Genomic DNA, 69,640 nt, shown 5'->3' on the forward strand with positions numbered 1-69,640 from the left:
TACCAATAAAAATTTTATCACAGAGAGGTGTTCCTATGAGAAACCTAACAAAATTGGAATCACATTTTTCTGACCACTATTCTATTTACTATGACTTTTGGTAGGAAAACCTCATTTCTTTGCTTAAATCAAAACCCTATATAAAAGTACCAGAAACTCAACATGCACTATTTTTAAACTGTAGATCTATTCCATAGAAGCATCACAAAATTTGTTTCACTAATTTTGGAGCCCTAGAACTCAAGTTACGATTTTTTTTTAAAGTTTCCTATCAGCTTTTTCAAAAGAGAAAAAAAAACGAAAATAGAAAAGGAAAATCCCATCACCTTTTTACGTAACTCCCAGGACGGGGCTTTCTTCTCACCCGTGAGGCCCTTCTCTCTTCTCTCTCATATACACGCACAGCCACTGCAAGCGAGCACCAGTGGTGAGCGATAGAGGAAGAGGAGCTCGGCAAGAATGGAAATGGAGGGCGCGGAGGAGAACCAAGGCAACCCACCCCAGCAGGCGGCAAGCGGCGGCGCAGAACACTGGAGCAGGGAGGCGCCAGTCACAGAGAAGAAGAAAGTCCGGCGTCGCAGGTCATGGCAAATCTCCGGCGAGCTACTGCCAAGGGAGCCTCGACGCGGCGTCGGGGTTAGGCTCGGCCGGCAGCTGCGGGCTATGGCTGAGGAAGGCGCGAGCTCGCGGATGAATGGAGCAAAGCTCACACGGCTGGGCTGCTGCTGGCTTTAATGGCGTGAGCGCGCCCAGGACTCAGTTTCCACGTGTCCTCATGTCGAGCACGTGGCGGGCGACAAAATGGACGATTTCAAACGGGCAAACAACCATGAGATCGTGCGAACTGGGTCTTGTGCACTGTAGCAAAGTTGTCCTCCATGTTCCCGGCTACAACTTTGATATAGGACTTGGGTTATTTAAGTGCTCGGTTTAAAAGTTAATGACCTCCTAACTTGGGTTTGTCAGAGGGACTGTTTTGCGTGGAAACTGATGTCAAACCTCATCAAATCAATTCAAATGCTTGCCAAAATTTTACATGGTGTGCCCTAAGTAATTATCTACAATTTTTTGTATTTGGAGCCATTTGATTTGATGCCAAATTCTTAATGAACATGGCAAAGTTTGAAGCTAGGTGAGCAAATGGACTTAGAAAAATTTCAGATTTTTCTCTATTTTTCCTTGCCTATTTCTTAATCACTCCCAAGCACTTAACCCTCTTTTCTTGACTTGGGTCCACAACCTATTAGTTGTTTATAAGATTATCTACACCTTTTATTTAGATATCTTACCAAATTAGCAATCTCTACCAGGTTTTCAATAGGCAAAATTCATAACTCTTTAACTCGACTAAGCCGATATAAAAGGAGAAACTCGACCAACCAATTTGATCCAAACAAGCACCACATAAAATAACCTCCCTAATGATCTTAATACATTTTAGGATCTACTAATCTTTTTCTTAACAAGATTTTCTATGGTGCACAGTGAAACAAGCAGATCCATCACTTAGGCAAACATACCACAAGTTTAATAGACAAACACTACATGTGATAATGGCAAGCAAGTCTAGTTCATTCTAAGCTAATTTAGCATACATACACCACTCCCTAGTAGGATAGAATTTAATAACGTAAGCTTCTAGCGTGTCAAGCACATTCACAAACCACATCAAACGATAAGCAACTCATGAATTAAATTCAAGTTATGAGTGATTAATGATGCTCATGATGATGCTTTAATGATGCATATGAGGATGTATAAGCATGCTTAACACTAGAGGTGTTACAATCCTCCCCCCTTAAAGGAATCTCGTCCCGAGATTTAGGGTTACTAACCATTTTTTGTAAAAGTCAGGGTAAACTTCTCGCAAATAGGCATCAGTCTCCCACGTTGCGTCTCGCTCATCGTGGTGACTCCACAACACCTTATACGTCTTGATTACACTGCTTCTTGAAACTCGGTCCTTAGTGTCCAAGATCTTGACAGGTTTCTCTTGATATACTAAGTCCGATCCAACCTTCAAATCTTTAGCTGCGACTCCTTCTTCGGGTACTCTTAGACATTTCTTCAGTTGAGAGACGTGGAATACTGGAAAAATAGTTCTCATGTCCTCTGGTAACTGGAGTTTATAAGCAACTTCACCTTTTCTCTCAATTATCGGGTAAGGACCTACATATCTCGGCGCAAGCTTTCTTTTTATCCCAAATCTTTGCACACCTTTCATTGGTGATACCTTTAGATACACAAAGTCACCAACTTGAAAAGTAAGGGGTCTTCGCCTTTGATCCGCATAGCTTTTCTGACGATGTTGTGCAGTCTCCATATTTTGTCGAATTATTCGAACTTTTTCTTCAGCTTCAGCCACTAGGTCATTTCCATAATATCTTCGTTCTCCAGCTTCTACCCAATTCAACGGTGTTCTGCATCTTCGGCCATACAGAGCTTCGAATGGAGCCATCTTAATGCTCTCTTGATAGCTGTTGTTGTAGGAAAACTCGGCTAATGGCAGCCAGGATTCCCACGAACCTTTTGATGATAGCACACAAGCTCGCAACATGTCTTCAAGAATTTGGTTGATCCTTTCGGTCTGTCCTGAAGTCTGAGGATGATACGCTGAGCTATGCACTAGCTTAGTCCCTAAGCCTTTTTGTAATTGTTCCCAGAAATGAGCTGTGAATTGTGATCCTCGATCTGACACAATAGTTTTGGGTATTCCGTGCAAACGAACAATCTCTGCAATGTATAGATCAGCATACTTTGGTGGTCGATAGGTGGTCTTGACGGGTAGGAAATGAGCAGACTTGGTAAGTCGATCAATTATCACCCAAATAGAATCATTGCCCTTAGGAGTAACAGGAAGTCCTGTAATGAAATCCATGCTTATCTCTTCCCATTTCCATTCGGGAATAGATAAAGGTTGCAATAATCCTGCGGGTCTCATATGGATGGCCTTGACTCTGCAACAATTATCACATCTTGCAACATATGCTGCGATCTCTTTCTTCATCTTGGTCCACCAAAACTTTGACTTCAAGTCACGGTACATTTTGCTGCTGCCTGGGTGAATCGATAACTTAGAAAGATGAGCTTCATCTAGAATCTTGGTTCTAAGGTATTGATCCTTGGGTACAACAAGACGGTCTTCGAACCACAGTACACCTTGTTCATCCTGTTTGAAGTGGCTGTTAGGATTGCTCTTCATCTTTTCCTTGATGTGAGATATACCTATATCGGATTCTTGTCCCTGGATAATCTGATCTTCGAGTGAGCAACGAACTTGAATGTTGAATAAGACTGCCGGATGCAATAGATTAAATCCGTCTTCCAGTAATGGTTGGAGGATATGACAATGCGACTTCCGGCTCAAGGCGTCAGCCACAACGTTGGCCTTGCCCGGATGATAATGCACTTGCAGATTGTAGTCCTTGATTAATTCTAACCATCTGCGTTGCCTCATATTCAGCTCTGGTTGGGTGAAGATGTACTTTAGGCTTTTGTGATCGGTGTAGATATTACACACATTTCCTAGCAGATAATGCCTCCAAATTTTCAATGCATGAACGACTGCAGCTAGTTCCAAATCGTGTGTTGGGTAGTTTGCCTCATGTTTCCTTAATTGGCGCGAAGCATAAGCAATTACTCGGCCTTCTTGCATGAGAACACAACCAAGTCCAATCCCTGATGCGTCGCAGAACACATCAAAGGGTTTCTCAATATCCGGTTGAGCTAAGACAGGCGCAGTGGTTAACAACGTCCGTAGAGTACGGAAAGCTGTTTCACACTCTTCAGTCCAAGCAAACTTATAATCCTTCTGTAATAATCGGGTCATGGGTTTGGCAATTTTTGAGAAATCCGGTATGAAGCGACGATAGTAGCCAGCCAATCCTAAGAAACTTCTGACTTCTGTGACAGAGGTGGGTGCTTTCCACTCCATTACTTGCTGAACTTTACTTGGGTCCACGGAGATTCCCTTTTCTGACAAAATGTGCCCCAGAAATTGAACTTCTTTTAGCCAAAACTCACACTTGCTGAATTTGGCATACAACTTGTGTTCCCTAAGTCTGGTCAGTACAATCCTCAAGTGTTCCTCATGTTCCCTTTGGTTTTCAGAGTAAACAAGAATATCATCTATGAAGACCACGACGAATCGGTCCAATTCAGGCATGAAGACCGAATTCATCAAATACATAAAGTATGCAGGAGCATTCGTTAAGCCAAAAGACATAACGAGATACTCATACAACCCGTATCTGGTGGAAAATGCGGTCTTAGGAATGTCCTGAGGTCTGATCCTGATTTGGTGGTATCCCGATCTAAGATCGATCTTGGAAAATATTTTAGCCTTGGCCAATTGGTCAAACAGAATATCAATACGAGGCAAAGGGTACTTGTTCTTGATTGTCACTGCATTGAGTGGGCGATAATCCACGCACAATCTTAAGGATTGATCCTTTTTCTTAACGAACAGTGCCGGACAACCCCATTCTGATGTGCTAGGTCTGATCAAGCCTTTGTCCAACAAGTCCTTTAATTGAACCTTCAGCTCAGATAGTTCATTGGGTGGCATCCGATATGGTCTTCGGGAGATTGGTGCTGTGCCTGGTACCAGCTCTATGGCAAACTCCACATCTCTCGTAGGTGGAAGTCCGGGTAAATCTTCAGGAAAAACATCTGGAAACTCGCAAACCACTGGTATTTCCTCTAAAGAAGTTACTTGGGTTGCAAAAGATACACTGGTTAACTCAAGGCGGCGAGGTAAGGTTACTTGGAACATCCCGGTACCCCGCGGTTCCCTAAGTGAAAGGATTCGGGTTGTGGTGTTCAAGATAACATCCCACTCCTTCATCCAATTCATACCCAGAATTACATCCAAGGATAATCCTGGCATAACTACCAAATGTGCTCGAAAGTTTCTTCCCTCAATCCTAAGGGTTGCCCCTCGGACTGCACGATTTGTTAACACGTCAGCCCCAGCTGAACTTATTCGATACTTGTGTCCACACTCTACTGATGGTTGGTTATACCGATGAGCAAATGCATCACTCATAAAAGAATGCGACGATCCGGAATCGAATAAGACAACAGCGGGGTGATCGTTCACAGAAAACGTACCCGCCATGATAGGTCCTCCCTCGATGACCTCACTAGCTGTCGTATGATGAGCACGAGCGGGATACACATTTGTCTTCCTTTTTGGGCGAGGGCAATACTTGGCGAAATGCCCCATCTGATCACAGTTGAAGCATGGCCCTTTTACTTGATTAGAATTCCCGGCTGAGTGCCCTTGTCCAGCTTTAGCTTGTGGTAGAGCCACTTTGAAAGCTTTCTGACCCTTGAATCCCTGTTGCTGGGTCTTCCTCTGTGGAGGACGGAATCTTGCACCAGGTAACACTGGCCTGAAATTCGGGCGAGCCATCACTGGGGTTCTAGGCTGTGATGGTCCAGACTCCAATGCTCTCTTACGTCCCTTTGACATGGTGTAGAGGTTATTGTTGTTCTCTTGAGTCAGACAATCACTGATGAACTCATTGAAGGAGGTACGAGCTGAGATTCCCATGCTCTTCATCATCTTTGGGCTCAAACCTCTCTTGAAACTTGCGATTTTTTTGACTTCTGTGTCCACATACTCAGGCGCGTAGCGAGACAAGTTGTTAAAAGCATGCAGATACTCTGTCACTGACTTGGTACCCTGAGTCAACCTCATGAATTCAGACACCTTCATTGCCATTAGACCAGGTGGAATGTAGTTTCCGCGGAAAACTGCGGTAAACTGTTGCCAAGATATTGGAGCATTCTCGGGATAGGTGGTACGATGATGAGACCACCACATCCCTGCAGGTCCCTGCAACTGGTGTGCCGCGTACTCGGTCTTGAGATCTTCTGTGAGCCTCAGCAAGCGGAACTTCTGCTCCATAGTATTCAACCACTCATCCGCTTCCAAGGGTTCTGTTGCTTCCTTGAACACAGGCGGCCTAGTATCCAAGAAATCCTTGAAGCTGCTGTACTGGTTAACCTCGTGCACTTCCCGAGGCTGTCCATGACGAGTATTATCAGCAATATTGCGAAGCGCTGCCTCCATGTTTCGCTGCAAGTTCTCCATATTTCGCTGAGCTCCCAGGAACTGCGCGAAAAACTGCTCTGCGGTGTACGGCGGAGGTGGAGGCAGAGGTCCGTCTTGATCATTTCTTTGACTACTGCCACCGGGGTTTCCACTAGCCCCAGCACCAACACGGCGAGTGTTCACCATCTGCATAATTTATCATGAGGTAGGTGTTGAGACATGTCGTAAACATTATGAAAGAATGAAACTATGCCATATGAAATTTCATAGAAAATGATTTCATGTGAAATTCACCGGGGCAAGAATCACATTCCATACATGCACAACAGTTCCATCACATACGTCATAAGATAAAAGTGCATACAAGCCAAGAGTTTTTGCTAGCATACACAAGCTAGGCCAAAAGAGTGTTCATCAAGCACACTTCAGCAACCACAACATAGCAGGATTTACATCACCAGATCCACTTTCTACATCTGGATCACTTAGCAAAAGAACTGAGTCTAGCACCTAGCAACGGGCTACAGACTACTCCTGGTCACTATCGACCTCAGAAACTTCCCCACCATCATCTGCTGCAGCTTCCTCCTCTTCTTCAGGTGCAGGTGGATCAACAGGGTTAAGCTGGGCATGCAACTGGTGAATCTCCTCATGCAGGTTAGCATTCCATGCCTCTGCATTATTCAACTGCTGCATTAGGTTGACCTGAGTTGCCCTAAGTTGATCTATCTCGGACCAGGCTGCATTCCTTTCTCTGATGATCTCCACCAGCATTGTCTGGTAGTCCTGACATTCCCCAGCCCACAAGGTGTTGTCAAGCATAACCACATCTCTTTCCTGAATTGCCACACTCTTCACTAAAGTCATCTGAGCCAGCTCCGCCTGCATTCCTACTAACTCTGCAGTATGAGCCTCTCGAGCCTGGAGCAACTCATCCTTGGCCACTGAAAGGGAATTAGGCTTACACCTAGTTCCTAAATAGTTTTGGTGGTTGAATCGCCCAACTCAAATAAATTGGACTAACTAGTTTGCTCTAGATTACATGTTCTACAGGTGCCAAAGGTTCATCTACAACTATACTAATTCAACTGTCCGGAATACCGTAGATTATTCCGGACAGGAGAAGCTTTTTGGAAAAACAGGCCAAGCGCGGACCGTCCGGGCTCTTGCGGCGGACCGTCCGCGACATCGGGATACCCCTCGGACAGAACCAATGCAAAAACACAAGTTTCCACTACAGACTGTCCGGAGGAAAAGCGAAGACCGTCCGAGCCCTCGCGCGGACCGTCCGGCCTCAGGCGCGGACCGTCCGGTCGGTAAGGAACCGAAAAACCCGAAGGTGACGGGTTCGGAGAAATGAATTTTAGCGGCCTCGCGGACCGTCCGGGCCAGGCGGGCGGACCGTCCGCGACTGGCTCTGTCTGACATCTGACGTCGCATTAAATGCAATATAGCCGTTGATATAGCCGTTACTGCTGACCGTTGCATCTTCAGCCGTTGATCTACAGGGGCGGACCGTCCGCAGCAGGAAGGCGGACCGTCCGCGCTCAGCAGAAAGGCCCAACGGCTAGGAAGTGGTTGGTGGCTATAAATACAACCCCAACCACCTCCATTCACTTCACCCAAGCATTCCAACCTTCAACATTCAATACAAGAGCTAGCAATCCATTCCAAGACACATTCAAAGCCTCCATCTCTCCAAGTTTCACTATTGAGATAAGAGATCACTAGTGATTAGTGGCTTGAGAGAAAGGATCCGTGTGTTGTTTGTCGCTCTTGTCGCTTGGCTTCTTTAAATCGTGCTTTCTTGATTCTTTCATTGCGATCAAGCTCACTTGTAATTGAGACAAGAGACACCAATCTTGTGGTGATCCTTGTAGGAACTTTGTGTTCCAAGTGATTGAGAAAAGAAAGCTCACTCGATCCGTGGATCGTTTGAGAGAGGGAAGGGTTGAAAGAGACCCGGCCTTTGTGGCCTCCTCAACGGGGAGTAGGTTTGCGAGAACCGAACCTCGGTAAAACAAATCCGCGTGTCTCACTTACTCATTCGCTTGCGATTTGTTTTGCACCCTCTCTCGCGGACTCGTTTATACTTCTAACGCTAACCCGGCTTGTAGTTGTGATTATTTTTGTAAATTTCAGTTTCGCCCTATTCACCCCCCCTCTAGGCGACTATCAATTGGTATCAGAGCCCGGTGCTTCATTAGAGCCTAACCGCTCGAAGTGATGTCGGGAGATCACGCCAAGAAGGAGATGGAGACCGGCGACGACAAGCCCACTACAAGCCAAGGGAGCACTTCATCTTCATCGGAAGAGTCCCGCACCAAGAGAAGAGAGAAGAAGAAGAAATCCTCCAAGCGGAAGGAGAAAAGATCTTCCTCTTCTCACCATAAGGAGAAGAAGGAAAAATCTTCTCACAAGCCGCATCGGAGTGGGGACAAGCACAAAAGGATGAGGAAGGTGGTCTTCTACGAGACCGACACTTCATCGACCTCCACCTCCGGCTCCGACGCGGCGTCCGTCACTTCTAAACGCCAAGAGCGTAAGAAGTATAGTAAGATCCCCCTACGCTACCCTCGCGTTCCTAAACATACACCTTTACTTTCCGTCCCATTAGGCAAACCACCAACTTTTAATGGTGAAGATTATGCTATGTGGAGTAATTTGATGCGATTTCATCTAACCTCTCTCCACAAAAGATTATGGGATGTTGTTGAGTATGGTGTACAGGTACCATCCGTAGGGGATGAGGACTACGACACGGACGAAGTGGCCCAAATCGAGCACTTCAACTCTCAAGCCACAACCATTCTCCTTGCCTCTTTAAGCAAGGAGGAATACAACAAAGTACAAGGGTTGAAGAACGCCAAGGAGATTTGGGACCTACTCAAGACCGCGCATGAGGGTGATGAACTCACCAAGATCACCAAGCGGGAAACGATCGAGGGGGAGCTCGGTCGCTTCCGTCTTCGCCAAGGGGAGGAGCCACAAGACATGTACAACCGGCTCAAGACCTTGGTGAACCAAGTGCGCAACCTCGGGAGCATAAAATGGGATGACCACGAAGTGGTTAAGGTTATTCTGAGAGCACTTATTTTCCTTAACCCTACTCAAGTACAATTAATTCGTGGCAATCCTAGATATACTCAAATGACCCCCGAGGAAGTCATCGGAAATTTTGTTAGTTTTGAATGCATGATTAAGGGCTCCAAGAAGATCAACGAGCTTGATGAGCCTTCCACATCCGAGGCGCAACCCGTGGCCTTCAAGGCAACGGAGGAGAAGAAGGAGGAGTCTACACCAAGTAGACAACCAATTGACGCCTCCAAGCTCGACAACGAGGAGATGGCCCTAATCATCAAAAGCTTCCGGCAAATCCTCAAGCAACGGAAGGGGAAGGACTACAAATCCCGTTCCAAGAAGGTTTGCTACAAGTGTGGTAAGCCCGGTCACTTTATTGCTAAATGTCCATTATCAAGTGATAGTGACAGGGACAACGACAAGAAGGGCAAGAGGAAGGAGAAGAAGAAGTACTACAAGAAGAAGGGAGGCGATGCCCATGTTTGTCGGGAGTGGGACTCCGACGAAAGCTCAAGCGACTCCTCCGACGACGAGGACGCCGCCAACATCGCCGTCACCAAAGGCCTCCTCTTCCCCAACGTCGGCCACAAATGCCTCATGGCCAAGGACGGCAAAAAGAAGGTAAAATCAAAATCCTCCACTAAATATGAAACATCTAGTGATGAGGATGATAAAAATGAGGAGGATAACTTGCGTATTCTTTTTGCCAACCTTAACATGGAACAAAAAGAAAAATTAAATGAGCTAATTAGTGCTATCCATGAAAAGGATGATCTCTTGGACTCCCAAGAGGACTTCCTAATCAAGGAAAACAAGAAACATGTTAAGGTTAAAAGTGCTTATGCTCTAGAAAGAGAAAAATGTGAAAAATTATCTAGTGAGCTAAGCACTTGCCATGAGATTTTAGACAACCTTAGAAATGAAAATGCTAATTTGTTGGCTAAGGTTGATTCTCATGTTTGCATTGATCCTAGAAATGATGATGTTGACTTGCTTGCTAGGATTGATGAATTGAATGCTTCCATCGCTAGCCTTAGAAATGAGAATGAGAAATTAATTGCTAAGGCTAAGGATTTTGATGTTTGCAATACTACTATTTCTGACCTTAGAACTAAGAATGATTTGTTGCATGCTAAGGTTATTGAATTAAAGTCTTGCAAACCCTCTACATCTACTATTGAGCATGTGTCCATTTGCACTAGATGTAGAGATATTAATATTGATGCTATCCATGATCACCTTGCCTTAATTAAAAAACAAAATGATCACATAGCACAACTTAATGCTAAAATTAGAGAGCATGACTTAGAAAATGAAAAATTTAAATTGGCTAGAAGCATGCTCTATAATGGGAGACGCCCGGGCATTAAGGACGGCATTGGCTTTCAAAGGGGAGACAATGTCAAAATTAATGCCCCACCTAAAAATTTGTCTAACTTTGTTAAGGGCAAGGCTCCCATGCCTCAGGATAACGAGGGTTACATTTTGTACCCTGCCGGTTATCCCAAAAGCAAAATTAGGAGAATTCACTCTAGGAAGTCTCACTCTGGCCCTAACCATGCTTTTATGTATAAGGGTGAGACATCTAGCTCTAGGCAACCAACCCGTGCCAAGTTGCCTAGAAAGAAAACTCCTAATGCATCAAATGATCATGCCATTTCATTTAAAACTTTTGATGCATCTTATGTGCTTACTAGCAAATCCGGCAAGGTAGTTGCCAAATTTGTTGGGGGCAAGCACAAGGGTTCCAAGACTTGTGTTTGGGTACCCAAAGTTCTTGTATCTAATGCCAAAGGACCCAAAACCGTTTGGGTACCTAAAACAAAGAACTAAACTTGTTTTGTAGGTTTATGCATCCGGGGGCTCAAGTTGGATACTCGACAGTGGGTGCACAAACCATATGACAGGGGAGAAAAAGATGTTCTCCTCATATGAGAAAAACCAAGATCCCCAACGAGCTATCACATTCGGGGATGGAAATCAAGGTTTGGTCAAAGGTTTGGGTAAAATTGCTATATCACCTGACCATACTATTTCCAATGTTTTTCTTGTAGATTCTTTAGATTACAATTTGCTTTCCGTATCCCAATTATGTAAAATGGGCTACAACTGTCTTTTTACTGATACTGGTGTTACTGTCTTTAGAAGAAGTGACGATTCAATAGCTTTTAAGGGAGTGTTAGAGGGTCAGCTATACTTGGTAGATTTTGAAAGAGCTGAACTCGACACTTGCTTAGTTGCTAAGACTAACTTGGGTTGGCTTTGGCACCGCCGACTAGCCCATGTTGGAATGAAGAATCTTCACAAGCTTTTAAAGGGAGAACATATTTTAGGACTAACAAATGTTCATTTTGAGAAAGACAGGATTTGTAGCGCATGTCAAGCAGGGAAGCAAGTTGGCACTCATCATCCACACAAGAACATAATGACTACCGACAGGCCACTGGAGCTCCTACACATGGATTTGTTCGGCCCGATCGCTTACATAAGCATCGGCGGTAGTAAGTATTGTCTCGTAATTGTGGATGATTATTCTCGCTTCACTTGGGTATTCTTTTTACAGGAAAAATCTCAAACCCAAGAAACCTTAAGGGGATTCTTGAGACAAGCTCAAAATGAGTTCGGCTTAAGGATCAAGAAAATAAGAAGCGACAATGGGACGGAGTTCAAGAACTCTCAAATTGAAAGCTTCCTTGAGGAGGAGGGCATCAAGCATGAGTTCTCTTCTCCCTACACGCCACAACAAAACGGTGTAGTGGAGAGGAAGAATCGAACTCTATTGGACATGGCAAGAACCATGCTTGATGAGTACAAGACACCGGACCGGTTTTGGGCCGAAGCGGTCAACACCGCCTGCTACGCCATCAACCGGTTATATCTTCACCGAATCCTCAAGAAGACATCATATGAACTCCTAACCGGTAAAAAGCCCAACATTTCGTATTTTAGAGTTTTTGGTAGCAAATGCTTCATTCTTATTAAAAGAGGTAGAAAATCTAAATTTGCTCCTAAAACTGTAGAAGGCTTTTTACTTGGTTATGATTCAAACACAAGGGCATATAGGGTCTTTAACAAGTCCACTGGACTAGTTGAAGTCTCTTGTGACGTTGTGTTTGATGAAACTAACGGCTCTCAAGTAGAGCAAGTTGATCTTGATGAGATAGGTGAAGAAGAGGCTCCATGCATCGCGCTAAGGAACATGTCCATTGGGGATGTGTGTCCTAAGGAATCCGAAAAGCCTCCAAATGCACAAGATCAACCATCCTCCTCAATGCAAGCATCTCCACCAACTCAAAATGAGGATGAAGCTCGAGTTGATGAAGTAGAAGATCAAGCAAATGAGCCACCTCAAGATGATGGCATTGATCAAGGGGGAGATGCAAATGAGGAAGACAAGGAGGAAGAAGAGCAAAGGCCACCACACCCAAGAGTCCACCAAGCAATCCAACGAGATCACCCAGTCGACACCATCCTTGGCGATATTCATAAGGGGGTAACCACTAGATCTCGTGTTGCTCATTTTTGTGAACATTACTCTTTTGTTTCCTCTATTGAGCCACACAGGGTAGAGGAAGCACTTCAAGATTCGGATTGGGTGGTGGCAATGCAAGAGGAGCTCAACAACTTCACTAGAAATGAGGTATGGCATTTAGTTCCACGTCCTAACCAAAATGTTGTAGGAACCAAATGGGTCTTCCGCAACAAGCAAGATGAGCATGGTGTGGTGACAAGGAACAAAGCTCGACTTGTGGCCAAAGGATACTCCCAAGTCGAAGGTTTGGATTTCGGTGAAACCTATGCACCCGTAGCTAGGCTTGAGTCAATTCGCATATTATTAGCCTATGCTACTTACCATGGCTTTAAGCTTTATCAAATGGACGTGAAAAGTGCCTTCCTCAACGGACCAATCAAGGAAGAAGTCTATGTTGAGCAACCTCCCGGCTTTGAAGACAGTGAGTACCCTAACCATGTCTATAGGCTCTCTAAGGCGCTTTATGGGCTCAAGCAAGCCCCAAGAGCATGGTATGAATGCCTAAGAGATTTCCTTATTGCAAATGGCTTCAAAGTCGGCAAGGCCGATCCTACTTTATTCACTAAAACTCTTGAAAAAGACTTGTTTGTATGCCAAATTTATGTTGATGACATTATATTTGGGTCTACTAACGAGTCTACATGTGAAGAGTTTAGTAGGATCATGACACAGAAATTCGAGATGTCGATGATGGGGGAGTTGAAGTATTTTCTAGGATTCCAAGTCAAGCAACTCCAAGAGGGCACCTTCATTAGCCAAACGAAGTACACTCAAGACATTCTTGCTAAGTTTGGGATGAAGGATGCCAAACCCATCAAGACACCCATGGGAACTAATGGGCATCTCGACCTCGACACGGGAGGTAAGTCCGTGGATCAAAAGGTATACCGGTCGATGATTGGTTCATTGCTTTATTTATGTGCATCTCGACCGGACATTATGCTTTCCGTTTGCATGTGTGCAAGATTCCAATCCGACCCTAAGGAATCACACCTTACGGCCGTAAAACGAATCTTGAGATATTTGGCTTATACACCTAAGTTTGGGCTTTGGTACCCTCGGGGATCCACATTTGATTTGATTGGTTATTCGGATGCCGATTGGGCGGGATGCAAAATCAATAGGAAGAGCACATCGGGGACTTGCCAGTTCTTGGGAAGATCCTTGGTGTCTTGGGCTTCAAAGAAGCAAAATTCAGTCGCTCTTTCCACCGCCGAAGCCGAGTACATTGCCGCAGGCCATTGTTGCGCGCAATTGCTTTGGATGAGGCAAACCCTGCGGGACTACGGTTACAAATTAACCAAAGTCCCTTTGCTATGTGATAATGAGAGTGCAATCAAAATGGCCGACAATCCCGTCGAGCATAGCCGCACTAAGCATATAGCCATTCGGTATCATTTTCTTAGGGATCACCAACAAAAGGGGGATATCGAGATTTCTTACATTAATACTAAAAATCAATTAGCCGATATCTTTACCAAACCACTTGATGAACAATCTTTTACCAGACTTAGGCATGAGCTCAATATTCTTGATTCTAGAAATTTCTTTTGCTAAGCTTGCACACATAGCTCATTTGAATACCTTTGATCATATCTCTTTTATATGGTATGACTAATGTGTTTTCAAGTCTATTTCAAACCAAGTCATAGGTATATTGAAAGGGAATTGGAGTCTTCGGCGAAGACAGAGGCTTCCACTCCGTAACTCATACTTCGCCACCACTCCGAGCAACTCTCTCTTCTTTGGGGGAGAAATGAGCATCAAGGAAAAGGACTTCATCCTTGGGGGAGAGAGTAAAAGCTCAAACGCAAAAGGACTTCGTCTTTGGTATAATCTTAACTCACTTATTTATGACCAAAGGGGAAGAACTTACTTCTAGGACTCTAATGATTCCGTTTTTGGCGATTCATGCCAAAAAGGGGGAGAAATGAGCCCAAAGCAAAAGGACCGCACCACCACCACCAAATTCAAAAACTTAGTGCTTTCCAAAAGTCTTTATCATTTGGTATCCTATTGTGTTCAAAAGGGGGAGAAAGTAGTATTTCAAAAATGGTATATCAAAACCCTCTTGAACACTAAGAGGTGGATCTCTTTTAGGGGGAGTTTTGTTTAGTCAAAGGAAAAGCATTTGAAACAGGGGGAGGAAATTTCAAATCTTAAAAATGCTTTTGCAAACTCTTATTTATTTACCTTTGACTATTTGCAAAAGATCTATGAAAAGGATTTACAAAAGGTTTTGCAAAAACAAAACAAGTGGTGCAAACGTGGTCCAAAATGTTATATAAGAAAGAAACAATTCATGCATATTTTGCAAGTATTTATATTGGCTCAATTCCAAGCAACCTTTGCACTTATCTTATGCAAACTAGTTCAATTATGCACTTCCATATTTGCTTTGGTTTGTGTTGGCATCAATCACCAAAAAGGGGGAGATTGAAAGGGAATTAGGCTTACACCTAGTTCCTAAATAGTTTTGGTGGTTGAATCGCCCAACTCAAATAAATTGGACTAACTAGTTTGCTCTAGATTACATGTTCTACAGGTGCCAAAGGTTCATCTACAACTATACTAATTCAACTGTCCGGAATACCGTAGATTATTCCGGACAGGAGAAGCTTTTTGGAAAAACAGGCCAAGCGCGGACCGTCCGGGCTCTTGCGGCGGACCGTCCGCGACATCGGGATACCCCTCGGACAGAACCAATGCAAAAACACAAGTTTCCACTACAGACTGTCCGGAGGAAAAGCGAAGACCGTCCGAGCCCTCGCGCGGACCGTCCGGCCTCAGGCGCGGACCGTCCGGTCGGTAAGGAACCGAAAAACCCGAAGGTGACGGGTTCGGAGAAATGAATTTTAGCGGCCTCGCGGACCGTCCGGGCCAGGCGGGCGGACCGTCCGCGACTGGCTCTGTCTGACATCTGACGTCGCATTAAATGCAATATAGCCGTTGATATAGCCGTTACTGCTGACCGTTGCATCTTCAGCCGTTGATCTACAGGGGCGGACCGTCCGCAGCAGGAAGGCGGACCGTCCGCGCTCAGCAGAAAGGCCCAACGGCTAGGAAGTGGTTGGTGGCTATAAATACAACCCCAACCACCTCCATTCACTTCACCCAAGCATTCCAACCTTCAACATTCAATACAAGAGCTAGCAATCCATTCCAAGACACATTCAAAGCCTCCATCTCTCCAAGTTTCACTATTGAGATAAGAGATCACTAGTGATTAGTGGCTTGAGAGAAAGGATCCGTGTGTTGTTTGTCGCTCTTGTCGCTTGGCTTCTTTAAATCGTGCTTTCTTGATTCTTTCATTGCGATCAAGCTCACTTGTAATTGAGACAAGAGACACCAATCTTGTGGTGATCCTTGTAGGAACTTTGTGTTCCAAGTGATTGAGAAAAGAAAGCTCACTCGATCCGTGGATCGTTTGAGAGAGGGAAGGGTTGAAAGAGACCCGGCCTTTGTGGCCTCCTCAACGGGGAGTAGGTTTGCGAGAACCGAACCTCGGTAAAACAAATCCGCGTGTCTCACTTACTCATTCGCTTGCGATTTGTTTTGCACCCTCTCTCGCGGACTCGTTTATACTTCTAACGCTAACCCGGCTTGTAGTTGTGATTATTTTTGTAAATTTCAGTTTCGCCCTATTCACCCCCCCTCTAGGCGACTATCAGCCACAGCAAGAGAGCTTGTGACCATCCCCAAATTGCGCTCAGAGCGGTCATAAAGCTGCATAACCGCAAACATAGCACTCATAGCTGCTGTGTCACTGTGCTGCTGCTCACTAGCACCTCCTGCTAGTGCACTACCTTCCGGCTGCTCCCACTTAGAGTTGGAAGGATCATCCCTAGGAAAGATCCCAGGCATGGCAATAGCAAGCTCTTCAGGGAAGTTGTCCATCAAGTCCCGGAGTATCAGATATGCTGCTTTCCCAGCTCCTTCCATGGGCGTGCGGCCTGACGATCCAAAGTGCCAGCCACCCCAAGCTGGGTCATCACCTCTAGGCTTTACCACTGCTGTCACCCAGATACCTTCTCCATCAGGTGCAGGCTCCCGATCCCAGAAGTAACGCGGCTCCTTTCCCTCTGGATATCCCAGAGCGAAGAGAGTGCGCCACAACAAGGTAGGCATGCCGTACTCTGACAGAAAGGTGCTGTGGCGGCGGGAAACACGCTCTGCCAGCTGGTGACGAGGAACGCGTCCTCCCGTAGACTTATGGGCAGTGAGCCTGCGGCGAGCCATCTGTTACAAGGTTATACTCTCATGAGATGCCAGGAGGGATTTTATAGACTTAAATTATTCAAATACTTTATACATCTTTTAAGGGGAGAGAATGCAATGAATGATGAGAATGATTTTAGTGGCATGATGCATGTGCGTAACTTACGACCTCACATCCTATTCATCCTACGTTTTAAGCGGTGGCATACACGTGCACTCAATGCGCAACTAAACGACTATACGTTTCGTAGTTAGTGTACCTGCAGAAAATTCACTCCAGCCCTTCCCCATGATGCAACAGTTATAAGTGAAGGGTAAAACAACCTATCATCTACTCATCATGCATTGCTGAAAGTAAATCTACCAGTCCTTATACAACATGTATGGTTGTCCACACATGAGGGCAGCCGACTAGTCCCAGTCTGCATGGTCCTACACTTACCTTGACGACGAGGCGATGACATTCCATGAAAACAATATAATTTGCAGAATTTTAACATGATGCATGACCCCCCCAGAGTTAGTACTTAACTAAGCCACCTAGAGTCCTTATATGGGCATAAGGGTTGACAGTTGGCACATACTTAGTTTAAAAAAAACTATAGCTTTAAACAGCTAGTATAACTATAAGTTTGAGAAATAGTTTTTGAAAAAACCAAACTTATTTTGTTTGAAATGCCCATGTGAGCAGTAATATGCTAATTTTGCTCCGATGCCAGCTGCGGCGACTCGACTAGATTTATAAGAGACCAAATACGAAAACCAACTGCCCAGCAGTGATTTAGCACACTTGGACCCATATAAACCCAGGGTCTAATGAAATCGCGAAGGATCTCACACTTTTCCTTCGCAACCAAGATCGTAATAAATTAGCATTCACTACGCCACATGGAACAACATTTCACATAAAACAAGTAGATCGGAGTGAACAGAGTTATTACAACTTAGGGGCACGAAGGCCCAATTGTAGCAACAAGAGTAGCATCGTTATCACGATGAGATTTAGCGGAAGCAATTGTTCAAAGTAGCACCCATAACACATATGGGGTTTTTGGAATACAGTGCCAACATCAGGGTTGTCAACCCACCAAAAGCATGAGAGAAGAACGGAGAAGCCATGCCCATGGCCTAGTCATCTCCCGTAGCCGGGTACAGGCAGTGCTCACAGTATCCATAGAACACCTGGCCATCTGCAACAACATTGGGAATAGAACCCTGAGTACTCGAATGTACTCAGCTAGACTTACCCGTCCAAAACCAGAAAATAAGAAGGTAAAAGACACCAAGGATTATGCAAGGCTTTATCTGGAGCTGGCTCTTTATTTTGGAAGAGTACAGAGATTAATGTAATTATTGGCAACTTAAAAGGGGTATCGCGAAGATTATTCATCTTTTAGCAGTTCATTCACTTTTTACCTATTCCGCAGCAAGTCTAGGTTAGCACCTAATTAGCTAGATGACAATTGCCAGTTTACTATAAGTCTAGTTATAGCTTTAGTGACGAATCAAGTTGAGTAAATCTCTTAATTTATATACAAGCAAGAGTAACCCAATGTCTTGATTATAACTTAATATCATCATTCCTACTCAATCACTGGTTACTATGGTGAGGTTCTTACTACGATGAGATAGCAAGAGTCAGGTGCTCACTGTCCAGGAGCGATGGCGATTCGAATCGATTACTAACCAGCTGGCGGGGTATTCCTAACACAAACCATACCCACAGTACTTCATGGGATACGATCACCACCATACACATTCCAGCGACAGCCCAGCTGCACGCCGCGGATTCCACAGAGGTCACCATACCCGGGGACCGCCCGACTACCAGAGGGATAGGGCGCACCATTCTCCGTGGGTTAACTCGCCGCGTCCCCGTCACTCCTCAACCACTCCAGTAGGTGCACCGCAAGGTCGAATCCGGCTGGAATAGTACTCTGGCTTCGCGGTCGGAACGAGTTATCCGGCCAGCTAAGTGATTAGGCATGCGTTCAACATGACTCGAGGGATCACAACGGTACGGTCCTTAATCGACACAGGCGGGGTCACTATGGCCTAAAATTCCCCCATAAGACTCCGTCCGGTCTCAAATTAACATTTATACTTCATAGGAATATTTCCAATTGTTTTATCCCAATCAAGCATAAGGTAACCACCTATATCTCGCAGGTGACAGGAAATCACCCGACTTCTACCGTCTAAGCAGGCCTAAGCAAATTAAGCGTACTCCATTCAATCAGGTATCAAGGATAGGATAACCAATGGTAATCAAGGATAAATGCAGCAATTTGTTTCCAAACAACTCCTATCACTTAATGCAACAAGTATAGGCAGATATAGTGAATAAACCAATTATTGTAAATCATGGGAAATATATGCCGGGGCTTGCCTTTCTCAAAAGTACTGGGGCGGTGGTCAGGGCACTCTTGGACTTCAGCTTCAGGCTCAATCTCCTCGGCAGGAGTTTCCTGCAGTTCCTCGGCAACTGCTACTGGCACTTCCTCCTGCGATCCTGTATGATGCATGTATGCAGGTATGAGAGTAGTGATGCGGGGTGCAAGAGATGCATGATGTTTAGGGATGCATGTTGCTTGTAATATCTTTTATGGTTTTCCAATACAAGTCGATATCATAAGGTAGTCTACGTCATCCAAGAACATGTAGCCTGTCTTTTCTTGGTCGGTCTAGACTACTATTTTAAGAAATCATACAGCCCATCACCTTCTCCTCTACAAGGTAGTCCTACCTAGTAGAGTATTTACCCTTAAGCAAGCCATTACTCCCAAACATAGTCTACTACTATTATCTCCTTTTATTACTACTTGTCTACCTGAGGCAGGGTGGAGGGCTTAACTTAACCTTACTCCTAAGCACACCACACATGCAATTCATACACATTCAACATACCACACATACTTAGGAATTTGGTTATTGCTTAAGAAGAACTATTTACTAGATAAACCTAGTAGTCACAATAGCAAGACTTACTATCAATTATCATGTATTACTCATGTTGGAGCTAAGAATCATTTCAAATACTTGAATTCCTATACTCTCCTTATTGGGACTTACACTGCATCTAATAAATCGACTTCTCCAAAAATTCTACAAAAATTACAGCGAATAGCTATCAGATACTAGAGTCTACCATAAAAATTTCAACTCATTTTGACCAATACTTTTCACTGCACAAAAATAACAAATAACAGTACAGAGAAGCACTTTACACTACTTTGCACTGTCAAACTGACTAAACAGCATAGGTTAAAATTTTACCACGATCTACTGAGTATAAGAACATAGCACAAAAGTTTTCATAGCTAGTCTCACCAAGAGTCTTTTTCTATGCTTTTCTAAAGAAATAGCCTTTTCTATTTTTAGTTCTTAACTCAAATATTTCTAGACTACCAGTGGGTCATATTGGATTTACAGGTGACCAAACACATAAGAAATGCTCACAAAAGTTTCACACTAAACTCACCTCATTTCCTATTTATTTCTTAGTTTCTAAGAAATCAGCACTTTCCATTTTTCTACCATACCAGCCATTTTATCCACAGAACATACCAATAAAAATTTTATCACAGAGAGGTGTTCCTATGAGAAACCTAACAAAATTGGAATCACATTTTTCTGACCACTATTCTATTTACTATGACTTTTGGTAGGAAAACCTCATTTCTTTGCTTAAATCAAAACCCTATATAAAAGTACCAGAAACTCAACATGCACTATTTTTAAACTGTAGATCTATTCCATAGAAGCATCACAAAATTTGTTTCACTAATTTTGGAGCCCTAGAACTCAAGTTACGATTTTTTTTAAAGTTTCCTATCAGCTTTTTCAAAAGAGAAAAAAAACGAAAATAGAAAAGGAAAATCCCATCACCTTTTTACGTAACTCCCAGGACGGGGCTTTCTTCTCACCCGTGAGGCCCTTCTCTCTTCTCTCTCATATACACGCACAGCCACTGCAAGCGAGCACCAGTGGTGAGCGATAGAGGAAGAGGAGCTCGGCAAGAATGGAAATGGAGGGCGCGGAGGAGAACCAAGGCAACCCACCCCAGCAGGCGGCAAGCGGCGGCGCAGAACACTGGAGCAGGGAGGCGCCAGTCACAGAGAAGAAGAAAGTCCGGCGTCGCAGGTCATGGCAAATCTCCGGCGAGCTACTGCCAAGGGAGCCTCGACGCGGCGTCGGGGTTAGGCTCGGCCGGCAGCTGCGGGCTATGGCTGAGGAAGGCGCGAGCTCGCGGATGAATGGAGCAAAGCTCACACGGCTGGGCTGCTGCTGGCTTTAATGGCGTGAGCGCGCCCAGGACTCAGTTTCCACGTGTCCTCATGTCGAGCACGTGGCGGGCGACAAAATGGACGATTTCAAACGGGCAAACAACCATGAGATCGTGCGAACTGGGTCTTGTGCACTGTAGCAAAGTTGTCCTCCATGTTCCCGGCTACAACTTTGATATAGGACTTGGGTTATTTAAGTGCTCGGTTTAAAAGTTAATGACCTCCTAACTTGGGTTTGTCAGAGGGACTGTTTTGCGTGGAAACTGATGTCAAACCTCATCAAATCAATTCAAATGCTTGCCAAAATTTTACATGGTGTGCCCTAAGTAATTATCTACAATTTTTTGTATTTGGAGCCATTTGATTTGATGCCAAATTCTTAATGAACATGGCAAAGTTTGAAGCTAGGTGAGCAAATGGACTTAGAAAAATTTCAGATTTTTCTCTATTTTTCCTTGCCTATTTCTTAATCACTCCCAAGCACTTAACCCTCTTTTCTTGACTTGGGTCCACAACCTATTAGTTGTTTATAAGATTATCTACACCTTTTATTTAGATATCTTACCAAATTAGCAATCTCTACCAGGTTTTCAATAGGCAAAATTCATAACTCTTTAACTCGACTAAGCCGATATAAAAGGAGAAACTCGACCAACCAATTTGATCCAAACAAGCACCACATAAAATAACCTCCCTAATGATCTTAATACATTTTAGGATCTACTAATCTTTTTCTTAACAAGATTTTCTATGGTGCACAGTGAAACAAGCAGATCCATCACTTAGGCAAACATACCACAAGTTTAATAGACAAACACTACATGTGATAATGGCAAGCAAGTCTAGTTCATTCTAAGCTAATTTAGCATACATACACCACTCCCTAGTAGGATAGAATTTAATAACGTAAGCTTCTAGCGTGTCAAGCACATTCACAAACCACATCAAACGATAAGCAACTCATGAATTAAATTCAAGTTATGAGTGATTAATGATGCTCATGATGATGCTTTAATGATGCATATGAGGATGTATAAGCATGCTTAACACTAGAGGTGTTACATAGCGGAGTTGCTTCCCAATTTCCCGAAGGTGGCAAGTTCAGAGTGATTCTCCCTGGTGCACCGGACACTGTCCGGTGGTGCACCGGACAGTCCGGTGCGCCAGACCAGGGTTGCCTTCGGTTGTCTTTTGCTCTTTTTATTTGAACCCTTTCTTGGACTTTTTATTGGTTTGTGTTGAACCTTTGGCACCTGTAGAACTTATAATCTAGAGCAAAGTAGTTAGTCCAATTATTTGTGTTGGGCAATTCAACCACCAAAATCATTTAGGAAAAGGTTTGACCCTATTTCCCTTTCACCACGAAGTGACATAAAACTGTTTTCACTGATGCAAATGGTTTCCTGAAAGAACTCTTGTACATTAGATTCGATATTATGTTTGCTGGTAGTAAATAGCATGCCAGCGGTTCAATTTTTTCATTTTTCTCTTTGTTGCTTGTTGTGTAACACACTTTTCTTTCCGGAGAATCATATCACATTACTTGTTTTCTATCTAGGCTGCACACACCATTGGTTCAAGGCTCTGCTTCTTGCCCTTTAGAAGATTAAGGTATCTGAGGAGCAAAAAAATTCTGCATTGCGACAGCTGAGCCACTTTTGATGTTTTTCCTTAGCTGTGGAATGTATTCTTCTCCTGGTGTAAGTTGCCAAAGCATTCCTCTGGCTCCCTTCTTGCCATATTAATGGAATAAAAATAACTATGAATAGATGACGTGATAAATAAAGTGTCAGATGTTAAATGATATGTTGCTAACCTGTAGTACTATGTATGTGTCACATAGTTTCATTTACGGTTGGATCCTATCATATATTCTTTCAAACTGAAATATTGTGATTGCAAGCTTAAATGTATTTTTTGTACAACTAACACATTTCATTTTGTATACCATCTGCATGAAAACTCTTATTGAGTTGTTCGACGGTACGCCGCACCAGAATGTGTTGTCGTGGACCGGCTGCCTGGTGTGGATACAGATAGATGGAAATTCGATGAACCACCATCAATATATATCTTCATGAACAGCAGCATGCATCACCTTGCTTCTATAGAGAAATATGTGGTATGTCTAGAATATGCTTCATTTGTTGGTGATGGGCTTGTATGTGTCATATGCACATTCAGTTGATTCCGTCTTCGCGCTTTTGCTAATTCAGGAAAAGTTTGCCACATTTGTTCCATACCTCTATTCAATCTTGAACTAGATACATTGTAGTATGTCTCATATATCCCAAACCTTTGCCTATTGTTTTATGAGGCAGTGACTTATGCAATTCACAGTGCAATTCTGGCCGGGGGCTTATGGGGTTTCCCACAAAAGATTTGCACTACCGGATTCTTTCTTAGTTCATCTTAGTATTTTATATCAGACGATGTGACTACTCCAAGGTTGAAAGTCGTCTAGAGGGGGTGGATAGGCAGAAATTGAAATTTACAACTTTAAACATACTACAAGTCGGGGTTAGCGTTAGAATAAAATCCAAGTCCGGGAGAGAGGGGAAAACAAATAAACCAAGAAAATAAAGTGGATGACACGGTGATTTGTTTTACCGAGGTTCGGTTCCAAAGAACCTAGTCCCCGTTGAGGTGGTCACAAAGACGGGGTCTCTTTCAACCCTTTCCCTCTCTCAAACGGTCACCTAGACCGAGTGAGCTTTCTCCTTAATCAAACATGTCACTTAGACCCCACAAGGACCACCACACACTTGGTGTCTCTTGCTTTGATTACAAGTGTCTTGAGAACAAGAATGAGGAAGAAGAAAGCCAACCAAGCAACAAGAGCAACAAAGAAACACAAGAACGATCCTCTCACAAGTCCTAAAGACTAGAATTGAACTGGGGACTTTGATCGGATCGGTGGCTTTGATTTGTGTCTTGGAGTGTTGTGTTTTGCTCTTGTATTGAATGGAGTGTGATGAATTCTTGGATGGTTGGAGTGGAGGTGGTTGTGGGGTATTTATAGCCCTCAACCACCAACTCAACCGTTGGAGGTGGCTGCTATCGATGGGCGCACCAGACAGTCCGGTGCGCCACCGGACACTGTCCGGTGCGCTAACCACGTCACCCGGGCGGTTTCGACTGTTGGAGCTTTGTATTCTTGTGGCACCGGACAGTCCGATGCTGCACCAGACAGGTACTGTGCACTGTCCGGTGCGCCTCTGGCGGCTGCTCTGACTTCCGCGCACTGTAGCGTTGCAGGCGACCGTTGCGCTGGCTAGCTGTTGCTCCGCTGGTGCACCAGACAGTCTGGTGAATTATAGCGGAGCGCGACATCAGAAACCTGAAGGTGAAGAGTTTGAAGTCGTACGGCCCTGGTGCACCGGACAGTCCGGTGCGCCAGACCAAGGTACTCTTCGGTTTCTTTTGCTCTTTGCTTTTGAACCCTAACTTGATCTTTTTATTGATTTGTGTTGAACTTTTAGCACCTATAGAATATATAATTTAGAGCAAACTAGTTAGTCCAATATTTGTGTTGGGCATTCAACCACCAAAATTATTTATAGGAAAAGGTTAAACCCTATTTCCCTTTCAAAGGTATTCATTTCTCTTATTTTTATCCATCTAGACACATGCTTGCGTTTATTGCTTCTTATACCATCTCTGACTACTTTCCCTTCTCAACCGTGTAGACAATCGCAGTTGATCCATACATCGTGAATTACACTGGAGTTGTATTCTGCCAATATTCAAGTAAATATTGGAGAGGTTTATTTGAATTTCTTCACTTGAAAAGATTATAGCAATGGGTCTGGAATAGAAGATCAAACTAAATAATTATGCGAAGTCATTTGGCTGGTAATGTCATCCCTATTTGTCAACACCGATACCTACTGATCTACTGAGTTATTGTTTGTAAAGGCCCTATCATGCTGAAGCAAGTTGATGGTTCATATGCATGTTTCGTAGATAGTGAAGCTTGGATCACTTTGGGACAGGTCATACCATAAGCTACTTGAATACATTTGCTCTATTTTTTTTGCTCACTTGTGTGTTTGTGGGGAAAAGATACTAACTTCGTTGAACTTGTTGGGTCTGCCATGCAATTTATCTTCATTTAGGCGAAAGAACTATTGAGAGTTATTGGCTTACGAGAAGAGGGAAGCTCCCTTGAATTTCTAAGAAGAGGATACAAGGTTCGTCTCATCCTAGCTAAACAGTTGGTTGCAACTTCAAAGCGTCTGCTTTCATAAATTACATTTCACTATAGCACATGATGGAGACATCACGAGTTACAATAATCAAGTTTCTGTGCTGCAGAATGCTACATGGTGGGAATAGGACGTTGATCAGGAGACTTCGCCTGCCTGGAAAACTTGAGGTGTTGCACCTGTTGGCTGAATGCTTTCTGATTTGGAACTGGGAATGAAAATTTCCCCAATGAGTGTCCATGTCTTGTTGTATGTAATAGATAAATATGAAATTACACACAGAGAAGTCCATGTATAGCGTAAAGGACATGAAAAGTCAAAAATTCAATCAAGCATACTGTTTGATCCGTGAATTCATATATGAGGGTTTATTTACCTTTTTATGATACAAATATTGCAAGGATGCATCAAATAAGTCGTTGGTGGCTGATGTTGTGGTGTGAGGCCCGCTTGTGCTAACATGTTCATCTAAACAAGAACTCTAAATGTTTCGTGTACATTGTGGATCGAGAATCATCGTCCTTATTTGTGTAGAAGCATGTTCCTGTTGTTTAGGTTTGGTCTAGCTTGTATTATGATGTCCTTTTGTGTGTCTTGTATCGTATTTGGATGGACACATAAGATGGTAAAAAGTGTCATCTTAGATGTACGTATTGCCTAGATGTCTTCTCCGGGAAATGACCTAAGTGTCCTCCAATATGTACTATATGTATTGCCTAAATGTCGTTTGACAGATATCTGCTTAGCATTATTGGAAATGACCTGACTAGAGTTGTCACAGATCGATAGTTCCCTATCGTCATGACTATTTGTAGGAGTACATGCGCCTCAAGCATGTTGCTCGGTATCTATCTCGAGTGTTACAATGTCATGCTCAAAAGCATCCTCCATGCTGATTGACAAAATTTATGTATGGATAGGATCACAAATAGATTACGAAACCTTTTTCATAACAGTATAATACATATTTGTACATAATTTTCGTGATATTATATGTTTCCGTTGCAACGCACGAGCACTCACCTAGTATAACATTAATTTCCCAAAACCAGGTAGAGCAATAGCAAAACTACTCAATAGTTCTTTTGTCTGCAAGGTGTGGTATAAACAATGCTGGGGAAGCCTATTAGGTCGCATCAAATTAACATGAGCATGTCACAATAATTAACAAGATATGCAACTAATTTTATTTTATTTTTAGTTTATTATTTAAGTTACTTCTTTAATCACTTAAGTGTGAAGGTTTATACGATGAATAACAAAAAAGCACTAATTTCAACGGTAATACATGTGTATAACAGATCGTACAATCACAAAAAGATAAAACCTCTACTATATTAAAGCACCAATTTCAACGGTCATCCTGCATCATCTTTTTATAAAGAACTCCTTTTCTTCAAAATCAACCCACGCCCCCGGATCATATCCCATCTCTATCCTATTTGTTCGCACAATAGCGTTCTCGAAGCTGTCGCTCTAGCAACAAACCTCGTCCAATTCGAAACAACCTTCGCCCACTTATTCCGTCGTTGCACCACCACCGGCGAGGAGGTTAGGGCGCTCGCCTCCTAATAAGGATGCTCACTAGGTGTAAAAGTTGCATCGAGTCCAGCCAAATCTGAACCTCCCCATTGCCCCTAGGGATCGGGAGCCCATCTCCTAGCTCACCCGTCTTCCGCTTCGGCGCGAGCTCCACTTCGCTCCTCCCATCCCATGGGCAACGTGGCATCAACGATAGATCTACCTAGCACGTGCTTCATCTAGTCATAGTTGTTCTCATCGGATCTATTATTGGTAGAGACCGCTCTAATTATCGTGTTTTTCGCAGGGATGTCCACTAACCAGGACACAAGCTTCTCAAATAAGCAAGCCAAGCTGCTCAAGACGCAGAAGTTCGCGCCCGAGCTTGACCATCTGGTCAGTTTGTTCTTTCACTCATACCCTTTGTTTCTCAATTTGGCTATAACGAGCGCACAATACTTTAGGGATATATAGCTGTTGTCTGTGAGGGATTCCTCTGATTCAACGATTTTGTGCTTGTTAGGTGGATACATCAAAGGTCAAGTTGGACGGATGAAGCCCTGGATTGCTAAGCGGGTCCCTGAGCTACTTGGGTTCGACGTATGTTTCTGATCCATGCAGAGGTAGTTACATTTTTCAATGACAATGTATGGGCTTATCGTGAAACAATATGGAGACCTGGAAGACCCCATCACAGTCCCTAGCGAAAGCAAACAGAACATTAGCTACTATGTAACACATCATTTTGGCTACCATAGGGATTTTATGTCAGTCGTTGCACATGTTCTTGTGCTCTTTGCAACATTCTTAGCTTTCATATACAGAGTCTGCATCAAGAGGTTGAATTTCCAGCAACTATAGGAACAAGATATGGTAGAAAAACTCTTGAGAGTTATTTTGGAAAACACTTCCTTTTCTCCTTTCATTTCTGAATCCCTTCAACATAGGGTGTAGTTCGTGCATTCCACACATCACCAAATGTGGCGAGGTCTTATACAGATTTCTAGCCATTTAACTTGGAGCATTGCTAGAGCATAACTATGAAAAAGTTTTGTTCACGCCGAATTCATTTCACATTGAATTTTAAGTGAAACCAACTATTCAATTGGAAATGAATACAAGGCTCTGTAAAAGCAGAAAATGTTTTTATTGTTTGATATGATACTCTAAAGGCAAGAGCAAGTATGTATTTCATTAAGCATGTTAAGCATTAGAGAATAAACTTGTTGTATTTGGTATTTCATGAATGATCTTGTTGGCATACTTGTGTTTTTCTATGTTTTGCTAAACTTGGAGAAAATTGTTAAGCCATTATCATAAATGAATTTGCATGTGTTACCTATGGAATCTAAATGATGATTTTGGTTAGAGCATCAGATCTACACCATTTTCTCGCTTCTAAGTTAAGTTAAAACATTGGCTACAATTTAATTCGAACATAGAGGCTCCTTTTCAACTTATTTTTCGGTCTTTTGGCTAAGATCAAGTGTAACATTTGTTTTACCAGTTTAATATATGGTATATGAACAATATGTTCACTTTGACATTAAATTCATTTTATGATTATTTTTATGTGGAGGATCTATTAAGACTCTCAAGTGTCGCTTAGTCATCCAATCAATATCATCAAATATGGTTGAGTACCATCACAACACACGAATATTATACTTACATATGAAAAGAGATGTTATATAAATATGCACACTCTCTCGCTTCTCCGATCTATAATAGTGCATGTGAGGATAGCGACGGTGTCAGAAAAAATTTAGGAGATGCTTAAATAAATCACTATAATGATATAATCTTAGTAAATAGATATATATAATAGTTTATACGTTTTAAATTTTAGAAAATGTTTTAGTGATGCTCTTTGCGTTTAGGAATGGTAGCGGGGCTAGAGCTTCACCCGTCCCACCGCTAGATCCGTCCCGACCATTGGTGATTAATAGGAATTGGTTTATTGAGATAGTATTAATCAGGTGGAAGTTGTTTTTGTATATGCGTGGTCTATCGGAGAAACAAAATTTTGTATACAACTCCAAATAGCTAGATAGAAGTAATCCAAAAAATACGTTTCTTTGTTGCAGATAACCGTCTCTTCATCTTCCTCGTGCGCTTCCAGTCAGGCAAAGGCGGCGGCACGCCCCCACGATCTTGCGCGCGCGCTGGACTCGCAGCCTCGCATCGCAAGCTAGTTCTTTGGGGGCGGATTCCCCGATTGCCTGCCATTATTCTGGCTTGGTTCTTGCCTCTGTTTGGGTACTCCGGCGAATCGTCTGAGTTGGGGACTGGTCCTCCTCCTCCTCCCGATGGGGGGCTGGAACCGGTCGCGGCATGTGAGATGGCAGCGTGACCGCCCGCGGCGCCCTCCGCTCCCTCCGCCTGATTACGGTACGGACGTCCCTCGCTCCTCGATTTGGGTGATGCTAGCCCACAATCTCTTTGGGTAGGATTGGATCCCCGAATTCGTCTCGTCTCGTTATTTACTCAGTAGTTCTAATTGAACAGAGATTTGGTGACTCGGTCATTGATTCGAGCTTAGTGTCAGAGTTACTGATGCAAATGGCCTGCTGTCTGAACTCTGAAGATTTCTCGTGTGTGTACATTGTTCCTACTTTGCGAAATGTTATACTGAGATGTCAGAATACAAAACGCTAGTAGCTTTGTAAAATGCACCTGTTGGAGATAGCCATTCCTGTTTGTCTATTTGGGGAATTGGAAGAGGGAGTGTACTGGAATTGCAAGTGTGCAGTAATTGCAGATGCTTTTTTTTTCCATCCACTAGTGTCATCTGTCTGTAGGTTGTCATTTGTTCCTACAGGAATAGGGATTCGATTAGTAATTAGAGGAATTTAACAAATCAGTATTTTTTTTTTGCATAAAACCTTCATCCGAAATTCAGTAGGTATGGCTTTCTTTATCCCAGCTCAAATGCCATACGCTGGCATGCCATTGTAAGCTTGGCTTATGATTTATGGAAGAACCACATTACAGCTTGTAACCCTAGAAAATTGGGTCATGCAGTAACAAGAAACAGTATTTGGATTAGAGTTAGCTTTAGCATTTAGACTTTTATGGATATGATTTTGTAGTAGGGTTAGTATTTTCCTTACCATTCTCATTACTGGTGATATATCACTAGGGTACAAATAAAAAAGTGAAAAGGCGAAAGCATATGAAATGAAGGGGAAGTACTCTAGCCATCACCAGCGAGCTAGTGTCGCGGTTGCCCTCTTTATTTGAATTATAATACCAGTTTCATATACGCAGGACCGGAGCACTGCTCAGTCCCATTATGGGAAAGGGAATTCTGCAGCTACGTCGGCAACATTTCTTGGCAAAGGTTCTGTGAAAACAAGCGGTATGCTTCAGTAGACAATACCCTCGAGCACTGGGACGATTCAGGAGCTCTTGAGAATTTCCAGAACTCAAAGGCGAGGTTCTGGGCTCACTACCATGGCCAACCTTCGGATATTCCTTTGCCGGACCCTGATATGTACATCGACAAGGTCGACCACCGCTGCAGAGTCGACCCTGAGCTGGTAGCTGATCTGGATAAGGTACGGGTACCATTTGAAACGGATTACAGTTCTGGCCTGGCTACTGGATCGACCGATGCCGGGGCGGATAACAAGCGCGCCCAGAACCAGTGCGGGAACTGGGATATCTATGTGGAAAAACCATCTGAAGTCAACAGGTGGGAATGGGAGGCTAGTTCAAAACCCGACTTGAGCTGGGGAGCGAAGAATGAAACTTCGGGTGTATGGGGTAATGGCAACTCAGGTTGGGGTGATGCTCTGGAGAAACCCAACTGGCGTGGCTCGAGCAACGACCATTACTCGTCGAACAATAGAAACAGCGGCTTTTTTGGTGGATCCAGCAATAGGCACCAGCAGGAGGATCCAACCCATGCATCTGGAAGGAAACGGAACAGCGGGGAGTACTCACAGCAGTGGAACAGCAAGCATAGGAGACAGGATGGGCGGTATCAAATTAGCAGTTGCCGGGGACGAAATGACGAATGGCGTCCATGGCACTAGATGACTTGCAGATAAATGGTTACCAGGGGAAAAATGGCTCTTGGTTTTGTGGCAGAAGCGTGAAGGTCTTATTCCGTTCAGCGGGGATTGGACCGGATTGAGAGGGGATTTTGTCCTAAAATCCACCTCAACCCTCTTCAACCTCTTCCAATCCGCTTGGATCGCTGGTTAACCGAACAAGACCGGAAGAAATTTTGGTGAAAGACGAGTAGGTTGTAGCTTTTGTTTTCTCTTGGTTGTAATGGAGGAGCATGACTGCTATCTTGCTACCGTTTCAGTGCAAAGAAATGTTCTCCACCTGGCTGTACTTCTCCATTAACGCAATGGTCTGAATCTTCTGGACTGTTATGTGCTGTGGCGCAGATATCAACAAAGGAAAAAAAAATGGATGTCTTCTGAATCTTCTCCGTTTGAATATTTGTCTATTTGATATACCTAAACTGATTACTCTGCGTTAACAATTCTTACCTCATGGCTCATGCATTCCAGCCTATATATACAATGGCAACGCAAGTTGTATTTGTTCCTTTTTTTTATCATGATGTTGTTTGTCAAATGAGCACGGAACAACTAGTGAAATAACACGAACCAACCACGAAGAGTTTCAGCTCGGTGTTCAGCAGCTATGCTTGAATGCTGGAACTGGAAGACGATCCCAACGGAAGGGAAGGCGGCGGTGACATGTGAATTGGAGGCGAAGGAGACGACAACCTCAAAAAGGGACTAAACACGAGAGAAACAGGGAATTCACTTACGCTTGTCCCACACTAATTGGGTGTTTGGTTTGAAGATTAAGCTAATCCATCTTCTTCTCACTATTTTTGTTTGGTTCGTGACTTTGTGGAATAGAGTGAGTTGATCCATCACCAGCTCATAGGAAGAAGTTATTATACTAAATTTGAGAAATAAACCCATGATACATCACCTCAATTTTGGTTAATACCAGCTTCGATCGTGTTTTTACCAAAAAAAAATATATATATATGCCAGACAACGACAAAACATATTACATATCCCATTTTTCAAATATTTCGTATACATATCCCATTTTTCAAATATTTAGTGCCGGCTTCGATCGTGTTTTTACCAAAAAAAATATATGCCAGACATCGACAAAACATATGCCATTTTTCAATGACAAAGAAAAACATGTGCCATTTATTTTTTTAAAATTTGTCTGGCTAAAAAAACAATTATAAATTGTTAATTCTGTTTTTGTCAATATAAACAAGAATTCGTCATGTTTAAGGGTTGCGGTTTTGTTTTGTTTCAAAAATGTGCCATTTTGTTTTGTTTCAAAAATGCAGATTGTGCGAAATAACCTTCGCCTGAATACCAGTATCCGCAGTGTAAAAGCTTCATTTTATTACAAAAAAAAAAATCTTCGTCCTCCCCGCGAAGACGCTTCCCGAGCTTCTCCTTCGTTCCTCCTCTTCCCCGCGGCTCTCCTCTGCCCCGCACCGGCACCGCTAGGGTTTTGCCGCCGACCTCTCGCTCGCTTCCGGGCTCCGCGAGGCAACCGTCCGGACCGGCCGGTCGAAATGGTGGATGTGGAGGAGGTCGGGAACAAGATGCAATCGCAGATGCGCCTGCACGCGGAGCCGGATGACGCCGCCGCCGACCTCCCCCTCCCGGCGCTCTTCGACAGGGCGTCGCGGCTTCACGCCCTGGCCTCCAGCTCCGCCCTCGACCAGGTGCCTCTCCGTCTCCCATATCCTGGCAACCGGGATGGCCTCGCCCTTCTCCCGCTCACCAAGAGACAGAGATCGGGCGAGCGGTGCTTACGCGCTTGTTTTTTTTTTCCTTTCCCTGCCGCGCAGGATGGGATCCGCACCGGGGTTGAGCTGCTGCGGCGCTGCGACGAGATGGTCGGCAGGCTCGGTCTTTTCTCCCCCAACGAGACCAAGGACGACGTCTCCACCGCAAACCTCAAGTACCTACTCGTATGTCCGTCCTCCTCCCCCTCAATCTGCTCTGGTCCACATACAAGTCCATGGAACAAGTCGTGTTGGCACTAGACGCCTGGTCGGTTTTATTCAGTTTTCAGTACAATTGCAAATCACAACAGTGCTAGCAAACTTAAGAATTGTTCCAGTGTCTTGCAGGTTCGATTTTCTTCTGTATGCCTCTGATCTTTGTTTGCATTCGTAGGTCCCATATTACCTTGCGGAAATGACCGAGAAGATGGCGCAGGAGGATCGGATCCCGGTTCTTAAGGCGTCGCAGGACCATTTGAAGGTTATCAATTGCTCTATCACATTGTTTCAGTAGGTGCAGCTTTTAATTCGTTTATAAGGAGGGGTCTCTGCTCTCTAGCATGGTACTCTGTCATCATGTTACCTCCTTTTGCACTCCACAGGAGTTCATTGCTCTATGCGAAGTACTAGAGCTTATTCCAGAGGATGAGCTAGAATTGTCTAGGCAGAAGCAGTCTGATACTATGGCAAACAGAAGAGCACAGAAGGTGAGGCCGAATTACTTTCCTCTTTAAGTTCTCAAGGTATCAGTATTCAGTAAGCAGTTTCTTCTCGGTAATTGGAACACAGTAATATGGGACATGGTTCTCTTGTTGTGTTGAACCTATTACACACAGGCTGATTTTTCTCGTAAGATGTTTAAGGTGTGTCGGTTTCATGTAGCACTATTTATTGTTCCTTTTCCTAGGTTGCCCGGTTCAAACGTCAAAAGGCTGCAGAAACAAAGCTCCAAGAGATCAGAGAGAGAAAAGAAAGGCGTGGACGCTCATTGAGAGCAACTGCTTTGTCTGCCCCAGTTGAAGCTGGAGAGGAAGATGACCTGGAGGATGACGGGGAGGAAGAAAGGGAGGTTAGCATCCCACATCCGGAAGCTATTTTCATGTCATGTTTAAGTTTATAAATTTCAGCATATTTCAAATTACAAAATTAGAATGAACTGTGGTATACCATTACTATGGTCTTGTTTTCTCGAAAAGGAGTTTTATTTTTTTTAAATGAACTGTGATATTCTAGAAGATAAAGCCTTTTCATTTGATGGTGGTATTTTAATTCATTTAGTCTGATACTTGTATGGAGCTTTACAATTTGTTGCATGTATCTAGGTTCTTAGACAACTACAGGCTGTCGGCTACATACCCTGCAATGCTTCTTTTAGTGCATACCAAGCCCATAAGGATCTTTTGTTCTCTTTGGTCAGTTAGTGACACAGAAAAGTGCTACCATAAAAATTATCTCATAGCAGTAAAATCCTTACTGCAGTGTATTCAAATGTTTAGCCCTCAGTGTTCTTTCTATGCTATTTTTTTTCTCACAACTAACTAATTATTTTGGAGCCTTTCTGTTAGTGCCTTTTCGTATCTTGTCAATGTATCCTTCCAACTTGTATTAGTTTGCATTCGTTTTTATATTAATCAGAACATATGGGCTGGTTCTGATTTCCTCTTTCTGTGATGCAGGCTTGGTTAGCTACCATCTCATTGGCTATCTGCAAGGTTAGTTTGCTGCGTTGAGAAATATTACATAAAATTGATAGCTGAGTTCTCTTTTCTGTTTCAAAAATTATACTACTTGCATTCATAGTAACATTTGATGCATTAATGTATACATTTTTTATTTTCATATACAGGCTTTTGATCTTCTCGACATGTTAAAGAAGGAAGAAGAAATGCTTCTAGCTGTAAAGGAAAGGAAGGCAAAGGTAATGCTAATGATAGTGATCTAGTAATTTCTTTTCAGTAGCATCTGCATCTTAGGTCAATTATTTTCAATAAACAGTTTTTTATCCTTCAGAGAATGTGGGAGTCTCAGGCTATTATGTTTCACAAATCTGATAAATGCATATAATATCTGCTTTGTGCAATTTGGATCAGATGTATTGCTAGCTATAATCACAAAGTTTCGACTTGGATCCAAACATCAGAAAAATATTGTGAAAAGAAAGTAGCTTTCATGTAGATCAACCCTCAAGGTGTTAAGAGTAGCTGTTTTCTGAAAATTCTGCACAGGGTTTGTTTAATGTTAGTGAAGATATGCTGCTTTTTGATTTGCATATCTCAATAAGATTGGCAACTGCCAACTGATAGAGAACATCTATGGAAGTATTTTACCCATACGTGTTCTTTTGAGGAATTATAAAAACATTTCTTGCATGAATCTGGTTATTGTATAGTTTGTGCATATGTATGAAAAAAAACGTGGCAACAGCCTCTGCTAATCAGAAAGAATGCCTAGAATCCATAGATTTTCTACCAATAAGCAACCACTTTCACTGATGGTGCTTTGGCTTCCTCTATCTGCATGGCTGTTTCAAGTAGACTCTGCACGTACATGGCAACAACCTCTGCTAATATGAAAGAATGCCTCATTTAACAACTAACATTTCCATTTCTCCAGGACGGGAATGCATTTGCTCGTGAAATGCTCGACGAACGGACAAAGAAGGCTGAAGCATGGCACCACAAAGCTGCCAGTCGTGTGGCGTATTCCAAACCAGCCGATCCGATCACCTGTGCAACATTTGCTCAGGATGTCATTGAAGGGAGAGCGAGCGTTTCACAGGCCCACGAGCACAAACACCAGCCCCTGATATTTGGACCTGCAAGCCTTGTTGGCGGCGGTCTGACCAGTGAAAGGGAAAGAATGGCAGCGCAAGTTTTTCAGCCCAGTTACAGGTACGCCACACACCCTAAATTAAGCGATATACACCCCTGAAAGCTGAGGTTTACCTTGTGTTGTACCCTGGAACACCTCAATGCTTACCGTTTTCTATGGCATGTGTTTGTGCTAATGATAATGTTGTTTCTGAATGTTGAATGAGCACTAGTTGTCACAATTCCTACCCCTGTATTCTTGACGCTTTTGAGGGTCATGAACAGCGAGCTTACGAGAGTGCCATCTGATTCGTTTTCCTTTTCATGTTATGTCCTCGCCTGAATCACAGGATGCCAACAATGAGCATAGAAGAGGCTGGCTTGCGCGAGATGAAGATGATGGAGAGGTGGCAAGAGAGGACCGCCGAGATGATGAGAGAAGCAAACTCCGCGTGGCACAAGGGCGGCGACAGCAGCAGCAGCTCGATGCCGCAAGGGGAGGGCGGGGACGAGGATGCCGAGGAGGCCAAGGCACGAGCGTGGGACGACTGGAAGGACGACAACCCTCGCGGCGCTGGCAACAAGAAGCTCACGCCCTGTGGCTAGACTGCAAATCGAAGCACGCTCGCTGTGTGATCGTACGGTGTTTGACTCGACCAGTATTTAGTTTGTATCTGACGATCAGTGTATTTATTATATAGGCTGCTTCTGTAACAGTGTGTTTATACACCATCCACTGCAGCTTCTTCACACAGGTGTTTCCGAAGTTAACTGGGTTAGACAAACTGTGTTGTCCAAGCAAGAGTATCTAACAAATAGCTACGTAACTACTTCATCCGTTTCTTTTTAGTTGTCGTTGATAGTTCAAACCGTTTCTTTTTAGTTGTCGTTGGATAGTTCAATTTTGCACTATCCAGAGACAACTAAAACGAAACAGAGGGAGTATTAACTAATTTACTAAAAATAGATAATAGTTAAATTATTAGTTAGGATGTTTGGATGTTTCAACTAATTTTAGTTGCTAAATATTAGCTCTAGTGCATTCAAACACCCCCTAAGTGATAAACTATATTAATTTTGATTTTAAATGATGTGATATATAAAATTATGAGCATTATTATTCTTTTCTAGTGTTAAATTAGTATGAAATTAACTAGCAATTGATTATATTATTGTATATATACATAAATGTTATTTTTTTGTTGTGGATTCATCTCGAGCTCGCAAACGAGTCAAGCCGAGCTGATTTTCTGACTCAATTGTTTAACGAATCGAGTTGAGCTAGCTCATTACCTTAACGAGCTATCTCGAGCCACGATATCCAGCCCTAGATGCATGCTAGAGTGATTCCATGAACTATATATAAGGTAGATCTCATTATCTAAATTTATGACCACAAAGTGATATTTTACTTTTATACCCTGTCACTATAATCTAACTTTTATAATCCAGAACAAACATGACCTGAGTCATATGCACCGATGAACTGAAACCGAAAACTAACAGTGACACAGGAAAGGGGCTGGTAATTCACTTGTACGTCAACACCTAAGTACAATCATGTTCATTTAAACCTAAGCGTGGGTATTTTCTTTGCTGAAGCTTACAAGAAGCTCCGGAAACGCCAAGCAGCAGTCGTCCATAGACTATGGAGACTCATCCAAAGCTAGCTTTGTCCATTGTCGTGTCCACCGAAGTGGATCCGAATGTACCAAAGGGAACATCCGAAGCTCACCAAACGGATATACTAGTGCTCAGCCGTCGGCCGGCCCCTTCCAAGATGCCAAAGCCAGACATCGCCATCCTTCATGCTCTCAATATGTCACCACTACCCAATTAAGAAGTTCTTCTTAAATAAAAACAGATTTACTTAATAGAAATCTCTTAAAAAATATGGTTACCAAACTAGTTTTTAAAGACTTAAGTTACCGGCGTGTTTGTATCGCCCCTAACTTTTCATAGTTTGTCTAATTTTTTTCTCCGTCTAAAGTTAGTTTTGTAATGCCTCCTTAGCCTCAAGTTAGAGCATCCCGAATGGCGCCCATGCATGCATCCATGAACAGCCCTTGTGGACTCCTCCACATCCTACTCTTTTCATCTTAGGGCATGTATGGAGTATAATGTTTAATATAGATGGTTTTTAAGGTGTCCAACGAGGGTATTTATAATTTTTTTTGAAGACGTCTCTCTGTTAAAAGACGTCTCTGGCTCGCGTAACCAAGTAGCAACAGACTTTTTACTTTTCACTGTATGAATTCGTCGTCTGTTCTATCGATCCGATGGTGTACAAACACATTTACTTCTATATTTATTAATAGACTACATTTATAGACACTCAATTGTAAATATAGTCTTTTAATTATCTCTTATGCTTGAAGAACCGTTTTAATGTCTCTCCACTATATATGTCCTTAAAATAATTGTCGTCCATGTTTTCTAAAATAGTTATTATTATTATGCCCTTTTTTAAATAAATTGTTTTCAAATTAAACATATATATATATATATATATTCATAGTGCACGTTTAAAATTATTATTATACATAATTTTAAATTCTATATTAACATTTAAATATAAATATTGCTAATAACGATAACTATTTTGAAAGAGAGTAGTTATGGTTACTCATGTAGATGGTGTAAGTGTCATACTGTCATGCACCAGACCATGTGAGGGGAGGAGGGTTAACAAAATCGGCGGGAAACCCCAGTAAACCGTCCGGTTTATTGAAACCGGACTGGCCCAGAATAGTTTTGAGCTATTTATTTATTTTATTTAAAATTCATAAATGTTTTTTTATAAATTTAAAAAAATTACTTCATCCGTCCATAAATATTGATTATTTCCGGGAGTTAATCAATTTTAACTTTAATACTTATAATATAAAATTAGTATCATTCGATAGATATTTGGATATATAAAATATTCGAAGATACAAATGGCTATATATTCTATAAATCTAGTTAAACATAAGAAAGTTTGACCCGCATGAATACTATAGCGACAAATATTTGTAGATGGAGAGAGTATAATAAAAAAACTATTCTTTTGGTATATCTCATTTTATTTTTAAAATTAATTCGTGTTTTTTATTAAAACACAAAAAAGGTAAAAAAAATACCGGTTTCTCGCCGAGAAATCTTCAAAAACATTTTATTTGAATTTGAAAATATAAACCGGTTGGTTTTTTTTGAAAAACAACGAAAACTGGTTTCTTGGTAGAGTTTGGTGGTTTCTGTGGGACAGTTTCGCCGGTTGGTAACCGTTTTTTGAATTTTTAAGTTTAAAATGTCAAACTGTGCGGTTTTTCTAGGTTTTAGCTTTTTTTGTCGGGAAACTGAAACCGGTGAGAGTTTTTTTTTAAAAAAAAATTATTGAAAACGCTTTACAGACCTTGTAGTACTCGAGTGGAGTCGTCTATAAATGGCGCGCGGCCGACAACGGGAGAGGCCTGATCCCAAGTTCACAACTCAGACACCCACTAGCCTCCAAGGCCTTCACTGGCCCTTTGCCCCTTTGCTCGCTCGTCCGTAGGCGGCGCAGCCATGCACGCCGCCGACGCCTCCCAGTCCCAGCCCCAGTCGTCCCAGTCCCACGCCGACGCCGAGCTGGCCGCGGCCCTGCGCGAGTGCGTGGCCCACGTCGCGGCCGGCCGCTTCGACGGCGGCGCCAACCGCTGCTTCGCGCGCGTGTCGGCGCTCGCCTCCCTGGGCGACGGGCCGCCGCAGCGGCTGGCCAGGATCATGGCGGACGGCCTGGTGCGCCGCCTCATCGGCAGCTTCACCGGCAGGGGCATCAGCGGCGCGCTCATCGACTCGTGCGGCGACTACTTCGACCGCCAGTCCGTCCGCGCGGCCCGCTGCGCCTTCTTTAAGCTCCTGCCCGCGCTCAGGGTGGCCTTCGTCGCCATCAACCGAGCCATCCTAGACGCCATGGAGAACGAAAAGGTCATACGATATACTGTACTTCAGAATTCCGATTCTCCCAAGCATTCTGTCGTCCGTTTCAGACTGATTAAAATGTGTTTCTTTTTCAATCCCGGTAACGATTTGATGCAGACAATTTTCGTGCTATATATATGGCCAAAGGAACCCGTACGCTGGAATTGGAGTTAGAAAACTAGCTCCTCTTGCAAATTTAAAATACAACCTATATTTCACCGGCAGAGAAACGACCTTCAATTCAGGTTATTAGTCTCAACTAGAGTTAAACTAGTACAATGGACATGTGTACTGCGACGACGAAAAACCGTATTTGATATACCGATAAAAAATAAATTTAAATTAAAGTGAATATATGGTTCATATATCAGATATCAAACTGATAAAAATAAATATTATACTTTATATATATAGCTGAAAGATCGAGAAAGGTATATGTAAAAAAGAACAAACCGATCCTTTTTTATAGCTTATTCGGTCGCTCGTTCTCCTTCAGCTAGCGAGTTGTAATATTACACTTTTTATCAAGTTTACAAACATATCTTATTAAAAAATAAAAAAAATTAAAGTCACACTTAAAATATATTTTAAAGTATATTATAAATAATACTCCCTGCATCCTAAAATAAAATTCATTTTACATTTTAATTATTTTATACAATAATTAAAATATTTGTTTTATATGTGTATTCATCATCATCATCCATTTAAACATAGACATACAAATTAAGAGTTAAAATGATTGATATTTTGAGATGGAGGTGTCACATTAAAGTTAAATATAATTATATTTTTAAAATTTAGTGTAAACATTCAAACAAATTATAAATGACAACGGAGGAATAGCCAAAATTACGTAGCCCTTGTCGCGTTCCCTATCTCCGCGCCAACCTCGCCTCTTTCACGCACCTGCACCATAGCAATGGTCGTTAGAGTTACTAGGCCCGAAAATATTCACGATCTATTAAAAAAACAAGAAGGATGTTCATTTTATGAATAGTAAATTTACATTTTCCCCTCCATGTTTCATCTATTTCGCTTCGTTGCTTTGATCACAGTTCGTGCACGTAATCGACCTGTCCGGTCCGGCGGCTCACCCCTGGCAATGGCTCAAGCTCATGCGCGCCTTCCACGGCCGCCCGGGCGGGGCGCCGCAGCTCCGTATCACCATGGTCCACGACGACGAGGCCTTCCTGGCCCACACGGCGGCGCTGCTCCGCAGGGAAGCCGAGGCGCTGGACATGGCGTTCTCGTTCCACCCCGTCCTGGGCCGGCTCGAGACCCTGGACCTCGGCGACCTGCACCACGCCCTCGCCATGCGGTCCGGCGACGCGCGCGCCTTCAGCTGCGCCCTCCAGATGCACCGCCTCCTCGCGGTTGACGACACCGACACCCAGCAGCAGCTGGCCGCCGCGGCTGTTGGAACCGGACCGAGTGTTGGCCCAAGAGCGGCGTCGTCGTGCTCATGCTACCCTCCGGGCGACGTCGCGTGCTACTACTGCCCCCCGGAGACCGCCAAGACGAGCCTCCCCGACCCCAGCCCGACGACGCCGTTCGCTGCACAGGCGTCGTCGTCGTCGTCGCCGCACCCGCAGTGGACCGCCGTCCCGCGGCCGGCGCTGCTGCCACCTTTGGCGGGCTTCCTGTCGGCGGCGCGCGCGGCGTCGCCCAAGGTGGTGTGCGTGATGGAGCAGGACGCCGGCGACAACGTGGCCGGCGGGCTCGCGGCGCGGTTCGAGGAGGCGCTGCAGCACTACGCGGCGGTGTTCGAGGCCCTGGACGACGCGGCGGGCGCGGCGGGCGAGGAGCGGGCGGCGGTGGAGCGCGTCCTGCTCTGGGAGGAGGTCCGGGACGTGCTGGCGCGGGACGGGCCCGAGCGGCGCGAGCGGCACGAGCGGCTGCACCAGTGGGCCGCGCGCATGGCCGGCGCCGGGTTCGCCGGCGTGCCGCTCAGCTACGTGGCCAAGATGGAGGCGGACGCGGCGCTGCGCAGGTGCGGGCTGCGGGGGTACGAGACCAGAGGTGTCGGAGGTTGCCTCCTCCTGTGCCGCCGCGGGCGCCCTCTCTACTCGGTCTCCGCGTGGCGGCCGTGGCCTTCCCGGGGCTCTGCCTCTGCTTCTTCTTCTGGGAGTGGGAGCAGGAGCAGCAGGCTGCCACAGCTCGTGGCGGCGCCGGTGCAGATGCCGTGGCCGCTCCTACTGCCTCCTCCGGTTTACCACACTCACTGACTCACACGACTCAGTATATATATACTCGCAAGAACAGACATCTACACCGAATCCACTCTAACAATCCATCTCTCTGGACATGTAGTAGTTACTAGAAAATATCGCTGCATCAATGAAAAGATATATATATGTACTATGTGAGAATACGAGTTCTAGTGTGGTTGGAAAAATGTTAAAATATAGAAATGTTAAACTATCTAATATGGCTCCGGGGATGCCGCCGCCGCCGCACTCGTCGCATCTGTCGTGGGACAACTCCGGCGAGCCCGATGAGCAACACATCATCTTCGCTGGCGGATCCCAAGTTCAGTAGCTATTGTGTACCGAAACAGTTCACCGGTGGATCCGAGATTCAGTAGGAGAGCTGCTTATGGTGAATTTCAAATTGACCACTTTTTAAAAGGTGGTCCTGTCTCAAACGGATCATAAAGTCCTGCCAACACAACACATGGTGATGATGTACGATACCAAAGCAAGAAAGAAAGAAAGAAAGAGTTCAACATCATCGTCATTACCAGATTCTGTTTATATAGAAAAACTCCGTCCACGAAAGACCAATTTCAATATGCACTTGAGTTGTTCCCATTTTCAAACGAACTTCGTGGAAAATTGAATCATACATACTATCGCTTGAATAAGCCTGCAAATACTAGGGTCTTTGTCCGTTCGTGTTGTCAAACACCCTTGTAATCTTGTTCCACCCACCCATCATCATCTCCATGACACCATGCCTGTGTCCGGCCGCCACACCTATTTTAATCACAGCTCCAATGTCCCTCGACTGAATCGACATGGATCAGCACACCAGCATCTCTCCTCAAAACTACGTCGCGTAGGAGGCCCCATCGCTGCTTGGCTCGGCGCTGTCATCAGCTCCCGACGAGCCTGATGCGTCCGGCCGCCACGCCGACACCGAGTAGAGTGGCCACGAGCTCCAGCACAAGAGCAGGCAGCCGCCCTGCTCCCTGCTCTCCGTCGCCGCGCACCCGCTGAGGCCGCACCTGTCCAGCACGTCGTTCCCCGCCCTCATCGCGCCGTAGCTCAGCGCCACGCTCCTGAACCCGCCCAGCTCCATGCGCGCCGGCCCGCAGCAGCACGTCCCGGATCTCCTCGCCCAGCACCGCGCGCTCCACCTCCGCCCGCTCGGCGGCGGGCCTGCGGTACGCCTCGGCGGCCGCGTCCAGGCAGTCGTACACGGCGGCGTAGTACCCCAGCGCCTCGCCGAAGCGCTCGCGGAAGGAGACGCCGCCGTGGCCGGCCTCCTGCTCCGTGACCACCACCACCGCGGGCGCCAGCGCGCGCGCCACCGCCGCCAGGAAGCTCGCCAGCGCCGGCGGCGTCTGGCGCTGCTGCTGCGGCGGCGGTGGCGTGGACGGCGGCGGGGAGACGAAGCCCAGCGGCGTGGCGGGGCTGCCGCTGTCGTCGACGTCGCTCGGCGGGCACGACGTGGACGCCATCCGCTGCAGCCGCGAGACGGCGACGCTCGCCGTCCGGCTGGAGCGGTGGCCGGCGCTGAGGGTGGCGCCGCCGCCCGCCGGGTGGTCGTCGTCGTCGGCCACCGCGAGCAGGCGGTGCAGCTGCAGCGTGCACGCGACCGCGCGCGCCTCGCCGGACCGGAGCCTGAGCACGCCGTGCAGGTCGCTGGGGTCCAGCGCCTCGATCTTGCCCACGACGCGGTGCACCTGGAATGGCACGTCCAGCTCCTCGGCCTCCTCGGTCAGCCGCGCCGATATGGCGGCGAGGAGGTCCCGGTCGTCGTGGACGATGGTGAGGCGCAGGTGCGGCGGCCCGCCTGGGCGACGGCTGAAGTCGTGCAGGAGCTTCAGCCACTGCCATGGCTGCGCCGTAGGCCCCGCGAAGTCGACGATGTGGACATTCTGATCGAGTGAAACGATTAATTATAGAGCTTACTGTTGACAGTATGCAGTAATAACTTAGAACATGTCCTGCCGGCATGGCACGGCCCAGCCCAGGACTATTGTGCTTCAAGCGCAATTTTTTTTGGTTAACATGACATGAAATAATTTCACTGTGCCGCCGTGCCTAAGTCAAACTCCAGCGCAATTTTTGGGTGTGTTTGGTTGCAAGACAGATAGGACAGGGATATTCTCTGGCGTCCTCTATCGTCTCTCCAATTTTGAGGGATAACTGGAGACAATACTGAGATAGTCATGTCCCAACCCTTAACTCTCAACCAAACAACCTTATTTGAGGGATCGTCCCATTCCATCATGTCCTATCATTGCAACCAAACACACTTTGCACGCCTGTGAGTACTGTTTATCCTTCCAGCAAACTCTCTATCACGAAATGCAGAATCGAAGCTCCATGCACTCCCTTTTTCTACTAAGATAAATATAATTAACTTAGCTCAAAATTACTTTCTCTCTATATATTGAAAGCATATATTCTACTAAGATAAATATAAGTATAAATGTTTTCTATAACATTTATGAAAGGATAAAAAAAATATTGAAGTATTAAAGAATCATTTTAACGTTAGTTTTTCTAAGTCGTGCCTTATTTCGACTCATGTCAGTTTAACCACAATCCATCTAATGGTGTTGTATCGTTCACCATACCTAAGTTTAAGATATGCCTCGATTTTAGACTATGCTAGCTTCATCTTTTTTTTTTTCATGTTATACCGTGCTTGGAGCTCCTATTTTTGTCCGGTTCCTAAGTAGCCTCAAATGGCCTGGTTCATACTTTTAATGACCACGGTTAAAAAAAATAACAACTGAACCATATGCATCTTTTGTTTAGTACTGACTCCACTGTTTGCTAGGGTTAATAAGCAGCACAAGGCTGTTTGTTATCTTGAGTAGGAGCTAGAGCGGTGGACCACCAGCACAGAGCCCAGAACCTTTTCGTTCTCCATGGCCTCAAGGATGGCGCGGTTGGCGACGGCGACGGCGGCCCTGGGGAACGGGCAGAGCTCGAAGAAGGTGCGGCGCGCGGCGCGGACGCCGCGCGGGTCGAGGCTGTCGGAGGGGTCGATGAGCGCGCCGGCGACGGCAGGGAGCATGAGGCGGACGAGGCGGCGCGCCAGGGCGTCGGCCATGGGTACGGCCAGGCGCTGGAGCGGGCCGTCGCCCGCGGCGGCGGCGGCGAGGCCCGTGGCGCGCGCCAGGCAGCGCCCGGCCCTCTCGACGGCGCCGGCCTCCACATGGCCCGCGCACCCGCACAGGTCCTGCACCAGGCGCTCCTGCCACAGCGCCGGCGCGCACGTTGGCACGTCGTCGTCGTTCTCGGCAGGAGTAGTAACCGGATGATGCATGGCCGACGACGACGAGGAGGGTGGTGGCGTCGGTGTGTACATGCATGCAGCGTGTGCGTGCAGCGTGCGTGTGTGTAAACTAGCAAGGTAGGTTGCTGGTACACCTACACGCTACAGTTTGAGTGGTTGGACTGGGAGCAGGGAGGGCAGGTTCACGCTCCTGCAGTATTTATACGCACACATCACTACATCGACGCACGAATGACGAATGCATTGGTTTATGATGACGTGGAATATGTTGGATTAACGTGGGATTGGTCCAAATTAATATTAAATAATAATCAAGGGTAAATGTCTAATTTAATGATATGACGTACTAATAATTTAATACCATATTGGAAGTTTAAGGTACAAATTAATCAACTTAAATAAGTGTATCATTGGTGCATCTATTGAGAAGTTGAGAAAAGCAAGACCGTCATGATGACTGTCTGTTTCCTGTCTTATGGCTAGTAACGAACGTCTCTTATGACATGTCAGTTTCTGGCAGTCTTAGACGTGTTGCATTCAGCCCATTCTCGTCCCACCTTCTGCGAGCACAAGAGAGTGGGGGAGCAGGCCTTCGAAATCCGCCGTCCATGAGGTACACTTGCACGAGCGTGCGAGCGGTTCATCATCGTCGGCGTCGTTCGAAAGACTGCACTGCGTACACCTTCCTGCATGCAAAATACATGTCATCAGATATATCACACTGGTTTTGGATTAAATTAAAACTGATAATGCCTAATTTTCTAACAGAAGAAAGATAAATAGAGAGAAGGAAAGCAGGCTAATCGCTAGTAGCTAGCTGAAAGCGAGCTGTTTAATTACGGACTTCAAGACAGTTTGTGGTAGCGAGAAATGGACACATTATTAAATGTACAACTTATATCATTATAGAGTTATTATACAAGTAGCTTAGGCTTTTAGTTGATTATATGTCATTACATGATAATTTCATAAAGCCCACTATTGGCTATATTAAAGCAACTTTAATATAATATAGTCTATACCGGGCTTTAATTTATAATATTGTCATGTTACATATAGTCAATTAAAAGTCTATTTATATATGATATAAACTGTAAATTTAATACTTGCTTTATAACTTTCTCACACAAAGTGTCTTAGAGTTTGTGATCAGCCCACTTTCAATTCAGCTAGCTACTACTGATCATCAGCCCACTTTCTTTCTCTCTATTTCCCTTTTTTATCACTAAAAATCTGATTTATCATCTCATACCACCCGTGTACGCCACCTCGTTGTACTACTTGCTCTTGCTCTAAGGTGGCTTTGTTGCTTCGACAAGAACAAGAATCGTTGGGCGCGCGGGGATTTTGGTTTTCTTGGATTCGACGGCAGGGGATTTGGGCCCATGTGCAGTGCATCGTCGGAGGAAGCTAGGGAGAGTTGATTAGATGCAGACAAGTAGCTTAATGAGCTTTGTCGTAACAAGGCAATGCTCCCGGATTGGAAGATTGATTAGGATAACTACTCGATCCCCGGCCGTCTTGTGTTTTTCGTACTATCCGTTTTTTCGGAAGCAACGGACAAATCTGCTCTGTGGCCATCTTAGCTACCTCCTAGGTCTACGGAGCTAAAGACTAGCTAGTTTTGTCCTTATACTACGTACTTACCGAGAAAAAAAAATTATATATTGTCGCCATGCTAACGGCATGAAAAACAATATTTAATACACTATCTTTTAAGAAGTTTCTAAGGGATTAAATGAAAAAAAATACAAGATCGTTTGTCTCTATACGGCTCTCCATATACATACGATCTCTTAGATGTATGTATGATTTAAAAGCTCAGTGTTGTCTCATGCAGTCTCTTAGTTGTCTCTTGTAATTGTAAAATCGATCTGGTGTCTTTAGGCTGTACATACCCTAAGGCATAAACGGATCGGGTGGAGCAAAAATCTGTCCGTGATTGTACCCGCGAAGTCTACCTAAACTCATCCGCGATCGCGCCCGCGGGTGCAGTTCCAAACCCATGCCCGAAACCCCTGTCGGGCTTCTCGGGTCACCCACGAGTTTCTTACTCGCGGTATATTTTTAATCAGCTATAAGCAAACAAGTACCGATAATAACCGAGCCATATATACAAATTTTAAGATGTCTCGAGTCCACCGGCAACAACAAAACATTTCACGAGCCATTGGCCAAGTTACTTTTCCAAAGCAACTACTATTTATATCTTAACCATCGTTTTGTTTTCTTCTTCTGCGCAAGTAAAAGAGCGAAGCGAATTTCGGGTCGGGTGCGGGCGACCCTGTTGGATGAAATAGAAACCCCGCATCCACGCCCGTGAAACCTCGGATTCAGGGCGCACCCCACGGGTGGAAAAAAAATCTTCACCTACACCCACACGTCTATCGTGTCGTCGGATAACCGGTCAGGTTTTCGGTTTAGGGTTAAGTACGTGACCATCCATTTGTTTTGGAAAGAGGGGGAGGGGAGCCCACCAGCCCCCCACCCTCAACGCAAGGGTACGTAACTGGTCCATGGTGAAACGTACGGTGACCTTGCGAAGTCTGAGTGTGGCCCGGCCCATTGCTATTCCAGTAGTGGCAGAGTAGGAAAAGTCTCGCCAAAGCTGAGGAGCTGAACTATACTCTTGGTTTTAAAATAAAATTCGAGAAATAGATAGGAAAAGGAAAAGACCTGTGGCCTGGCCTGTCCAGATGTGACACCTCCTCGCGTCCTGCCCTGCCCTGGCCTGGCCCTCTGCATGATGCCAGCAAGCAGCAGCCCGGCCAGGGTTGATGCATGCAGCCAGCGGCGGGACGCCTGCCTGCGCGATCGCATCGTCAGCTGCAGCCTCTGCTCCGAATTATTGGTTCGTTAATCGGCCAGACCTGGGACTTGTTAGCAGCTTTACTGCACGAACGGTTTTTAGTGCTGGTCAAAAACTTTTGTATCTCTAAATGACTTTATTTCTGTAAAAATATATCCAGCGCTACTAATTACTAATTCAACGTAGTAAACAAAAGCATTGATATGTATATTTGGTGAAAGTTTAGGGTCCCGTTTATTTCCCCTTGCTTAAGTTTAGCTCCTAGTAAACCAAACAATCTGTTATGCTAAAGTTTAACACCCATTAACACTCTAGGGAGTGTTTAGTTTGAGATCAAAGTAGGATGAGGTGGGGACGACACCGTCCCTTCGATTTTTAGGGATCACGTTGCCACCAAAAACTACTCTGGTGTTTACCTCACCACTATGTGACTCTCATCCAAACACTATAAGAGCTTGTTTAGGATAAAGTGTAATGGAGGGGATTGATGGGGCTAGAAACCCTCACTATTCAAAATTGAGTAGTGAGGGATTCTAGCCTACTCAATCCACTCCATTACCTTTGATCCCAAACAAACCCTAAAAATTATGGCCGCCCCATTCTATCCCTCCGTGTACATCCAACCAAACACACCCTTAGCTCCCCAAAAATGCTAAATTATGCTAAAAGTGGTCCCCCAACCCCATTTCTCCCCCACCGAATGCCCCTTCTCTCTCCCCCCACCGTCCGGCTATTGTATTTAATACTAGTTTAGGCATTAATTTGGGGTAACATACTATAGTTTAGCACTTGTATCCAAACCAAGTGGTGGCAAAGAGTGATCCATATATGCCAAATATGAATCAAAACAATCTTGAGTTCTCATTTGCATTGATATTGCACTTGTTCTAGTTGCTTTATGTTGTGTTGGCATAAATCACCAAAAAGGGGGAGATTGAAAGGGAAATGTGCCTTTGGGCCATTTCTAAGTATTTTGGTGATTGAGTGCCAACGCAAGTGCTTTTGTGTTGATCTATGCAATGTGGTGAACAAAGTGCAAATCATGTCAAAAGGTATGTTTCTAGACTTAGTACATTGTTTTATGGACTAATGTATTGTGTCTAAGTGCTGGAAACATGAAAGATTGAATTGGAAATGAGATGGCTCTGTTCAGCCAAAGTCAGCTCGGTCTGGGTGCACCGGACAGTGTCCGGTGCGCCAGGCTGGCTCAGGCGAACTGGCTGCTCTCGGGAAGAAATTAACGGCGTACGGCTATAATTTACCGGACTGTCCGGTGTGCACCGGACAGTGTCCGGTGAGCCAACGGTCGGCCGGGCCAACGGTCGGCCGCGCGATCCGCGCGAGACACGTGGCCGAGCCAACGGTCGGGAGGGGGCACCAGACTGTCTGGTGTGCACCGGACAGTGTCCGGTGCGCCAACGGCTCTCAAACCCCAACGGTCGGCTTCGCCAAATAAGGAAGGATATCCGCAACGGACAGTGTCCGGTGGTGCACCGGACTGTCTGGTGCGCCAGGCGACAGAAGGCAAGATCAGCCTTCCTGGAATGTTCTCAACGGCTCCTAGCTGCCTTGGGGCTATAAAAGGGACCCCTAGGCGCATGGAGGAGAACACCAAGTATACTCAAAGCATTCCTAAGCAACAAGACTTCGATTCCACGCATTTGTTTCTTCGTGATAGCATCTAGAGCTCTTGTTGAGTTGTGAACTCGTCGGGTTGTGTTGCGAGCTCTTGTTGCGACTTGTGTGCGTGTTGACATTCTGATTTTGTGTCTTGTGTGCGTTGCTCATCCCTCCCTTACTCCGTGCTTCTTTGTGAACTTCAAGTGTAAGGGCGAGAGGCTCCAAGTTGTGGAGATTCCTCGCGAACGGGATTAAGAAAAGCAAAGCAAAACACCACGGTATTCAAGTGGGTCTTTGGACCGCTTGAGAGGGGTTGATTGCAACCCTCGTCCGTTGGGACGCCACAACGTGGAGTAGGCAAGCGTTGGTCTTGTCCGAACCACGGGATAACCACCATGCCATCTCTGTGATTGATATCTTTGTGGTTATTGTGTTTTGTTGAGACTCCTCTCTAGCCACTTGGCAATTATTGTGCTAACACTTAACCAAGTTTTTGTGGCTTAAGTTTCAAGTTTTATAGGATCACCTATTCACCCCCCCTCTAGGTGCTCTCAATTGGTATCAGAGTCGTTCTCTTCACGAAGGGACTAATCGCCCGAAGAGATGGATCCTAAGGGGAAGGGAATCGTGATCAACGATAAGGAGAAGGAGTCCTTCGTCAACGAGCCGAAGGATGACAAGCCTACCGACTCGGGCTCGGGCCACAGACACAAAGATGGGAAGAAGAAGAAGACGAGACGCATCAAGGAGATCGTCTACTACGACGACAGCGATGAGTCCACTTCTTCCCAAAAGGACAACGAAGACAACGACTATGACAAACGAAAGACGGTTAACTCAAACTTTTCTTTCGATTATTCGCGTATCCCGCATAGCTCAAATGCACATTTGCTTTCCATCCCTCTTGGCAAACCTCCACACTTTGATGGGGAGGACTACGGATTTTGGAGTCACAAAATGTGTAATCACTTGTTCTCTCTCCATCCAATCATATGGGAGATTGTTGAGAATGGAATGAAATTTGATAGCTCGGATAGTCCTATATTTATTAATGAACAGATTCATAAAAATGCACAAGCTACTACTGTGCTGTTAGCCTCTTTGTGCAGGGACGATTACCATAAGGTGAGCGGCTTGGACAATGCCAAGCAGATCTGGGACACCCTCAAGATCTCTCATGAGGGGAACGACGTCACCTTACTCACCAAGATGGAGTTGGTGGAGGGCGAGCTTGGAAGATTCGCGATGATAAGGGGTGAGGAGCCAACCCAAACATACAACTGGCTCAAGACCCTCATCAACAAAATAAGGAGCTACGGAAGCACGCGATGGACGGACCACGACGTCGTCCGCCTAATGCTAAGGTCCTTTACTGTACTTGATCCACACTTGGTAAACAATATTCGTGAAAATCCTAGGTACACCAAGATATCGCCCGAAGAAGTCCTTGGAAAGTTTGTAAGCGGGCGAATGATGATCAAGGAGGCAAGGTACGTGGACGACGCGTTGAACGGTCCAATCCATGAGCCTCAACCCATTGCTCTCAAGGCAACGAGGAGCAAGGAGGCGCTACCTAGCAAGGTGGCACAAGTTGAGGCGGCCGGGCTCAATGATGAAGAGATGGCCCTCATCATCAAGCGCTTCAAGACGGCGCTAAAGGGTCGCAAGGGACAACCAAGCAAGACCAAGACAAAGGGGAAGCGCTCATGCTTCAAATGTGGTAAGATTGGTCATTTTATTGCTAACTGTCCCGATAATGATAGTGATCAGGAACAAGGGGGAAAGAGGGAGAAGAAGAAGGCATACAAGAAGGCTAAGGGCGAGGCACACCTTGGCAAGGAATGGGACTCGGATTGTTCGTCATCCGACTCCGAAAATGAAGGACTCGCCGCCACCGCCTTCAACAAGTCATCCCTCTTCCCCAACGAGCGTCACACATGCCTCATGGCGAAGGAAAAGAAGGTATGTACTCGAGACAGTACTACTTATGATTCTTCTAGTGATGATGAGTCTAGTGATGAAGAAATAGATTACTCTAGTTTATTCAAGGGATTGGATAGAACTAAAATAGATAAGATTAATGAATTGATTGATGCCTTGAATGAAAAGGATAGACTTTTAGAAAAACAAGAGGACCTTTATATGAAGAGCATGATAAATTTGTTAGTGCACAAAATTCACTTGCTCTAGAAGTTAAAAGAAATGAAATGCTTTCTAGTGAAGTGTCTACATGTCATGACTCTATCTCTAGTTTAAAGAGAATTAACAATGATTTAAATGCTAAACTAGAAGCAACAAATAAATCTAACTCTTGTGTAGAACATGTTATGATTTGCACTAGGTGTAAAGATTTTGACATTGATGCTTGTAGTGAACACCTAGTTTGCATTTCTAAATTAAATGATGAAGTGGCTAGTCTTAATGCCCAACTTAAGACTAGCAAGAGTGAATTTGACAAGCTAAAATTTGCAAGGGATGCCTACACGATTGGTAGACACCCCTCAATTAAGGATGGACTTGGCTTCAAGAGGGAAGCCAAGAACTTAACAAGCCATAAGGCTTCCATCTCCACCAAGGAGAAAGGGAAGGCCCCTATGGCTAGTAGTGTGCAAAAGAACCATGCTTTTATGTACCATCATAGGAGACAGTCTAGAAATGCTTATAGGAGTTATAATGCCTATGATGCTTTTGATTCCCATGCCATGTTTGCTTCTAGTTCTTCCCATATGCATGGTAGAGATATGTCTAGGAGGAATATTGTTCATGCTCCTAGGAAAGTAATGAATGAACCTTCTACAATTTATTATGCTTGCAATGCTTCCTTTGCTATTTGTAGAAAGGATAAGAAGGTAATTGCTAGGAAGTTAGGGGCCAAATGTAAGGGAGACAAAACTTGCATTTGGGTCCCTAAGACCATTGTCACTAATCTTGTAGGACCCAACAAGAGTTGGGTACCTAAGACCCAAGCCTAAATTTGCCTTGCAGGTTTATGCATCCGGAGGTTCAAGCTGGATTATCGACAGCGGATGCACAAACCATATGACGGGGGAGAAGAAGATGTTCACCTCCTACGTCAAAAACAAGGATTCCCAAGATTCAATAATATTCGGTGATGGGAACCAAGGCAAGGTAAAAGGGTTAGGTAAAATTGCTATTTCATCTGAACACTCTATATCTAATGTGTTTTTAGTTGAGTCTCTTGGATATAATTTGTTATCTGTTAGTCAATTATGCAATATGGGATATAATTGTCTATTCACAAATGTAGGTGTGTCTGTCTTTAGAAGATGTGATGGTTCACTAGCTTTTAAGGGTGTACTAGACGACAAACTTTATTTGGTTGATTTTGCAAAAGAAGAGGCCGGTCTAGATGCATGCTTAATTGCTAAGACTTGCATGGGCTGGCTGTGGCATCGCCGCTTAGCACATGTGGGGATGAAGAACCTCCACAAGCTTCTAAAGGGAGAACACGTGATAGGTCTAACTAACGTACATTTCGAAAAAGATAGACCTTGTGCAGCTTGTCAAGCAGGGAAACAGGTGGGAGGCTCTCATCACACCAAAAATGTGATGACCACATCAAGACCCTTGGATGCTTCATATGGACCTCTTCGGACCCGTCGCCTATCTAAGTATAGGAGGAAGTAAGTATGGTCTTGTTATAGTTGATGATTTTTCCCGCTTCACTTGGGTATTTTTTTTGCAGGATAAATCTGAAACCCAAGGGACCCTCAAGCGCTTCCTCAGGAGAGCTCAAAATGAGTTTGAGCTCAAAGTGAAGAAGATAAGGAGCGACAACGGGTCCGAGTTCAAGAACCTTCAAGTGGAGGAGTTCCTTGAGGAGGAAGGGATCAAGCACGAGTTCTCCGCTCCCTACACACCACAACAAAATGGTGTGGTAGAGAGGAAGAACAGGACGCTCATCGATATGGCGAGGACTATGCTTGGAGAGTTCAAGACCCCCGAGCGCTTTTGGTCGGAAGCCGTGAACACGGCTTCCCACGCCATCAACCGGGTCTACCTTCACCGCCTCCTCAAGAAGACTTCGTATAAGCTGCTAACTCGTAACAAACCCAATGTGTCTTATTTTCGTGTATTTGGGAGCAAGTGTTATATTCTTGTAAAGAAAGGTAGAACTTCTAAATTTGCTCCCAAAGCTGTAGAAGGGTTTTTATTAGGTTATGATTCAAATACAAAGGCGTATAGGGTCTTCAACAAATCATCGGGTTTGGTTGAAGTCTCTAGCGACGTTGTATTTGATGAGACTAATGGCTCTCCAAGAGAGCAAGTTGTTGATCTTGATGATGTAGATGAAGAAGACGTTCCAACGGCCGCAATGCGCACCATGGCGATTGGCGATGTGCGACCACAGGAACAATTGGAGCAAGATCAACCTTCTTCCTCAACAATGGTGCATCCCCCAACTCAAGACGATGAACAGGTTCATCAGGAGGAGGCGTGTGATCAAGGGGGAGCACAAGATGATCATGTGATGGAGGAAGAAGCACAACCGGCACCTCCAACCCAAGTTCGAGCGACGATTCAAAAGGATCATCCTGTCGACCAAATTTTGGGTGATATTAGCAAGGGAGTAACTACTCGCTCTAGATTAGTTAATTTTTGTGAGCATTACTCCTTTGTCTCTTCTATTGAGCCTTTCAGGGTAGAAGAGGCCTTGCTAGATCCGGACTGGGTGTTGGCCATGTAGGAGGAGCTAAACAACTTCAAGCGTAATGAAGTTTGGACACTGGTGCCTCGTCCCAAGCAAAACGTTGTGGGAACCAAGTGGGTGTTCCGCAACAAACAGGACGAGCACGGGGTGGTGACAAGGAACAAGGCTCGACTTGTGGCAAAAGGTTATGCCCAAGTCGCAGGTTTGGACTTTGAGGAGACTTTTGCTCCTGTGGCTAGGCTAGAATCTATTCGTATTTTGCTAGCATATGCCGCTCACCATTCTTTCAGGTTGTACCAAATGGATGTTAAGAGCGCTTTCCTCAACGGGCCAATCAAGAAGGAGGTGTACGTGGAGCAACCCCCTGGCTTCGAGGATGAACGGTACCCCGACCACGTGTGTAAGCTCTCTAAGGCGCTGTATGGACTTAAGCAAGCCCCAAGAGCATGGTATGAATGCCTTAGAGACTTTTTAATTGCTAATGCTTTCAAGGTTGGGAAAGCCGATCCAACTCTTTTCACTAAGACTTGCGATGGTGATCTCTTTGTGTGCCAAATTTATGTCGATGACACAATATTTGGTTCTACTAATCAAAAGTCTTGTGAAGAGTTTAGCAGGGTGATGACGCAGAAATTCGAGATGTCGATGATGGGCGAGTTGAACTACTTCCTTGGGTTCCAAGTGAAGCAACTCAAGGATGTGAGAGCACCTAGAGGGGGGGGTGAATAGGTGATCCTGTGAAACTTGAAAACTTAAGCCACAAAACTTGGTTAATCGTTAGCACAATAATTGCCAAGTGGCTAGAGAGGAGTCAAAACACAATAACCACAATAAATCAATCATAGAGATGGCACGGTGGTTATCCCGTGGTTCGGCCAAGACCAAAGCTTGCCTACTCCACGTTGTGGCGTCCCAATGGATGAGGGTTGCAATCAACCCCTCTCAAGCGGTCCAAAGACCCACTTGAATACCACAGTGTTTTGCTTGCTTTTTCTCAATCCCTTTTGTGAGGAATCTCCACAACTTGGAGTCTCTCGCCCTTACACTTGAAGTTCACAAAGAAACACGGAGTAAGGGAGGGAAGCAACACACACAAAAACCACAGCAAAATGTGCACACACACGGCCAAGAATCGAGCTCAAAAGACTATCTCAAAGTTCTCACTAGAACGGAGCTCGAATCACTAAGAATGACAAACGAATGCGCAAAGACTGAGTGTGTGAAAGGATCACGAATGCTCTAAGGTTGCTTGGTCTCCTCCTCCATGCGCCTAGGGGACCCTTTTATAGCCCCAAGGCAGCTAGGAGCCGTTGAGAGCAAATCTGGAAGGCCATTCTTGCCTTCTGTCGTCTGGCGCACCGGACAGTCCGGTGCACACCGGACACTGTCCGGTGCCCGATTCCTTTCCATAAATGGCGCAGTCGACCGTTGGCAGGCTGAGAGCCGTTGGCGCACCGGACATGTCCGGTGCACACCGGACAGTCCGGTGCCTCCTTCTAGCCGTTGGCTTGGCCACGTGTCCCGCGCAGATTGCGCGGCCGACCGTTGGCCCTGCCGACCGTTGGCTCACCGGACCGTCCGGTGCACACCGGACAGTCCGGTGAATTATAGCCGTACGTCGCCGGTGAATTCCCGAGAGCAGCCACTTCGCTCGAGCCAGCCTGGCGCACCGGACACTGTCCGGTGCACCACCGGACAGTCCGGTGCTCCCAGACTCAGCAAAGTCCTGGCTGTTCGAGCCAAGGCATTTCCAGTTGGTCTTTTCCTGTTTCCAGCACTTAGACACAATACATTAGTCTCCAAAACAATGTACTAAGTTTGAGAAACATACCTTTATCCTTGATTTGTACTTTGTCCACCTTTTTACACTTAGGCACTTGTGTTGGACACTAAACCACCAAAATACTTAGAAATGGCCCAAGGGCACATTTCCCTTTCAATCTCCCCCTTTTTGGTGATTTATGCCAACACAACATAAAGCAAGCAGAACAAGTACAAAATCACTTCAAATAAAAACTCAAATTGTTTTGATTCAAATTTGACATATATGGATCACTCTTTGCCACCACTTGATTTGTTTTTGCAAATCAAACTCAAATTCCTATCTCTAAGTCAAATCCACTTGTAGAGACATAAAGAGAGGTTTTCTAAAGGAATTTGATCAAGGATTTCAACAACTCCCCCTTTTTCCCATAATCAACACTTCTCCCCACAAGAAGCCAACTTTTGACAAGAGAGGCAACAAAAGAGTTTTGTCAAACCAAAAAACTCTATTCTACTATTTTCAAAATCTCTCAAGTGATAGCTGATCCATTTATTGCTTTGGCCTTTATTTTCTCCCCCTTTGGCATCAAGCACCAAAACGGGATCAGTCTTGGCCCTAGAACCCCATTGCCTCACCAAAATCTTCAATAATAATACAAAGGCAATAAGAGTACATGATATGAACTTGGAATAAGTTACCCTCTCATCGGAGTGCAGTGGAAGTCTTTCATGGTCCAAGTCCACCTTTTCCCTTTCAAACCTCCTTCGAGACTAAATCATCAAACTCAAGCACATGGTTAGTCTCAAAGAGTCAAGTTGTAACACATCTCCCCCTAAACATGTGCATCACTTTGCAACGGACTTGTGAGGTCCAGGGAGTGTTTGTACAACTTGAGCACCATTATTAAGCGACAATATGCATAAGGAACATGATCAAAGGCATAAACACAAGTATGCTATAAATCAATCCAAGTTCCGTGAATCTAAGACATTTAGCTCACTACGCAACCTGCAAAAGGTCTTCTCATCTAGAGGCTTGGTAAAGATATCGGCTAGCTGGTTCTCGGTGCTAACATGAAACACTTCGATATCTCCCTTTTGCTGGTGGTCTCTCAAAAAGTGATGCCGGATGTCAATCTGCTTTGTGCGGTTGTGTTCAACAGGATTTTCCGCCATGCGGATAGCACTCTCATTGTCACATAGGAGTGGGACTTTGCTCAGATTGTAGCCAAAGTCCCGAAGGGTTTGCCTCATCCAAAGTAGTTGCGCGCAACACTGTCCTGCGGCAACATACTCGGCCTCAGCGGTGGATAGGGCAACAGAGGTTTGTTTCTTAGAATTCCATGACACCAGGGACCTTCCTAAGAATTGGCACGTCCCCGATGTACTCTTCCTATCGACCTTACATCCAGCATAGTCGGAATCTGAATATCCAATCAAGTCAAAGGTAGACCCCTTTGGATACCAGATCCCGAAGCAAGGCGTAGCAACTAAATATCTAAGGATTCGCTTCACTGCCACTAAGTGACATTCCTTAGGATCGGATTGAAATCTAGCACACATGCATACACTAAGCATAATATCCGGTCTACTTGCACATAAATAAAGTAAAGACCCAATCATAGACCGGTATGCCTTTTGATCAACGGACTTACCTCCTTTGTTGAGGTCGGTGTGTCCGTCGGTCCCCATCGGAGTCTTTGCGGGCTTGGCATCCTTCATCCCAAACCGCTTCAGCAAGTCTTGCGTGTACTTCATTTGAGAGATGAAGGTGCCATCCTTGAGTTGCTTCACTTGGAACCCAAGGAAGTAGTTCAACTCGCCCATCATCGACATCTCGAATTTCTGCGTCATTACCCTGCTAAACTCTTCACAAGACTTTTTATTAGTAGAACCAAATATTATGTCATCGACATAAATTTGGCACACAAAAAGATCACCATCACAAGTCTTAGTGAAAAGAGTTGGATCGGCTTTCCCAACCTTGAAAGCATTAGCAATTAAAAAGTCTCTAAGGCATTCATACCATGCTCTTGGGGCTTGCTTAAGTCCATAGAGCGCCTTAGAGAGCTTACACACGTGGTCGGGGTACCGTTCATCCTCGAAGCCAGGGGGTTGCTCCACGTACACTTCCTCCTTGATCGGCCCGTTGAGGAAAGCGCTCTTCACATCCATTTGGAACAACCTGAAAGAATGGTGAGCGGCATATGCTAGCAAAATACAAATGGACTCTAGCCTAGCCACAGGAGCAAAAGTCTCCTCAAAGTCCAAACCTGCGACTTGGGCATAACCTTTTGCCACAAGTCGAGCCTTGTTCCTCGTCACCACTCCGTGCTCGTCTTGTTTGTTGCGGAACACCCACTTGGTTCCCACAACATTTTGCTTAGGACGAGGCACCAGTGTCCAAACTTCATTCCTCTTGAAGTTGTTGAGCTCCTCTTGCATGGCCAACACCCAGTCTGGATCTAGCAAGGCCTCCTCTACCCTGAAAGGCTCAATAGAAGAGACAAAGGAGTAATGCTCACAAAAATTAACTAATCGAGACCGAGTAGTTACTCCCTTGCTTATGTCACCCAAAATCTGGTCGACGGGATGATCCCTTTGAATCATCGCTCGGACTTGAGTTGGAGGTGCTGGTTGTGCTTCTTCCTCCATTACTTGATCATCTTGTGCTCCCCCTTGATCATACGCCTCCTTTTGATGAACCTGTTCATCTTCTTGAGTTGGGGGATGCACCATTGTTGAGGATGAAGGTTGATCTTGTTCCTGTGGTCGTACATCACCAATCGCCATGGTTCGTATAACGGCCGTCGGAACATCTTCTTCATCTACATCATCAAGATCAACAACTTGCTCTCTTGGAGAGCCATTAGTCTCATCAAATACAACGTCGCTAGAGACTTCAACCAAACCCGATGATTTGTTGAAGACCCTATACGCCTTTGTATTTGAGTCATAACCTAACAAAAACCCTTCTACAGCTTTGGGAGCAAACTTAGAATTTCTACCCTTCTTCACTAGAATGTAGCATTTGCTCCCAAATACACGAAAGTAAGATACATTGGGTTTGTTACCGGTTAGAAGCTCATACGAAGTCTTCTTGAGGAGGCGGTGAAGGTAGACCCTGTTGATGGCGTGGCACGCCGTGTTCACGGCTTCCGACCAAAAGCACTCGGGGGTCTTGAATTCTCCAAGCATCGTCCTCGCCATATCGATTAGCGTCCTGTTCTTCCTCTCTACCACACCATTTTGCTGTGGTGTGTAGGGAGCGGAAAACTCGTGCTTGATCCCTTCCTCCTCAAGGAACTCCTCTACTTGAAGGTTCTTGAACTCGGACCCGTTGTCGCTCCTTATCTTCTTCACTTTGAGCTCAAACTCATTTTGAGCTCTCCTGAGGAAGCGCTTGAGGGTCCCTTGGGTTTCAGATTTATCCTACAAAAAGTATACCCAAGTGAAGCGGGAAAAGTCATCAACAATAACTAGACCATACTTACTTCCTCCTATACTTAGATAGGCGACGGGTCCGAAGAGGTCCATATGTAGTAGCTCCAGGGGTCTTAAAGTGGTCATCACATTCTTGCTGTGATGCGCTCCTCCCACTTGTTTACCTGCTTGACAAGCTGCACAAGGTCTATCTTTTTCGAATTGCACGTTAGTCAAACCTATCACGTGTTCTCCCTTTAGAAGCTTGTGAAGGTTCTTCATCCCCACATGTGCTAAGCGGCGATGCCACAGCCAGCCCATGCTAGTCTTAGCAATTAAGCATGCATCTAGACCGGCCTCCTCTTTTGCAAAATCAACTAAATAAAGTTTGCCGTCTAATACACCCTTAAAAGCTAGTGAACCATCACTTCTTCTAAAGACAGACACATCTATATTTGTAAATAGACAATTATATCCCATATTGCATAATTGACTAACAGATAACAAATTATATCCAAGAGACTCAACTAAAAACACATTAGAGATAGAGCGCTCATTAGATATAGCAATTTTACCTAACCCTTTTACCTTGCCTTGATTCCCATCACCGAATATTATTGAATCTTGGGAATCCTTATTCTTGACGTAGGAGGTGAACATCTTCTTCTCCCCCATCATATGGTTTGTGCATCCGCTGTCAATAATCCAGCTTGAACCCCCGGATGCATAAACCTGCAAGGCAAATTTAGGCTTGGGTCTTAGGTACCCAACTCATGTTGGGTCCTACAAGGTTAGCACAAATATCCTTAGGGACCCAAATGCAAGTTTTGTCTCCCTTGCATCTTGCCCCTAATTTTCTAGCAACTATCTTCCTATCCTTTCTACAAATAGCAAAGGAAGCATTTAAAGCATGATATATTGTAGAAGGTTCATTAACTTTCCTAGGAACAACATTTCTCCTAGGCATATTATGAACAACATTTCTCCTATCAACATTTCTATCATGCACATAAGAAGAACTAGAAGCAAACATGGCATGAGAGTCAAAGGCATCATATGCATTACAACTCCTATAAGAATTTCTAGATTGTCTCCTATCATGATACATAAAGGCATGGTTCTTTTGCACACTACTAGCCATAGGGGCCTTCCCTTTCTCCTTGGCGGAGATGGGAGCCTTATGGCTTGTCAAGTTCTTGGCTTCCCTCTTGAAGCCAAGCCCATCCTTAATTAAGGGGTGTCTACCAATCGTGTAGGCATCCCTTGCAAATTTTAGTTTATCAAAATCACTCTTGCTAGTCTTAAGTTGAGCATTAAGACTAGCCAATTCATCATTAAGTTTGGAAATTGAAACTAGGTGTTCCCTACAAGCGTCAATGTCAAAATCTTTACACCTATTACAAGTTGCAACAATTTCTACACAAGATGTTGACTTACTAGCTATTTCTAACTTAGCATTCAAATCATCATTAATGCTCCTTAAGTTAGAAATTGTCTCATGGGAAGAAGATAATTCACAAGAAAGCATTTCATTTCTTTTAACTTCTAGAGCATGAGATTTTTGTGCTTCTACAAATTTATCATGTTCTTCATACAACAAATCCTCTTGCTTTTCTAAAAGCATATTCTTATAATTCAAGGCCTCAATCAATTCATTAATTTTGTCTACCTTGGTTCTATCTAGGCCCTTAAACAAACATGAATAATCTATTTCATCCTCATCACTAGATTCGTCCTCACTTGAAGAAGCATAAGTAGAGTTTCGAGTACATACCTTCTTCTCCCTTGCCATAAGGCATGTGTGACGCTCGTTGGGGAAGAGGGCCGATTTGTTGAAGGCGGTGGCGGCGAGTCCCTCATTGTCGGAGTCGGAAGAGGAGCAATCCGAATCCCACTCCTTGCCTAGATGTGCCTCGCCTTTTGCCTTCTTATAGTTCTTCTTCTTCTCCCTCTTGTTCCCTTGTTCCTGATCACTATCATTGTCGGGATAGTTAGCAATAAAATGACCAAGCTTACCGCATTTGAAGCATGAGCGCTTTCCCTTGGTCTTGGTCTTGCTTGGCTGTCCCTTGCGATCCTTTAGCGCCGTCTTGAATCTTTTGATGATGAGGGCCATCTCTTCATCATTAAGTCCGGCTGCCTCAATTTGCGCCACCTTGCTAGATGGCGCCTCCTTGCTCCTTGTTGCCTTGAGAGCAATGGGTTGAGGCTCATGGATTGGACCATTCAACGCGTCGTCCACGTACCTCGCCTCCTTGATCATCATTCGCCCGCTTACAAATTTTCCAAGGACTTCTTCGGGCGACATTTTGGTGTACCTGGGATTCTCACGAATATTATTCACCAAATGAGGATCAAGAACGGTAAAGGATCTTAGCATTAGGCGGACGACGTCGTGGTCCGTCCATCGCGTGCTTCCGTAGCTCCTTATCTTGTTGATAAGGGTCTTGAGCCGGTTGTATGTTTGGGTTGGCTCCTCGCCCCTTATCATTGCGAATCTTCCAAGCTCTCCCTCTACCAACTCCATCTTGGTGAGAAAGGTGACGTCGTTCCCCTCATGAGAGATCTTGAGGGTGTCCCAGATCTGCTTGGCATTGTCCAAGCCGCTCACCTTGTGATACTCGTCTCTGCACAAAGAGGCTAGCAACACAGTAGTAGCTTGTGCATTTTTATGAATCTGTTCATTAATAAACAAAGGGCTATCCGAGCTATCAAATTTCATTCCACTTTCCACAATCTCCCAAATGCTTGGATGGAGAGAAAACAGGTGAGTACGCATTTTGTGGCTCCAAAATCCGTAGTCCTCTCCATCAAAGTGAGGGGGCTTGCCAAGTGGAATGGGGAGAAAATGAGCATTTGAGCTATGCGGAATGCACGAATAATCGAAAGAAAAGTTTGAGTTAACCGGCTTTCGTCTGTCGTAGTCGTCATTGTCCTTTTGGGAAGAAGAGGACTCGTCGCTGTCGTCGTAGTAGACGATCTCCTTGATGCGTCTTGTCTTCTTCTTCTTCCCATCTTTTCGCTTGTGGCCCGAGCCCGAGTCGGTAGGCTTGTCATCTTTGGGCTCGTTGACGAAGGACTCCTTCTCCTTATCGTTGATCACCATCCCCTTGCCCTTAGGATCCATCTCTTCGGGCGGTTAGTCCCTTTCTTGAAGAGAACGGCTCTGATACCAATTGAGAGCACCTAGAGGGGGGGGGGGGTGAATAGGTGATCCTGTGAAACTTGAAAACTTAAGCCACAAAACTTGGTTAATCGTTAGCACAATATTTGCCAAGTGGCTAGAGAGGAGTCAAAACACAATAACCACAATAAATCAATCACAGAGATGGCACGGTGGTTATCCCGTGGTTCGGCTAAGACCAAAGCTTGCCTACTCCACGTTGTGGCATCCCAACGGACGAGGGTTGCAATCAACCCCTCTCAAGCGGTCCAAAGACTCACTTGAATACCACGGTGTTTTGCTTGCTTTTTCTCAATCCCTTTTGCGAGGAATCTCCACAACTTGGAGTCTCTCGCCCTTACACTTGAAGTTCACAAAGAAACACGGAGTAAGGGAGGGAAGCAACACACACAAAAACCACAGCAAAATGTGCACACACACGGCCAAGAATCGAGCTCAAAAGACTATCTCAAAGTTCTCACTAGAACGGAGCTCGAATCACTGAGAATGACAAACGAATGCGCAAAGACTGAGTGTGTGAAAGGATCACGAATGCTCTAAGGTTGCTTGGTCTCCTCCTCCATGCGCCTAGGGGACCCTTTTATAGCCCCAAGGCAGCTAGGAGCCGTTGAGAGCAAATCTGGAAGGCCATTCTTGCCTTCTGTCGTCTGGCGCACCGGACAGTCCGGTGCACACCGGACACTGTCCGGTGCCCGATTCCTTTCCATAAATGGCGCAGTCGACCGTTGGCAGGCTGAGAGCCGTTGGCGCACCGGACATGTCCGGTGCACACCGGACAGTCCGGTGCCTCCTTCTAGCCGTTGGCTTGGCCACGTGTCCCGCGCATATCGCGCGGCCGACTGTTGGCCCTGCCGACCGTTGGCTCACCGGACTGTCCGGTGCACACCGGACAGTCCGGTGAATTATAGCCGTACGTCGCCGGTGAATTCCCGAGAGCAGCCACTTCACTCGAGCCAGCCTGGCGCACCGGACACTGTCCGGTGCACCACCGGACAGTCCGGTGCTCCCAGACTCAGCAAAGTCCTGGCTGTTCGAGCCAAGGCATTTCCAGTTGGTCTTTTCCTGTTTCCAGCACTTAGACACAATACATTAGTCTCCAAAACAATGTACTAAGTCTGAGAAACATACCTTTATCCTTGATTTGTACTTTGTCCACCTTTTTACACTTAGGCACTTGTGTTGGACACTAAACCACCAAAATACTTAGAAATGGCCCAAGGGCACATTTCCCTTTCAGGATGGTACCTTCATCTCCCAAACGAAGTACACGCAAGACTTGCTAAAGCGGTTTGGGATGAAGGACGCCAAGCCCGCAAAGACGCCGATGGGAACCGACGGACACACCAACCTCAACAAAGGAGGTAAGTCCGTTGATCAAAAAGCATACCGGTCAATGATAGGATCTTTACTTTATTTATGTGCTAGTAGACCGGATATTATGCTTAGCGTATGCATGTGTGCTAGATTTCAATCCGATCCAAGGGAGTGTCACTTAGTGGCCGTGAAGCGAATTCTTAGATATTTAGTCACTACGCCTTGCTTTGGGATCTGGTATCCAAAGGGGTCTAACTTTGACTTGATTGGATATTTAGATTCCGACTATGCTGGATGTAAGGTCGATAGGAAGAGTACATCGGGGACGTGCCAATTCTTAGGAAGGTCCCTGGTGTCATGGAATTCCAAGAAACAAACTTCCGTTGCCCTATCCACCGCTGAGGCCGAATACGTTGCCGCAGGACAGTGTTGCGCGCAACTACTTTGGATGAGGCAAACCCTTCGGGACTTTGGCTACAATCTGAGCAAAGTCCCACTCCTATGTGATAATGAGAGTGCTATCCGAATAGCGGAAAATCCTGTTGAGCACAGCCGCACAAAGCACATTGACATCCGACACCACTTTTTGAGAGACCACCAGCAAAAGGGAGATATCGAAGTGTTTCATGTTAGCACCGAGAACCAGCTAGCCGATATCTTTACCAAGCCTTTAGATGAGAAGACCTTTTGCAGGCTGCGTAGTGAGCTAAATGTCCTAGATTCGCGGAACTTGGATTGATTTATAGCATACATGTATTTATGCCTTTGATCATGTTCCTTATGCATCTTGTTGCTTACTTATGGTGCTCAAGTTGTACAAACACTCCCCGGACCTCACAAGTCCTTTTTGCAAGCGATGCACATATTTAGGGGGAGCTGTGCTACAACTTGACCCTTTGAGACTAACCGAGTGCTTGAGTTTGCTTGTTTTAGTCTCAAAGGAGGTTTGAAAGGAAAAAGGTGGACTTGGACCATGAAAGACTTCCACTGCACTCCGATGAGAGGGTAACTTATTCCAAGTTCATCTCATGTACTCTTATTGCCTTTGTCTTCTTATTTGAAGATTTTGGTGAGGCAATGGGGTTCTAGGGTCAAGATTGATCCCGTTTTGGTGCTTGATGCCAAAGGGGGAGAAAATAAAGGCCAAAGCAATAAATGGATCAACTACCACTTGAGAGTTTTTGAAAATAATAGAATAGAGCTGTTGGTTTGTCAAAACTCTTTTATTGTCTCTCTCGTCAAAAGTTGGCTTCTTGTGGGGAGAAGTATTGATTATGGGAAAAAGGGGGGGTCTTTGAAATCTTGGATCAATTTCTCTTGGAATGACTCTCTTTATGTCTTAACATGTGTGTTTGACTTAGAGATAGAAATTTGAGTTTAATTTGCAAAAACAAACCAAGTGGTGGCAAAGAGTGATCCATATATGCCAAATATGAATCAAAACAATCTTGAGTTCTCATTTGCATTGATATTGCACTTGTTCTAGTTGCTTTATGTTGTGTTGGCATAAATCACCAAAAAGGGGGAGATTGAAAGGGAAATGTGCCTTTGGGCCATTTCTAAGTATTTTGGTGATTGAGTGCCAACGCAAGTGCTTTTGTGTTGATCTATGCAATGTGGTGAACAAAGTGCAAATCATGTCAAAAGGTATGTTTCTAGACTTAGTACATTGTTTTATGGACTAATGTATTGTGTCTAAGTGCTGGAAACAGGAAAGATTGAATTGGAAATGAGATGGCTCTGTTCAGCCAAAGTCAGCTCGGTCTGGGTGCACCGGACTGTCCAGTGGTGCACCAGACAGTGTCCGGTGCGCCAGGCTGGCTCAGGCGAACTGGCTGCTCTCGGGAAGAAATTAACGGTGTACGGCTATAATTCACCGGACTGCCCGGTGTGCACCGGACAGTGTCCGGTGAGCCAACGGTCGGCCAGGCGAACGGTCGGCCGCGCGATCCGCGCGAGACACGTGGCCGAGCCAACGGTCGGGAGGGGGCACCGGACTATCCGGTGCGCACCGGACAGTGTCCGGTGCGCCAACGGCTCTCAAACCCCAACGGTCGGCTTCGCCAAATAAGGAAGGATATCCGCACCGGACAGTGTCCGGTGGTGCACCGGACTGTCCGGTGCGCCAGGCGACAGAAGGCAAGATCAGCCTTCCTGGAATGTTCTCAACGGCTCCTAGCTGCCTTGGGGCTATAAAAGGGACCCCTAGGCGCATGGAGGAGAACACCAAGTATACTCAAAGCATTCCTAAGCACCAAGACTTCGATTCCACACATTTGTTTCTTCGTGATAGCATCTAGAGCTCTTGTTGAGTTGTGAACTCGTCGGGTTGTGTTGCGAGCTCTTGTTGCGACTTGTGTGCGTGTTGACATTCTGATTTTGTGTCTTGTGTGCGTTGCTCATCCCTCCCTTATTCCGTGCTTCTTTGTGAACTTCAAGTGTAAGGGCGAGAGGCTCCAAGTTGTGGAGATTCCTCGCGAACGGGATTAAGAAAAGCAAAGCAAAACACCGTGGTATTCAAGTGGGTCTTTGGATCGCTTGAGAGGGGTTGATTGCAACCCTCGTCCGTTGGGACGCCACAACGTGGAGTAGGCAAGCGTTGGTCTTGGCTGAACCACGGGATAACCACCGTGCCATCTCTGTGATTGATATCTTTGTGGTTATTGTGTTTTGTTGAGACTCCTCTCTAGCCACTTGGCAATTATTGTGCTAACACTTAACCAAGTTTTTGTGGCTTAAGTTTCAAGTTTTATAGGATCACCTATTCACCCTCCCCCTCTAGGTGCTCTCAATAGGCTTGTTCCATATACATGACCTTGTACAAAGATATAAAATATAATTAGCGAGAAGTAACACATCTGGTTGCCTGTAGAATCGTTTGGATCCAACATTATTACACCATAAAATGGAACACATGGGGCTAGAGGACTGCTGGATGCAAATATGTGTATGGGGGTGGAGGGGGTGGTTGTTCGTATCCATACATGAATGATGTATTGATGTTTGTACTTCACCTGGAGGTCTTTGCCATGCATAAGGGTTTAGGTTTTGGTCTTATCCAACTAAATAGTTGTAACTAAAGCTAACTGAGCATGGCTTCCATCATCAATAGGAAGGCAAACCGAATGACATCGTTCGTTTCTCGTCTCCCATGAATGAGGTGCACCATGATCTGAATCTTGTGTGGCATGGGTGAAATCACTATCTCTGGTGAATCTCCAATCCTCCATACCACTTCTTTGTGTATGACTACCCCCAGCACCATATGTTATAGCCTCACCTACACCATGCCCATGGCTACCATCATCATCGTCCTCACCATCACCTACACTAGTGTCGGCGTTTCGAGACCGGGGGGTCCCTAGGCCGACGAGTGAATGTCGCCGCATGCCCCAGCCTAGATGGGTCGAGCGCGAGGCCGAGCGCGAAGGGGGGAGAGCGAGGCGGCCGGAGACCGGCGTGAGAGAGGTGGGAATCCCGCGGCCTTCGTGTTCGTCCCGTGCCCAGGTCGGGTGCGCTTGCAGTAGGGGGTTACAAGCGTCCACGCGGGAGAGGGAGCGAGCGGCTCCAAGCGAGCGCGTATCTCGTCCTCGTCCCCACGCGGCCAACCCTCTCTAAGAGGGCCCTGGTCCTTCCTTTTATAGGCGTAAGGAGAGGATCCAGGTGTACAACGGGGGGTATAGCAGAGTGCTACGTGTCTAGCGGAGGAGAGCTAGCGCCCTAAGTACATGCCGTCGTGGCAGCCGGAGAGATTTTGGCACCCTGCTGGTGTGATGTCGTGGCCGTCGGAGGAGTGCTGGAGCCTGATGGAGGGACAGCTGTCGGAGCGGTTGAGTCCTTGCTGATGTCCTCTTGCTTCCGTAAGGGGGCTGAGAGCCGCCGTCGTCACAGAGTATGCGGGGCGCCATCATTGCCTATCTGGCGGAGCGAGCCAGATGGGACGCCGGTCTTGTTCCCTGCGGCCCGAGTCAGCTCGGGGTAGGGTGATGATGGTGGCTCCTGTTGACGTGGCTGGTCTGCGCCCTAGGTTGGGCGATGTGGAAGCTCCTCCGAAGCCGAGGTCGAGTCTGTCTTCCGTGGCCGAGGTCGAGTCCGAGCCCCCGGGTCGGGCGAGGCGGAGACCGTCGGCTGAGGTCAGGGCGTAGTCCGAGCCCTGGGGTCGGGCGAAGCGGAGTTCGTCGTCTTCTGGGGCTGAGCCCAAGTCCGAGCCCTGGGTCGAGCGGTGCGGAGTTTGTCGTCTTCTGGGGCTAAGCCCAAGTCCGAGCCCTGGGTCGGGCAGAGCGGAGTTCGCCGTCTTCCGGGACTTAGCCCGAGTCCGAGCCCTGGGTCGGGCGGAGTTCGCCGTCTTCCGAGACTTAGCCCGAGTCCGAGCCCTGGGTCGGGCGGAGTTCGTCGTCTTCCGGGACTTAGCCCGAGTCCGAGCCCTGGGTCGGGCGGAGCGGAGTTCGCCGTCTTCCGGGACTTAGCCCGAGTCCGAGCCCTGGGTCGGGCGGAGCGGAGTTCGCCGTCTTCCGGGGCTTAGCTCGAGTCCGAGCCCTGGGTCAGGCGGAGCGGAGCTTCCGATGGTGCCTTTGGCCGGGCCTGACTGCCTGTCAGTCTCACTCTGTCGAGTGGCACCGCAGTCGGAGCGGCGCAGGCGGCGCTGTCTTTCTATCAGGCCGGTCAGTGGAGCGGCGAAGTGACGGCGGTCACTTCGGCTCTGGGGGGCGCGCGTCAGGATAAAGGTGTCAGGCCACCTTTGCATTAAATGCTCCTGCGACTTGGTCGGTCGGTGCGGCGATTTGGTCAGGGTTGCTTCTTAGCGAAGACAGGGCCTCGGGCGAGCCGGGAACACATTCGCCGCTGGAGGGGGGCCTCGGGCGAGACAGAGATCCTCCGAGGTCGGATGCCCTTGTCCGAGGCTAGGCTTGGGCGAGGCGTGATCGAGTCCCTCGTATGGACCGATCCCTGACTTAATCGCACCCATCAGGCCTTTGCAGCTTTATGCTGATGGGGGTTACCAGCTGAGAATTAGGAGCCTTGAGGGTACCCCTAATTATGGTCCCCGACAGTAGCCCCCGAGCCTCAAAGGGAGTGTTAGCACTCGCTTGGAGGCTTTCGTCGCACTTTTTTTGCAAGGGGACCAGCCTTTCTCGGTTGCGTTTTGTTCCGGTGGGTGCGCGCGAGCGCACCCGCCGGGTGTAGCCCCCGAGGCCTCGGAGGAGTGGTTTCACTCCTCCGAGGTATTAATGCCTCACGTAATGCTTCGGCTGGTCTGGTCGTCCCTCATGCGAGCTGGCCGTAGCCCGGGTGTACGGTCGGGTCCCAAGTTCTCGGGCTGGTATGTTGACGCTGTCAACGGTTTGGCCGGAGCCGGGTTTGCGAGAGCAGCCCCCGAGCCTCTGCACAGGGCGAGAGGACGATCAGGGACAAACTCGACTTTTTTACATACGCCCTTGCGTCGCCTTTCCGCAAGGAGGAGGGGGGGAAGCGCCATGTTGCCCTCGATGGGCGCCGAACATGGTGTCTCCGGTGAGCTGCAAGCGGGTAATCCGAGTGGACGTCCGTGCCCCGTTCGTTAGGGGTCGGCTAGGGGCCCAGAGGCACGCCCAAAAGTACCTGCGGGTGATCTGCGGGACCCGGTCCCCTAGCGACGGGGTCCGAGGGCTCGATGCCTCCCTCTGATGGGATTCTGTTACAAGATCATTCCCGCTGGTCTTGGAAATGTCCTAGGGTACCTCGGGAGCGCAACCCGAGCCTTGGTTATGTATCGAACGTACCCATGGTCATCCCTCGCTCGGCGTCTGAGGCGGCTGTGAACCCTTCGGGGGCCAGCCTTCGAATCCCTGATCAGTAATGGGCGCGGAGCCCGAGTAGCCTGAGGCGGCCGTTGAACCCTTCCGAGGGGCCGGCCTTCGAACCTCTGACCAGTAGTGGGTGT

General features: G+C 45.7%; 3 protein-coding genes and 1 pseudogene across 3 annotated transcripts; all 4 read left to right on the plus strand.

The window, feature by feature from the left end:
• The first annotated feature begins 28,363 nt into the window (after positions 1-28,363).
• Positions 28,364-28,473, plus strand: LOC111591456 (uncharacterized; annotated as a pseudogene).
• A 661-nt stretch (positions 28,474-29,134) lies between these two features.
• Positions 29,135-31,244, plus strand: LOC100277297 (uncharacterized). The gene is made up of 2 exons (NM_001150902.1): positions 29,135-29,298; positions 30,178-31,244. Exons 1-2 carry the CDS (start codon positions 29,217-29,219, stop codon positions 30,945-30,947), a joined length of 852 nt encoding a protein of 283 aa, NP_001144374.1. The 5' UTR covers positions 29,135-29,216; the 3' UTR covers positions 30,948-31,244.
• A 1,097-nt stretch (positions 31,245-32,341) lies between these two features.
• Positions 32,342-36,343, plus strand: LOC100282177 (PP2A regulatory subunit TAP46). The gene is made up of 9 exons (NM_001155089.2): positions 32,342-32,641; positions 32,768-32,890; positions 33,099-33,185; positions 33,307-33,411; positions 33,612-33,773; positions 34,381-34,416; positions 34,551-34,622; positions 35,318-35,595; positions 35,865-36,343. The coding sequence occupies exons 1-9, from the start codon at positions 32,489-32,491 to the stop codon at positions 36,118-36,120; spliced, it is 1,272 nt and encodes a 423-aa protein (NP_001148561.2). The 5' UTR covers positions 32,342-32,488; the 3' UTR covers positions 36,121-36,343.
• A 4,079-nt stretch (positions 36,344-40,422) lies between these two features.
• LOC100501406 (uncharacterized) lies at positions 40,423-41,760 on the plus strand. The gene has a single exon (NM_001196131.1). The coding sequence runs from the start codon at positions 40,575-40,577 to the stop codon at positions 41,682-41,684; it is 1,110 nt and encodes a 369-aa protein (NP_001183060.1). The 5' UTR covers positions 40,423-40,574; the 3' UTR covers positions 41,685-41,760.
• The last annotated feature ends 27,880 nt before the right edge of the window (positions 41,761-69,640 follow it).

The sequence above is a fragment of the Zea mays genome, chromosome 4, assembly GCF_902167145.1.
Source record: "Zea mays cultivar B73 chromosome 4, Zm-B73-REFERENCE-NAM-5.0, whole genome shotgun sequence".
NCBI classification, from domain to species: Eukaryota; Viridiplantae; Streptophyta; class Magnoliopsida; order Poales; family Poaceae; genus Zea; species Zea mays.

What these genes read in the sequence shown, in the direction of transcription:
- LOC100277297 (NM_001150902.1), top strand. Translation starts at nt 29,217, where the DNA reads ATGGGGGGCTGGAACCGGTCGCGGCATGTGAGATGGCAGCGTGACCGC. An exon ending in GCTCCCTCCGCCTGATTACG is followed by an intron (nt 29,299 to 30,177) that starts GTACGGACGTCC and finishes TCATATACGCAG; the next exon opens with GACCGGAGCACTGCTCAGTC.
- LOC100282177 (NM_001155089.2), top strand. Translation starts at nt 32,489, where the DNA reads ATGGTGGATGTGGAGGAGGTCGGGAACAAGATGCAATCGCAGATGCGC. An exon ending in CAAACCTCAAGTACCTACTC is followed by an intron (nt 32,891 to 33,098) that starts GTATGTCCGTCC and finishes TTGCATTCGTAG; the next exon opens with GTCCCATATTACCTTGCGGA. An exon ending in TAAAGGAAAGGAAGGCAAAG is followed by an intron (nt 34,623 to 35,317) that starts GTAATGCTAATG and finishes CCATTTCTCCAG; the next exon opens with GACGGGAATGCATTTGCTCG.
- LOC100501406 (NM_001196131.1), top strand. Translation starts at nt 40,575, where the DNA reads ATGCGCGCCTTCCACGGCCGCCCGGGCGGGGCGCCGCAGCTCCGTATC.